Consider the following 69,352-nt stretch of genomic DNA (forward strand, 5'->3'; position numbering starts at 1 on the left):
CAGGAGCTCTCCTGGGGGGAAGGAAGGAGAAGCAAGCCAGCTGGGAAGAGGCCCCTCCTGGTCACCAAGTAACCCTGGTCCCTGGGGAAGGTGGGGCCAGGGCTGAAGTTCCTTTCCCAAGGCCCAGAGGGAAAGCTAGAGGGAGAGGAAGAGTAACAGCAGGGGGAGAAGAGCCCTAGAGCAGGGTCCCAAGGCCTGGATTTACACCCAGCTCTGCCACTGGCTCTGGGCCTCAGTTTACCTTATCTGTAAAATGGACAGTTTGTCCTGATGCTTCCTTTGACCCTGGTTTCCCAACTTCCATTTTCTTTGCTGCTGTCAGGACCTTCCCTGGGTGGAGGGGGGAGAGGTCCAGAGATGCTTCCTGCTCAGCCCCTCACAGAGCCCCTCTCTGCCACCCGCTGCCCTGCTGGGTATGGCCAGAGTGAGCAGCTGGATGGGTATATGGGGATGCCACCAGGGGGTCAGAGCTGGGGAAGTAGCCTGGAAGGACAGGGTGGGGAGGAATTTGGAAATTTTTAGAACCTTGACAGCTGGAGCCCCGTGAGTCAGAGGGGCAGATGGAAGTGATTAGACGCTGGCAGGAGGTGCAGGGGGCGGAGATGGGAACCAAGCGTGAGGGCTCAGGGCTCAGAGCTCAGACCCTGGCGGGCGGCTTCTCCCAGCTGCACTGTTGCCACGGGCCTGGGGCTGCTGTGCCGGTTTGCAGGCAAGGCTATGCAGCCAGGCTCCTGTGCTACAGGACCAGAAGGCTAGAGCCGGGACCCGCCCCCCACCCCCCTCCCAGGGAAGAGAGGACGCCAGGGCAGAAGAGAAGCATGGGACATGGGGTGGGGGGCCCCCTTGCCATCCGCTCCATAACACTTGCTGTCCAGAGGAAGGAAGATTCCAGGTGCTTGTCCCACATAGCTACTCCCCACCCCAGAAGATCCTAGGACCTCCCCTAGTGGTAATGTAAACACCTTCACCCCAAATCCAATCACATACTTCCCTTCCCCTCAGGAGGCTGCTCTTGTGCCCCTCAAATCATATCTCATCTCTGGGCAAGGGGAAAGCAGAGAAGAAGGCATTTTTCAAAGAACTCCATGCTAAACCATTTATCAAGCCTTTCCTGAGCCAGACCTGTTGCTAGGTTCTGAGAAGACTCCCAGAGGCCCTGCCTTTGAAAGCTGTTCCATCAAGCAGGGGAGGCATATGGCTGTGGAGAAGCAGTGTGCTTGAGGACAGTCCAGCAGGGCCTGCTGTGAGGTGGGGGTGGCGCAGGGCCAGGCCGCTCCCGGAGAGATTCTGAGGATGAAGGAAACCAGGAGGTGGGGAGGGGGGGTGGAGATTGTATCCCGCTGTTCAGACCCTGAGATTAATGAGTGAAGAGGCCCCTGGTCTCCACGCCGCAGTAGAGTGGAGCCAAATTGGAGTAGACGGAGGGGTGAGGACAAGGAGAGGAAGTGGAGGTGATCAAAACCCAGCCTTGGGAGCAGGGAGGCGCCTGACTGCCAGGGGGAGTCCTGAGGGGGAGGTGTTGGGAGGGTGGGGAGCCCCCAGGCAAAGCCCCCCTGGGGACCCAGGGCCCAGAGCCCTCCTGCAGAAGGGACCTCAGGACTGTCCCTTCCTCCTCTCCAGGCCTCAGTGGTCTCATGAATCCAAAGGGGCAAAGGATGCTGGCTCCGGCACTACCCCACCCCACCACCCACCCCCACTCTGCAGACCCACCAGCGACTCCACAGATCATCGTAGCACTCAAACACGAGCTGTGGGGCGCCAGACCCAGCTTTCTTCCAAAGCATCTTGTGGCTCCATGTCTCCCCAAGCACCCCCACCCCGACCCTCTCAGTGTTCAGCGAACATGGGCTGATGGCTCCCATGTTCCAGGTCCGTGCCAGGCTCTGTGGTATGGACAAAAACCAAGCGTGGTCCTGGCCGGGGGAGGGAGACAGACAGAGTGTCCTGGATGCTATGACTGACTCCACCTGGGACGGGCGGATGCCGTATTAGAGAGGTGAGTCTGGTGCAGGGGGCAGGAATTTGTCAGGCAGGCCTGGGTGAAGAGCTTTCAAGGGTGTGGAGGTGAGGGGACAGCAGGGAGCCTGCAGACGGCTTCACAGAGGGTCATAGACAGGCCTGAGGGAGAGGGCGGAGGTGAGCAAGGTCAGTACATCAGCATCAGGCTCTGTCCCTAGAGGCCATGGGCCTCATTGTGGCCGTGTGCCGCAACTACTGAAGTTCACATGCTCATGGGGGATTTATCAAAGGTTTGAAGGAGGAAGGACTAATGTTTAGAAAGATCATTCTGATGGCTGAGACTTCCCTGGTGGTCCAGTGGCTAAGACTCTTCGCTCCCAATGCAGGGGGCCTGGGTTCGATCCCTGGTCAGAGAGCTAGATTCCTCATGCCTCAGCTAAAAGATCCCGCATGATGCAACTAAGACTCCATGCAGCTAAATAGATGAATAAATTTAAAAGAAAGAAAGATCATTCTGATGCCTGTGAACAAGCCAGTGCGTGCATGCTAAGTTGCTTCATTATGTCCGACTCTTTGCGACCCCATGGACTGTAGCCCAGCAGGCTCCTCTGTCCATGGAATTCTCCAGACAAGAATGCTGGAGTGGGTTGCCATGCCCTCCTCAAGGGGATCTTCCCAACCCAGGGATCAAACCCAAGCCTCTTATGTCTCCTGTATTGGCAGGGGGGTTCTTTACCACTAACACCACCTGAGAAGACCTGAACAGGCCAGAATAGAGCCCAACTTTGATGGCCATGAAGAAGAGGGACACAGAGCGTAGTAGGTAAAATCTATAGGATTTGGTAATAGTAGGGAGGGAATTGAGGTGGGCGGGGGGAGGACGTGTCTGGGAAGTAGGGAGGATGGACAGGATGCAGGTAGAGATGGAGACAGTGGAGGAACAGCTATCTGGTAGCATCCCCAAGCCTCCCTTGAACCTGATGGCTTCCAGCACCTGGGACATCTCAGTAGAGAAGACCCACAAGGGCTATCAGCATCAGATTTAGAAGAATCATTCAGGTAGTGGGGAGAAGGCTGGCCTGCGCAGTGAGAGACCAGAGACGGGGAGACATAGGATGAGGATGAAATGTCCCCTGAGAGGCCAGGGCCTCATTGGTGGGTCCTAGATCAGGCACTAGGGAACCACTGACCTAGGCTTAAAAATCACAGGTAGATCTCACATTTCACGTAAGTAAGTTCTTGTCAAGTTAGGTGGTAAACGATGCTTAGGCTGATGCTTTATGTCAAATCCTATTTTAAATGACCTGATTCAGAAATGAAATTAAAAGGTCAGTGGGGAGGGAGAAAAAAATGAAATTGGAAAAAAACAATTTCAGGACCTCTCTGATGGTCCAGTGGTTAAGAGTCCACCTGCCCAGTGCAGTGGACACAGGGTTGATTCCTGGTCTGGGAAGATTCCACTTCTGTGGGGCAACTAAGCCCATGAGCCACAACTGCTGAAACCCACATGCTCTAGAGCTGGAGTGCTGCAAATACTGAAGCCCACACACCCTAGAACCTGTGCTCTGCAGCAAGAGAAGTTGCCACGGTGAGAAGACCATGCATCGCAACTAGAGAGTTGCGACTAGAGAGAGCCCCCATGAGCCACAACTAGAGAAATCCCACACACAGCGATGAAGACCCAGTGCAACCAAAAATAAATAAACAATTTTTTAAGTTAAAAAAATCCATTTATAATAGCATGAAAAAGAATAAAATGTTTAAATAAAATGGCAGCCCACTCCAGTATTCTTGCCTGGAAAATCCCATGGACGGTGGAGCCTGGTAGGCTACTGTCCATGGAGTCGCAACGAGTTGGACATGACTGAGTGACTTCACTTTCGCTTTTCACTTTCAACAAAAAAAGAACAAAACTTGTACACCCAAAACTACACAACATCATGGAAAGAAATTAAATGTCTAAATAAATGAGAAGACATCTCATGCTTATGGATTGGAAGACTTGATGAGAAGACATCTCATGCTTATGGATTGGAAGACTTGATATTAAGATGACAAAGTTACCAAAAATAGATTCAATGCAAGCCCTCTCAAAATCCCGATGGTGTTTTTCTTTTGCACAAATGGAAAAACTCTTCCTAAATCCAAATGGAAATGCAATGAATCTCAAATAGTCAAAACAATCTTAAAAAAGAAGAGAAAGTCAGAAGACTCACACTTCCTGATTTCAGTAATCGAGACCTTGTAGTACTGCCATGAAGACAGACATAGAGACCGGTGCAACAGAATTGAGAAATAAATCATTACGTTGATGGTTAATTGATTTTTGACAAGGATGCCAAGACTTCATTCAGTAGGGGAAAGAACAGTCTTTTCAACAAATAGTGCTGGAACAACTGGAGAGCCACAGCGAAAGAATAAAGTTGGACCCCTACCTCACACCATATATAAAAATGAGCTCAAAATAGATTGAAGACCTAAATGTAAGAACTAAAACGATCAGACTCGCAGAAGAAAACACAGAGATAAATCTTCATGACCTTGATTTTGGCAATGGTTTCTTGGATATAACACCAAAAGTACAAGGGAAAAAAATAGATAAATTGGACTTCACCGTAACTAATAACTTTTGTGGTTCAAAATTTACTATCAAGAAAGTGAAAAGACGACTCAGAATGGGAGAAAATATTTGCAAATCATATTTCAAATGACTTAAGAGTATGTTGGATGAAGGACTTCTCTCTGGTTGGGGTGTGGAGGGGGATAACCCTGCTCTGAGGTACAGACCACAGGCAACCTACCCCACCCTCCAGGGAATGAGCTTGATCCCACGCGGATCTGCCCATATAGGCAATCAGAAAGGAGAATTAGGGGAGGCTGGGAAGAAGCAGGGACCCTTGCCCCGAGGGCAGCCACAGTTCTCTGGGAACTCGCTTGCAAATTCCCCGAATTCCCCCATATTAATTTTAGAACAGTCCTCGAAACCCGAGGAGGCTGGGGGACGGCCCGGCGCCAGGGCGGGCAGCTTTCAGAAAAGGGACAGCGTGAGGGAGAGGCTGTCTGGCCTGGACTCCCTCTCCCGGCCAGTCCTGGTCCATGGGAAGGTCACGAGAGGCACTGGCAAGGGCCAAGCCCCGTGCAGGGCGCGGGCCCAGGCAACAGGCCAGAAGGTCGCAGGGCCTGAGGTCTCAGTTCCCACTGACATCAGTGTAAGGTGTCAGGGGGCCTGAATCATCGGGGCCCCGGGCCAGCCCGCCACCCCCCTCCCTCAGGGGGGAAGGAGAGAGCATAGCAGAGGTATGAGGCAGTCCTGGCCAGGCAGGCGGCCCCAGGCTGGGCTGGACACGGTGACTGTTTTATAGAATTAGTGAGTGGGACCCGCCGCAGGAGGGGGTGGAGATGTCATGGTCCTGGATTCCAACAGGCTGCCCCCCCCACCCCCGCCCCCTTCTGATTCACAAAATTCATTCCAATGGCTAAGACAGAGGAGCCTGTCAGCGGGGCCAGGGGGGTCATAAACACGGGGAATATTAATAGCTTCAGCCAGACCGCCTGGGGGGCTCGGGGGCCTGCCAGAGGCACTGACTTATTTAGTCTCCTCATTAATGATGTGGAAAGAAGAGCATTTACCCGAGCCTGGGGCGGGTGCTGACCTACATCAGGCCAGGGATTGCCCAAGCTGAGGACAGACCGCAGGGGTCCCTCCGGGGCTCTGTTCCTCCAGTGAGGATTCCTCTTGCACTACCAGGATACCCCAGCCCCACAACCCAGCCAGGTGTGAGCTCCGCACACCGGGAGTATCCTGTAGCTAAGTAATGATGAATCTCCTTCCTGACCTGGGTGTGCGTGTGCATGAACACACACACACATAATTACACATTTCCGACAACAGGATCAGCTGCACTTGTTCCTCTTTCCAGCCAAGTGGATCCAACCTGAGCATGTGGGCCCAAGTCAGGGTGCAGAGTGTCCAGCCACCCAGAGGCATCTGCTGTCCAGGAAAGGACGGACTCCTTCCTGAACTAGACCCCTGACCTCCCTAGCCCTTCCCCTTAACCTCTTCCTGCAATGAATCAAGTCTAGGAATACATAAAACTAGGAATTCCAAAAGACTCCGTGCACGTGCGAATTCACACACGCATGCGCGCGCGCGCGCACACACACATACACACATCTTTTCACTCCGTGCACAGCCTGTACCAAGGGAACCAGAAATCAAAGCAGTTGGGCCCACTCTGCCCCTTCCCAAGTTCCTTAGGTCCTGAGAACATCATTTCAAACAGACCCCCCAGGATCAGGGGGTCATGGACAAAGGAGTTTGTGAAGAAAAGCAGCTGGAAAGGGTTTGCAGAGAGCCCGTTCAAGGCATGCCCAGGGCCCACGGCAGACAGCCTGGGAGAACCACTCCCTGATCCTTCTGGGAAGCCCCCCGGCTCCCAGCCGCACGGCTCCTGGCTGCCAGCGCTGGGACAGACACAGACAGAGCAGGACTGGCAGCAGCTGGGGCTGGGAGCCTGCCGAGTCCCAGGCTGGAATGAGCGAGAAACCTGTCCAGCGATGAGATCAAGGAGATGGCACCCATGTCTCCCCAGGGAGCCCGGCTCCTCATCCCAGGACATTCCAAACTCTGCGAACAAAACATGGGGTGGGAGGCCGGCCAACCTGGGCCAGTGCCAGGTGGCTCCCCCACCCCCACTCCTCCCATCCACGGGCTGGGGTGGCGGTGGGGAGGAGGGAGCTGCCCAGCAGTGGGACCAGCTGGGAACAGAGCATGAGCTGCCGGGAAGGCTGCCCGCACAAGTCGCCCGGGGACGCAGCGTCCAGACACCTGCCACGTTCCCTCGGCAGCCCGCCACGTGGGGCTCATCCGCCCGGTCTCTCTGAGCTGGGCCCCCCGGGAGGAGCGCTGCAGGCCGGGGGAGCCTGCTCAAGCACCTGAGCATGGCCCTTTGATTCAGCAAACACCTTCAAAGCCCTGGTCTCACTTAATCACCCCTGCAGGAAGCCAAGCCTGGCAGGTTTCCCCATTTCTTCGGAAACGAGGGCCCAGAGTGGAATTTGCTTGAGACCACACAGTGTCTGAGAGGTGAATGCACGTTCTCACCCAGGACTGCCACCTCCCACTCTGAATTCTTTCCTGCCACACTTCATCCCAACAGCAAGAGGCCACCGAGACCCTGGGCCCAGCCCACCAGATCAACCCCTAGTTCCAACAGCAGAGCCTCAAAGATCAGCAAGTTCAATATCTTGGTTCTATAAAGAGGTCAACTGGGGTTTCAGAAAAGAAAAAAAAAAAAGACAAAGGCTTGCCCATGGTCAGAGGGCAACAGAGGTGAAGGTGAGATTCCGATGAGGATGCTCCTGGGTATCATGCCAGGCAGCAGGCAGGGTCCGAGGCTTGGAAGGTTGGGAAATTGTGGGAAGGCCTCCTGGAAGAGGTGCTTTCCCCAACAGTTGGGTTCTCTGTGAAGCCCATTCAGGTGAGCCCAGGTGGAAACGGCAATAGATCAACCAAAGGAAAATCGCAAAGAAGAATCAGAAGGTGAGCTGTACTGCCCGTGTGACCTTGGGATGGTCACTTCCCCTCTCCAGGCCTCAGTGGTCTCACAAATGAATACAAGGAAGGCAAAGGATGCTGGCTCCAACGGGATCACACAGTGACTCTGCTGTGCTCTGAGGACCAGCCTGGGGCTCCCAAATCCTGACCACACTCAGGAGCCCTCCAGTTCTAGCAGGGCGCCTGTGGTGATCCCTGCCTTAGCTGGGACATGAGGCCTGAGGAGGGACCAGGTAAAGCCTCAGAGACACGAAGAGTCCTGGCAGGAGCCGGAGGAGCGATGAATGGACAGGGAATAGAAAGTATGGGTGTGGGTGGCTGGCGTCAGCTGCTTGGACGATAGTCCATAAATGATAGGAGAACAAGGGGATTAAGTAAGGCAGGGTCATGGTCAGGTTGACCACGGAGCTGGGGCCATTGGCCCACGGAAGGAGTCATCGTACAGCTGTCCGTGGCCTTGAGGCTGCAGCAGAAGTCGAGAAGGCTCTGAGCAAGAATTAGAGATTGAGTTTTTCTTCACTCCCCATATGTCCTGGACTGTGGGCCCCTCGATGTTAAGAGAGGGGTTGTGGTGCCCAGGGCTGGCATCAGGAGGCAGGACTGGCCTGCTGACTGTGTGCAGGTCCTGAGGGAGCCTGGCCATCAGAGCCCTCTGTATGGAGAGGCCACCCCTGGGCTGAACTGGGTCGAGTTGACCGAGGGCACAACAGCCATCTGGTTCCCCCAGCTCCTCCCAGCAGCCCTTGCTTGGGGCACGGAATGGTTTCCAGAAATCAGTGGTTCAAATATCCACATCAAATTGCAGTAAAGTATGAGAGAAGACGGAGGTTTCAGGAGGAATTCATCCAACCTGAGCCAGCAGTCTCACTGAGCACTGGCTATGTCCAGGCTTGGGGCTGGACCCCAAAGGGGGTGTCAGGCACCCAGAGATCCATGAGCCAGGTAGCGCCCAGGAACACTGGGCAGGGGGACCTCGGCATGGGAAGGATCAGTGCCTCGGTGTGGAGAGGAGCTGGGGGCAAGGAGAAGGGGCGGTGAGGCCAGGGGGCAGGAGTTGCTGGGGCCCACAGGGGAGCATGGGGTGCCCGGGTCTGCAAGTGAGTGGGAGACAGGGGAGAGGGATGGGGGCTGGGAGAGGGGACCTCAGAGAGGGGAAGGGGCTCACCAGTCCCACCCCCTCTCCCCGGTGTAGGACCAGGACCCCGGAGCCCATCCTCCCCCAGACCGCCCATCCCCTGCCAGGTTTCGGTGGAGACGCAGAAGCAGGGCTAGGGGCCATTTTCACCTTTTAAAAACCACAGACATCCACACCGAGCACCGGAGCCAAATCTCTGGGAGAGACAGAGGCCCTGTGAACGCTTCGCCTGACGTCAATCGGGGCTGCTCTTCTGTGTCTGCGGCTTCGACGGAAGGAGGCCGAATTAGGGGGCCGAGCTGAAAAGGCAAGAGAAGGACCAGAGGCCGAGGGCAGCCCCGGTCTTCTGACCTGCCCTCCTGGGCCCAGAGAGCTTGTGGGGGCGGTGGGGGGCCCTGCTGATGAGCAGAGCAGGGGTCACCTACTGGGCAGGCGTCAGGGCATCGGGGGTCAGCAGCAGCATTGGGACCCCTTACTGACCCCACCCCTGAGCCCTAACATTTAAGCCAAATTTGTTGCCTGGGAGGCTCCATGTCCCCAGAGGAGGCCCTTTGACTACGGAGGTGGCACCATGGGCCACTAAGGGCCCTAGATGCCTCCTGCACTACACAGACCCTCGCCCAGGGGGTCCCAGGAAGAACTGTCCTTGCCCACCCCTGTTTCCTCCCCTGCCCAGGGCAGCCCCCCTCCCTGCCCGGCTCCAGACCAGTGCTTTTGAAGTGGTTCCCCACACCGCCCCCCGCCCTGGGCATGCCCTCCTCCCTCTAATCCTCTTGACACAGCTGCCCAAGGCATCCAATTTCTAGAGCTCAGCTCCCCAATACTGAGCCTCCGACAGGGAAACTGAGACCCAGAGAGGCACAAGGGGCTGTGCGTCCAGGCATTGGGGTGCATTTTGCTAAAAAAAAAAAAGAAAGAGCCAGACTGGATGCCCTCCCCAGCCACCAAGCTGGGTTCTAGCCTTCATTCTGCCTCTGGACCCTTTAAGAGGCTCCAGGAGTCAGGAAACAGCTCTGCGGAGGGTGGGAGGTATGGGGAGGGAGATGGTGGGGATGGGCCAGGGGTCACCCTTAACATGTACCTGCCTCAGTCAACTCTACACCCGGGTCCAGCCCTCATACTGAGGGCCCAGTCTGATGCCAGTCCAAGCCTTGACCCCAAACCCAGAGTGACCCCAATACCCCGAGTGACCCCAATACCCCAATACTAGGCTAAGCCCACTCATGACCCCAGACTGAGCCTGGCATCCAATCGAACCCCAACTCCACTCTCAGACTGGACTGGAGTCCAACCTGAAATACAGGCTGACACCTGAGCCCAGCCCAGACTGAGCTTTGGGGGATTTAATCTCAAACCCACATTAAACCTTGATCTTGACCCCGACCCCAAAAGTGAACCTTGTACCTGGCCCCAAGGCAGAGGACTGGCGTGGCATAAACAGCCCAGGAAAGACTCCAGGGAGGCCAGGACGCGAGCCCCCACCTCCTCTGCTGCTGGCCTGGACAGCAGCTCCCTCTGAATGGTTGGGATCGCTTATGGAGAAGGTATGGAGGAGGGAGAGGCAATACAGGGAGAGGCAATGCAGGAATGGTGGCCTGCCCTGAGGGAGGCCCTGTTCCAGAAGGGATGATTCCCCCATACATTGAGCCTTCCTCCAGGGGGAACAGACCATACCCGGGGCCAGCTGGATCAGGGCCACTCTCTACAGAGGGTGCTATGCATGGGGCTCCCGATGTCTGGTCCTCATCTAGTAACAGGATACACAAGGTTGGGGAGGAAGGAGTCCAAGTTCCCTGGGCTGGCTGGGTCCTGGGGGACCCCTTTCTCCCCACCAGATGCCTCCTGGTCTCTGAATGTGGGAACCAGGGCCCCAGGGAGGCCCGCCTGAGCCCCCTTCTGCCTCACCCCAGTCCCTGGCCACTCTCCTCGCCTTGCTGTGAGAACGTGCGCTTGCAGCCGCCGGGAAAAGATCAGCACGAAGGAATGTGCTGTCCAGGCTCCAGCGGACAGGATGGGCCCGCCGGAGAGAGAGCAAGCGAGGAGAGGTCGGAGAGATGGGAGCTGGGAAGGAAAACAGAGATGTGCCAGGCAGCAGGCCAGGCAGGGCCGGGCCAGCCATTGTTCCCAGAGCCACGGGTCAGGTGCATTGGGCCGGGGCCGAATCCCAGCCTCTGCTCAGCAGGGCCCCAGACTTCCTAGGCCTGCCTGCCTCCCTCTGTCCCCAGACCCTGAGCTCCGAGGCCCAGCCCAGCCAAGGAAAGAGACAGACTCATCCTCTGTGCCCCCAACCAGCTTTATGGGCCTCTGTCTGTCTTTTGCTTCCTTTCCCCTCTCAGGTCCACAGCCTTGCTCCATCCAGACCTCTCTTGGGGAAGCTTCTGGTTTCAATGGCTCAAAAAGCTAGTCCACAGGTGGGCTTTGATAGCTGACAATGGCTCGACCTGTCCTCGCTGTGGTCCCCAGGCTTATAGCATCAACATCACCTGGAAACTTGTTAGAAATACAAATGACTGGGCTCCACCCCAAATCTATGAAATCAATAGCCTGTTGTTTTGTTTTTTTTTTTTTAATAAGTCCCATAGACCTACACTCTCCACTCAAGCTTGAGCACCACTGACTTTAGAGTGTGACCTTGCTTAAGTCCACAAATGTTGATAGAAATGATACGTAATCAGGTGAATGAACAAGGAAGTGGAGTGAGTTTCAGGAGGCCTGGTCTTATCCCCAGGCTTGAGTAGAATGATTCCTTTTTGCCCAGCTGGTGTCCAAGAGAACAGCAGACTGGAAGAAGAGAGGACCGAGTGGCTGGACTCCCTCTGAGGTGGAGCAGGCTCTGAAACAACATTACCTGCAAAAAGCCCATCCAGAGGCCCTGGGGCCTGGGACTTAGGAGGTGCAAAGGGGAGCCAGAGTTGACGGGAAGATGGGGTCCAGCAGGTCCATGGGACTCAGCATCAGGAACCTAGGACCTGGGAACCAAGCAGGAGGGCAGAGCTAGGAACATCCAACGGCAGGCAAGAAGGTCCTCAGCATACAGCTGGGGTCCAAGTCTCTCACGCCAAGGAAGAATTGATGAGAGGGGCCCTGGGAGCAAAGTTGAGCCTCTATTATTAGAACTAAGATACAAGGTTGGACACCGAACTTGGCTCCTTCTGAAATGCCCTGAGGTCAAGTCCGGCCCCAGAGCTTGTGGCAGAGTTGAGCCTGCCCGTGGAGTCTAGGGTCTCTAGCTGTCAGGAAGGGACAGGGAGATACTTGGTAAGAAGTTACCTTCTTACCCTTCTGAAGTTACCTTCAGTTACCTTCTGATCCCTGGTAACTTGTCCCCAAATCTGGTCTTGGAGACGGATATCTGCTGAAGTTGGGATTGCCCTTTCCAGAACTTCACACCAACTGGATGAGTGAAATCCTCCCAGCTTCCCAACTGCCTGGGTCTTGCCCAAACTTGGTCACAGTTGACCGAATCATGACTCATAGTTTCAGAATAAATTAGCGAGACAAACAGGGTCTGTCCCTACCTCCTTCTTCTGTCCACCTGCCAGCTCTTGTCCATTCAGCACCAAGGAAGAGCAGGCGATTCATGTGACCAGATCTCCACTTGCTTGACACCGGAGAACCTCCATGGCCAGCTTCCTCCAATGTTGACCATTTCCCACTCAACGTGAAAAAAGAAGCATCCTTAGTCACAGCCACCGTCTCTGCTGGGTCCCTTCTCCAGGGGATCTTCCTGACCCAAGGATCGAACCTGGGTCTCCAGCATGGCAGGCAGATTCCTTACTGTCTGAACCACCAGGGAAGACCAAGAAGCCCAGAGATATCCTCAAAGTCTCCATGGCCCAGAGTATGTCCCGCTTGTCCTAGGAAAGATTTCATGGAGGAAAAGGCACCAATATCAAATAAGCGTGGGAAACACTGCATACTGGTGTATGCGTGTACTCGCTTAGTCATGTCCGACTCTTTGTGACTTCATGGACTGCAGCCTGCCAGGCTCCTCTGTTCATGGAACTTTCCAGGCAAGAATACTGGAATGGGTTGCCATTTCCTCCTCCAGGGGATCTTCCCAACCCAGGGATCAAACCGCATCTCCTGCACTGACAGGTAAAATTCTTTACCAATGAGCCACCTGGGAAGCCCCTTCTTAATAGATCAAAATAGACAAAAGGTTCTGAGAAGTCCCACGAGAGAGAAGTCTGACTGACTTGTCAAATCCAGTGTCTCTCCAGCTTATTGGGTCCAGAACCTTTTTTACCTCTCCCAAAAGAACATTCTGTGGAGCATCACTTGGGAACCACCCAAAATGCAAAGCGACATCTCCCACTGCTATCTTGACACAGAGGAACTTCTTTCTGGAATTTCTGGGAGGAAAAGCATAAGCTGGAGGTGGGGAGAGAGGGGCCTTCTTATTAAAAGACCCCGAGACAAAGAGAGCAGGGACCCTGGAAGTCCGCAGGGGCAGGTGGTGGGGCCTTGCAGTGGGAGGAGGCTCTAGGGTCTCCCCATCCCAGCTACTAGCTGAACCCCAGCTTCCTCATCTGTAACTGGGGCATTTTTGAGATCTAAATAACATACTGCATGGGCATCCCTGTCTCTGCCTCCAGAAGGCCCCATCTCCAGAGCCACTGACCCCAAAAAAGAGGTCAAAGAACAGAAGCCGCAGGAGGAGGGGGCAAGCTTCGCCGAGAGGGGAGGTGGCCATCTGGGGCATCAGAAGAGAAAACCATGGCTAATCTGGAAAAGCCAGCCTGCAAGGGAGTGACCGCATCTTCCAGCATCCTCTGGGGCAGGTACAGTCTCATCGTTTGGCTAGACACGAATCAAAGACCAACCCACCTGCCTCCCTGTCCTGCCCAGCAGAGCCCCCTGCTCTGTCTCCTCCTTGTTCCTCTGCATCCTCCAGGGCCTGAAACAACCTCCCAACCCCCACCTGTGAGCTTCTGAGGCTCCTGTCTTCTTAGGGGCAGAGGCGAGGAAAATTGTGCTATAGCTCCCTCCCTCCCGCCTAGACTTTTGGCTGCCTTCTGAAGCTGGACAATACAGGGAAATGTTTGCACCCAAACAACTCCGCTGCTTCAGGAACTGCCTGACCCTGCCCAGGAAAGCGAAATTCTCCAGCTCCACCCTGCGGCCCCCTCAGTCTGGGGATCAGAAACCAGCAGAGAGGTTATTACCAGAGCAAAGCGGGTCACGGGCATCCCCAAGGTGGCCAGAGGAGAGTTCAGGGGTCACCTCCCTCTAAGGACTGGAGTTTTTTCCTTCCTGCCCAAATCAGAAAGGGAGCTCTGGGGTGGGATGGGGTAAGGGGGTGGCGGGTGGGAGAGAGGCTGGAGGGGACGGGGGTATATGTATACATATAGCTGATTCACGTGGGTGTCCAGCAGAAACTTACACAACCTTGTAAGTATACTCCAATAAAAGGAAAATAGAAAAAAATGAAGTCAAATTAAAAAAAAAAAAAAGGGACCTCTGTCCCCGACTGCAGGATACACAAAAGCCAGATTGTCAATATTTATCTGGAGAGCCCAGGCTCTGGATTAATCTGGCCTAAAGATAATACAAATAGCACTTTGATGTGACTTGAGAAATGTATTAATTCATTCAACAAGCATGTGCTTGTTGGGTTCTGGGCCAAGCCCCAGGCCGGGCACTGGGGATCTGGGGTAGATCACCCCCGACTCTGCCCTGGAGAGGCCCACGATCTAGGAAGAGAGAGAGGGAGGCCCCCCGGAATGCAGTAAGATGCTAGGTGGGGGCCTGCTCCGTCCCAGCTGAAATTCCTCCTGAGAAAAACCAGAATGGTGTCAGCTCAAATAAGGGCTCGAGGGATTGGCGAATGTGGGGGCGGGACGGGCTAGGGAGGGCCATATGCACCCGTGGTGGCCACCAGCTCAGGAAGCCAAGGGGTCAGGGCAGTGTGCAAAAGCAGAGGCCACGTCCGCAGGGTCTGATAAAAGACTGGAGGCACCTCCCCTCCAGAAAGCCCTTCCCATCCGGTTTGATTCTCCCCTTGCCCTGAGGTGCAGAACACCAGGTACAAGTCAACAAAATGTGCAAAGCAACAAGGAGATAAAACAGACTGCAATCTCCTGTGTGGCAGGCGCAGAGCGTCTGCACGGGACACTGCCACGGGGTGACCCCCGCCCCGGTGGGGGAGTAGGGGCTCCTGCCTGCAGAGCTCATCAGTTTCCTGTTTCCAGCACCCGCTGCGTGGGGCAAAAAGGAGAGGTCAGTGACCCCAGGCTCCCACCTACACCCCCCCCCCCCCGCCCAGTCCCTCGTGGGGGGCCTGCCCTGCCATGCAGCCTGCCTTTGAGGGAAAGAGGCAGGAAGACGGAGGGGCCGGCTGCCTGCCTGCCGGGGGCAGCTCAGGTCAAGACAGCCAGTCTGCCTGTCGCAGCCCCTCACGCCCACCTCCCCCGGGCCAGAGACTGTGTGTTTTTGTCTTTCTTGGGAGGGGGAGGGGTGCGGCTCAGAGCCCTGAGTGATGAGTTAAGTGACAATGAATTTGCGCCACATGGAGCCCTGGGCTTAAGGGGAAAGTGTTTTGGTGAAATGCAGCTGGGATTTCATCAGCCCCCACCCCCCAGACAGTACAAAAATAGTCCGGGCCAGGCCAGCTCTGACCCACAGGCCTGGCCCAGTTTCACCGCCCCCTGTCCTGGAGAGAGGCTCCGAGTGGCCTCTTTCCCTGAATCTGGGTTTCGTAATCTCGCCTTGTTGTTTTGGTCGCCTGTTTGTGGACTGGCCTGGTTTGTCTTGTCTGGAGGCTTCGCTCCCTCACAAATTCCCTGCCACTTGGCCCTGCAGAGAGAGGGAGGGGGTGAGGCAGGAAGACCCACCCTCTCTGTTGGGGACCAGGCCCACACTGGGCCAGAGACCGTCACAGCCTGGGGACTGATCACGGGGCGCCCTGTGACCTGGGAAATGTGGGTGGATTGGGGACCCTGGACACAAGGATGAGGGGTGGGCTTCACTCCAGCAAGAACTGGAGGGGCCTCATCAACCTCTCAAGCCCAACCGCATTCCTCGGAGGGGAAAACTGAGGCCAGAAGCAGGAAGCGAGTGAGGTGAAGTGCCAGAAGCTGTTAACAGCATCACCAGGGTTCACTCCACGTACCCGGCACCAAGAGCCTGCCGGGCACCCGGGAGTCCCCCCAGAGTGTGGGTGGATTGCAAGTGTGGTCAAAGCCCTTCATCCCAAACCTCAGCTCAGAGGAAGGAAACAGAGAGGGAGCTGGACCCCTGGGGGCAGAACAAGGAGGCAGGCAGGTCCCCCAGCGCCCTGAGCATCTGTATCTCCTTCCCCCAAGATGTGAATGGTGAGAGCCGCTCCCCCAGGGCTGGGAGCAGCTCCCAGGGGAGAGAGACGCACCTGCACTGAGGCCAGGGGCTATTGGGATGGGGGGCAAGACAGGGACACCCCCAGGGGAGACGATGGAGGCAGAGCCGCAGCATCCCTCAGACCAGCCGCTGGGGGCGGCCAACCAGACAGAACAGAGTCGCAGATGGGAACCTGGGCTCCACCCGGACGCCGGGACCAGGGCTGAACCCTGCCATTCTGGGGGTCCAGGTGAGGGCCCTGAGTGCTTGAGGCTGCAGGGTCACAGCGGTCCGAGGCCACTTTGAGAACCAACCTCCTATCCTGAGCGCCGAGGCTAAGACAGACCCAGTCTTGGGGACCAGGGTGGATGCAGAGCACGTGGTCAGGACATTGGAAACTTGACAAGCAGCAGCAGAGGGCCCTGGTTTCTGGGATTCCCCTAGGGGTGGTGGCTAAGACATTGCTCTCCCAATGCAGGAGGCCAGGGGTTGATCCCTGGTCAGGGAACTGGATCCCACATGCTGCAACTAAGGGTTTACATGCCTCACCTAAAAGGCTTGCATGTCTCGACTAAGACCTGGCACAGTCAAATAAATTAAATTAAAAAAAAAAAAAAAGGACCTGAGTTCAGGCTGACCTGGGCTTTCCCCCAAGTTAACATAAGGGATGCCAAAGGGCAGCATCCCAGGGTTTGGCGAGGAGGGGACAGGAGGGGCCACTGGAAGTCCACCTTGTGAGCAGGGGAAAGCTGGATCAGCTAGGGGTCCAGCAGCCTGAACCCACCTCCGTTTCTCCCCACATGCTCAGCCTGTCCAGAGGCAGAGGAGCTGCTGTCCGGGCTCAACCAGCAGCTTGCTCCTCAGACCACAGGATGGGACTCGCATGGGTCCTTCCTTCCTTCCTCGGTCTCCCCACGCAGGGTCTGGCCAGAATACCTCAAATGCACACAGGAAGCATGGTCTGGGCACGCCGACCCCCACCGCTGCCCCCTGCCCCGTGGACCCGGGGACCCAGCGTGTCCAAAATCCCTGCCGTCCCAGCTTCTCTCCCCCACCCTGCACCTCCAGAGGGTTTCCGCTCCTTTCTCTCCCATTGTTTTCCTTCTTGGCCCTCAGCCAGTCCCCAAAGGCCAGGCTAAGGACCGTTTAAGCCAGCCCAGCTAGGGAATGAGGGGGGCATCGGGCTGGGGCTCTAGGACGCCTGGCCCAACCCCAGGAGTCTGGGGGCTTGGGGGAGGTGTCTCCCCAGCCCTCTTGGTAGGGGTGGGAATTAGGAGCTTAGTGAGGGGTAGGGGGTCAGACAGGCCTTGATCTGAATCGCTTGTCAGTTGTATGAAGGGATTTGCCTTCTCTGAGCCTCAGTTTCTCCGTCTGTAAAATGGGAGTGAGGATAACAGCCTGCTGCCACAGTTGTGGCAATTAAGTGAAGTATGACATTATGGTCCGTGTCCTCACGGCAGTACCTCGAACAAATGAAGTACCCAGTGAGGACGGCTGCCATGTCCACGCCCAAGAAGGGCAAAGGGCTCCGGGTGGGAGAGGTTGTTAGAAAGTATCAGTGGAACAAAGCAGGCCAGTCTGGGCTGTCCAGCGATGACACCCCTGGCCCCAGAAAGTCCTTTCCTCCTTCTTTCTGCTTTTTCCTCTGGCGGGTCAGATGGTGGCAGAGGCAGACTGATGGAAGACCCTCCCCCTACACACAGATACACATCCATGGAGACCCCCGCCCACAGCCCTGGAAGCTCCGGGTGACCCTCCAGACAGCGGTCCCACCTCGGGAGTGGGGGTACCCTGAGGACGTTGGCCACAGAGCAGGGCGGCTCAGGGCTGACCCTCACAGCCGCAGCAGCCTGAGATTCCCTCCTTCCAGAAGAATCAGGGGAACTGGCTCCCACCCTAGAAAAGCCTGTCTCTGGGTCTGGAAGGCTCAACATAGCAGGGGACCGCCCTTGCATGCCTGACACCTCATCTGAAGGCCTGGGGGGCAGTTCTAGGGAACAGGCCCCTGTAAATCAGCTGGTCTGCTTCTCCTGAGCCGCCCCAAGGCCCCACCCTCCTGCCCAGTTCCTTTCTAAGTCTGCTCTCTGTCTCCTCCACCCACCCCACTTGCAGAGCGGCAGTGAGAGCGGGAAGGACACAGACTTGGGAGGCAAACCACCCGGTGGTTTGAGTGGACCTTAAGCCTCAGGCTCCCCATCTGTAAAATGGATTAGTAATAACAACAGTACCTCATCCCAGGGAGGCTGGAATGAGTTAATACAAGGAAAGGCCTCAGGGCGGTATCTGGCCCAGGGTGAACATTCAATAAATGCTAACCCTCATTATTTTTTATTTGTGTCTCTGTCTTGCATGTTTGTTGACTCAAATTTTCCGTGGGTAAGGAGGTGCGGAAGAAGGCTTGAAGTTCTGTGGTCTAAACTGCCCGCTGCTCCCAGGGCCTCTGAGCTGGAGGCTACAGCTTATAAAGGATTCCTTTCAATTGGGGCCAGTGATGCTCTGATAAAGCTTGACCACAGGATGCAGAATCGGCGGGCTGTGGGCTCACACCCCAGGCCTCAAAGGCTAGGCCACCACCAGAGCTGAGGCCATTCAGGGTGGGGAGGCAGCAAAGCCCTCAGTCCTAGGGCACAGGCTGCCAACACTCCTCTGCGTTCCCAGCGCCTCTCTCCCCTGCTTCCCCGCCGCCTTCCATGCCAAATATCTGGCCTCCGCCCATGGCTGTTTGTGCCTCATGTCATAGGCGGCTGAGTCTCAGAATCCTAGATGCCTGGAGTTACAGGGTTGGAATACAGTGATGGAAACTATCTAACATAGCATTTGAACTCTTGGTGAGAACAGCCTCTGCCATCTTCCTGATGGTAAGCAGCCCTGCCAGCTTGGATCCCCTCCTGTGACGGGGAGCTCACCACCACAATCCCATGAGAATCCCATCTGCTTTCATTCCTTAGGGTCCCACGTCCCCAGTGAGGTCAGAAGGGCCATGCCCCACACTGAGGAGGAACAGTCCAGGCCACCGCTGGGCAGTTCCCATGGCTAGAAGGTTTCCTCCAACCCAGACCTGCCTTCCTCCCCTCATGGCTCCATGCCACGTCTCTGCCCCAGGAGCCCCTCACCCCGAGGTGGTCTTTCCTGCAGACTAGCGTCAGTGCCCTCCAGCCACCTGCTTTGCCAGGCTCTCTTCTCTGAGTCGGGGGCCTCTGGGAGACATCTAAGCCCATCCTGCCAAGCACAGGTACTGGCAAGAGACTGGGTTAGAAAGGAAGCGACAGGTGGGCACATCATGTGAGATGTGCTCTGTGACAGGGACCCAGTGAAGTCCCACCATCAGCTAGGCTCCCCGGGAGGGGCTGGGCAGGCAGGCGAGCCGGGGGTGGGGGGCCGGAGACTCTTTCAAGAGATGCCAAGAGCCTGCTGGCTGAGCTGGTGCAGAGTGGCAGCTGTCACCACTCCCGGCGGGAGACGTGTGTCTACATTATGTCACAACTCAGCTATTCCCCAGGCAGCCCCCAGGAGAAGCCCTGGGAGCTGTGACATCCAGAAAGGAAGAGGTGGGTGGGTGGGGGGCTCTGCATACAGGAACCCTACCTCAGGGCAGGGCACCCCAGGGAGTACCAACTCCAGACCCCGCCGGGCATGGGGCGAGGGGACGGCCACGGGGCTCGGAACCTCCAGACATGCAGCCTGCAGACAGGCCAGAGCAGCCGCCAGGGGCCAGATGGGCTGCATTAACCTGGGAGCAGTCTCCTCAGGGCCCAGATGCTCCGTGTTGAGCCGGCGAGCCGGCTTTGGGCTCCAGATGTGGGCCTGGGGTGGGGAGGGGGGATGGGACACAGCTCCAGATGTGTGCTGTCTGAGCAAAGGATGACTGTAGGACTCAGCGGCAGCACCCCGGGGGCCCAGGGGCCTAGAGCTTCGAGGGCTGGGCCAAGGGGCCTCTCTGCTCACATCCTCTCCAGCCCACCCACCACTCCAGCCCTTGGCCGTCAGGGGATTCAGGGTTCACAGAACTCTGACCCAGCAACTACCAAGCCCAGAGGCTCCGGCCTCATTTCCAGAGCAAGGACAGAGCCCAAGGATCTGCCCAGGGTCAAGCAAGCCAGAGACAGGCAGGACCCCTGGCAGGAACAAAGGGTCTCGAGTCCCTCCGACCACAGGCAGCTGGGAGCGGGGGGTGGGTGGCACGGTTTCCAGGGTTGGAGGCCAGCCTCTCCCCAGACGCTGTCAGCCACACACTGGGCTGACCTGGGCATCTCTGGGGGAGCGGTAGGAGCAGGCGCAGCCCTGACCTTCCAGGTGGGGTCCACGGGGTGGGCGGGGACACGGTCCAGGCCCAGGAGACTCAGAGGATGCAGCCCCCCAGCCTCCTCTTGCCGCAGACGGTGCTGCTCCACGGTGGGGTGGCAGGGTTGGGGTTCAGCTCGGCAAAGGACCCCGGCCGACCCCAGGCACTCAGCCACCAAGCTGAAAGAGGCGCTCCTGCTCCCTGAGCACCAGCGAATGCAAGCCGTGAGCAGGCCCCTTACCAGCCAGGGCGCTTCCCCACAGCTCCGGTGCGGGGTGCGGGCTCCCCATCTCAGAGACGGCCGGTCCCAGAGGTGCCCAGGCTGGGCCAGGCAGGGCCAGAGGGGCACGGGGACCAGCCCCTGGCCCGGGCCTGCCGGGCTCTGTGGGCTGGGGGCTCAAGACAGTGTCTGGGGACAACCTTCCTAAGGAAGCCTTGGGTGGGGGGGTGCCTCCCTAGACCTGAGCCTCCTGTCCCAACACATAACTTCCGCCCCGATGGTGGGACTGCCTCGGGAAAAACAGACCCCTGCCACAGCCCCTCCTCGATGTCCAGAGCCGCCCCCTCCCCACCCCTTCCCGTAGACCCTGCAAGTGGGCTGAGAAGGCAAGGATGGAGGCCAATGGAGGGCCCTGGGAAAGCCCCTCTAAGCTTCAGTCCTCACGTTTACACTGGGGCCCCGGCTCTGGCCTCTAAACCAGGAGGGCGTGGCGGCCCCAGTGGGTAGAGGTCAGAGGTCAGACCTACCGCCCACAGTGGCTTCTGGGAATCTCAGCCTAGAGGCTGCCTCTGGGCCCGAGCGGAGGAGAGCGGGGTGGGCACAGCGGCCCTCCTTGCAGACCTTGGGGGGCTGCTGGTCACCCCGCAGATGCCTTCTCACCCTGCCCTGGTGAGGCAGCCCAGAGAGGGTCAGCGGGGAGGCGGGCGGAGCGGGGAGCCGCCGAGGCGAGAGGCGCTAACGGGTTATGTCAGGCGAGCGCTAACCCACCTGGGGCCCACGCCCAAGAGCCGGGGCCTGGGGAGAGATGCTGGCCTGATTCTGCGTGCAGCCGCAGGGCCGGGGAGGGGGCTGCCCGCCCCGAGCGGGGAAGCCGTTTAGCCGCGGTAGCCCGGAAGGCAAGGCCCGGGTGAGCCTCCACCCCATCGGGCCTCCATTGGGTGGCCGACAGGGGTACACCCCCTTCGGCGGCAGGGTCTGTCCAAGCCTACAGGTAGCTCTGCTTGCTGGGCAGCAGAATCCCCAAGCCTCAGGAGGGGCCCTCTCGCGTCCATCACTTCCTCCTCCAGCCAGACCCCCACCCCGGGGCTCCAAGATCCCATCCCCAACTCAGGGGACCCTGATTTCTCATATTCTCATTGTTCTGCCTGGGGCCTGCCCAGCACCAACACTCCCCACCATCCTCAGAGACGCACCTTGACAGCCCCAACATCACTCTCCCTCCTGGGGACAAGGAGAAGCCTGAAAAGGAGCCTCACTCTCAGGGCGGTGGGCTCAGGGAGTGACTAGGAGCCCAAGGACCTAGATGAGTGCTCCGTGCAAGGGTCAGGGGTGGGGGGAAGCAGGGTTAACAAAAGGCCAGGGACTGAGGCCTGGGCCTGAGGAGGGGGCCCCTCACAATCGTGGCTGGGCGGCCAGGGCCCTGTATGTCTTGGCCGAGTGGGACCCCTGGGCCGCCAGGTATGTAACAATTCCAGCCATTTCCTGCCCTATTAATGAGAAAGGGGCTGATATAAATACACGCTCAGCATAAATAAATACAGCCCAGGCCCGGGACTGCATAGCAGACAGATTGCGTGGAGCCGCTGGCCAGCCCTGCAGCCAGCTCCCCCACCCTGTTCGCACCCCCACCACCACCGCCCCCCAACTTGTTTTTCCTCCAGCAGGCCAGGGCCCCTCCACACTCTCAGGCCTGAGATAGACGGACCGCCCGCCCACCCTCCAGACCTCAGAGCAAGGCCCCCCATGGCGCTGGGACGGCCGCAGGCCCAAGAGAGAGAGATCAGGGTTTCCCAGCACTGATCCACCAGGCCTGGTGGGGTTCTTTGTGTGCACAGACCCAGCGCAGCCCTGTGTGTGAGGCCCAAGGCTATGGCTGTACCTGTTCTCAGGTGGGGAGACTGAGGCTCATGGGGTTAAGGAATTTGCCCAAGGTCATGCAGAGGGGAGGGGGTCGGTCCAGGGTTCAAACTGCAGCCTGTCTAACCCCAGGGCCTCTGATCTTCTCACCGCTGGCCTGTGGCGACGAGGAAAAGCCATGGGCAGGTTCACGCCTTTCTCCCCTTTCTCCCAAGCCTTAGCCCCGAGTCATCAGGGCCCCTGGAAGGCCCAGGAGCACTTACATTTGTGGAGCCAGATCTCAGCTCATGTAAGGATCTATGGCTCAGCAGGTAAAGAATCCGCCTGCAGTGCAGGAGACGTGGGTTCGATCCCTGGGTTGGGAAGATCCCCTGGAGAAGGAAATGACAACCCACCCCAGTATTCTTTCCTGGAGAATCCCATGGACAGAGGATTGCGGGCTACAGTCCGTGGAGTCGTGAAGAGTTAACATGACTGAGCAACTAAGCAAGCAAGGACCTATCAGATGTACAGGTGACCTCCTCCCAGCTGGGGTGTCCAGGATATCGAGGCCCCCCCAACATTGGCTCTTTCATCAGGATCACCCAGTCACCTGACACTGCATAGACATGGAAACCGAGACCCAGAGGGGCCACCCAGCGACACGTATTATGTGAGTGGATTCCCATCAGTGCATCAGTATGGTGCCCCATCAGTGGCTGTAGGTGGGCTCTGTGTGGGCGCACGCAGGTTTGCATGTATATTGAGACTAGAAAGATATTCCACACACAGTTGACTCTGTTTCTCTGAAGTTTAGAACCAGAGAGAAGGAAACATTTTTACCTTAACACCTCTGTCCCTTTTCTTTCTTTTTTTTTTTTTGGCCACACTATGGGGCTTGTGGGATGTTAGTTCCCTGACCAGGGATTGAACCCGGGGCCCTGGCAGTGAAAGCATGGAGCCTTAACCACTGGACCACCAGGGAATTCTCAACATCTCTGTACTTGTGGTAATTAAAAAAAAAAAAATTTAGGAGAAGGAAAAAAGTAGCCCCTACCCCCATCATCACCCCCACCAAACTCTCCCCATCTACTGCCCATGGGCCCCACCACTGGTCCCAGCCTCCAGCCCATTCCCAGCTCTATCCTGGCTCCGGGCCTCTCTCCCTAGATGGCACAGCCACTTGCCACCTCCCCTCCCTTCTTGGCCTTTGAGGCCCCTTTCCACCTGCTCCCTCCCTCCCAGCACTCCAGGCCCATGGCCAGAGCCCATTCAAGTGCCATCTTGGTCCCTGGCCGCTCCCAGGTGAGCTCTGGGGCCGCCTCCCTGTCCCCCAGCCCGCATCTTCAGCAGGGGGCCGAGCTCACACACCTTTGCGCTCTGCTTTCCCTGCCTGCTGGGTGGGAGTTCCAGAATCCCAGCTGTGACCCCTTCACAGGTGTTCTGCCTGGTTGGCCACTTCCGAGTCATCGGGCCAGGGGCAGGCCGAGTCTGCTCCTGAGACTCAGAAGAAGGACCTGGAAGTTCACCCCACATCCACCCCCCCGGCCATCTGCAGGTTTTTCTATGAGAGGCAGGGCAGGAATCTGGCCCTAACTTCTCTAGGAGCCAGAATGGAGGAGAAGAATGTAGAGCAGAGCTCTCGGGAATGTCTTCCCACACTCATCACCCCCAGGCTTGGGAATGAGTAAGAAGCGATCACTAACTCCCAAGAAACCATCTCTCCGCTCCTCTCACAGAAGCACTGCCCTAAGGGTGGCAAATGGGGGATCTGACCCACTGCGGCCTGAGCACGCCTCGATGGCATCCGCACCCCTTGAGCAGGACCTGGGCAGCTGGGGCCAAGGGCTGAGAGGGAAACTGGGTGTTTCCCTCTCCCTGGAGGAGATGGATCTGCGGTTGTGCTTGTGGGTGAGGGGGTGGATGGACGGGCTTCCCAGATGGCGCTAGTGCTAAAGAACTCACCTGCCCGTGCAGGGGACGTAAGAGATGCAGGTTTGATCCCTGGATCAGGAAGAGCCCCTGGAGGAGGGCATGGCAACCCACTCTAGTATTTTTGCCTGGAGAATCCCATGGACAGAGGAGCTTGGGGAGCTACAGTCCACGGGTTGCAAAGGGTCAGACATGACTGAAGCGGCTTAGCAGGCAGGCAGGGTGGATGGGCAGGTGGGTGAATAGGAAGACAGGCTGAGAGATAGACAGGTGTTTGAGTGGACGGATGGATGAGTGGGGACATGAGTGACCAACTGTATAAATGGATGCACAGGCCAGCTGCAGACTGGCTCAGGAATAACTCCTTTCTTAAAGGAATTTTCTCAATCTCTGAAATGTGAGGCCCTGGCACCCCCCAGAGGCCAGAGTCTCTAACTACCCATTGTCCCTAAAAACCCTGGGCATCAGCAGTCTCAGGAAGCAGGCGCATGGACCCAGATGAAGTGAGGCATTCTAGGAAACACACACACGCACATCCCTCCAGCCCAGTAAGGAAGAGGGACCGAGAGTGAGACCGCAGGCCAGACCAGACAGGGGAGGCACAGGGAGACACATTTATTCTCCAGGAGTTCCAGGCTCTGGCAGGACTGGCCTGGCCCCGGGTGCTGGGGGCCCAGGGGGTGGGGTCTCAGACGAGAGCCCCAAGGCCTTCTGGGGCTCGGCCTCCTGGGCCTGGGCCAGCTGGGCTGTGTGCTCAAAAGCAGCCTGCAGCAGGTGGGAGGCGAGGCAGGTAGTCCAGGTGATGAGGTAGGCCAGGTGCCAGGAGGTGAGCGCTGCCATGCTCTCCACCCACCAGTACAGACTCTTCAGCAGCGCCAGTGACCTCCGCACCACGCGGTTCTGCAGTAGAGCCTGGGGGCGGGAGGGGCGGGGCGAGAAGATGGGCAGGCGGCTGTCCGAAGCTCACATGCCACACTGCCTGGCCGCTAGGGGCCCCATGACCCCCCAGCCCAGCCCAGGCCCAGCGTCCAGGGTCTGCGCTCCCCAGCCCAGCCAGCACCCGCCCTCACCCACCTTCCTGGGCAGCCGGCCCAGGCTGCAGCACTGGGCTTTCTGGTACAGTCTCCAGACCAGCAGCAGCAACAGCAACGCAGCCAGCATCAGGCTGTGCAGACACGACAGGAACAGGTCCGTCCAGGTGGCCGCAGACAGGCCCAGCTGCTCCCAGGCCCCCAGCCACTTTGGGCCCAGGCCCAAGGCCCGGGCACAGCCCAGCAGGCCTGCCCACACCAGCCTGGGCACCCGCAGTGCCAGGCACACAGGGACCTCTAGCAGTGTCAGCCCAGCCCGGAGAACCCGGCCCACAGGGCAGCCGGCAATCTTGGGGGGTGGATGGAACCCCTGGGCCTCCCGAGTCAGCCCCAACAGCCAGTGGTTGAAGAGGAAGATCTTGAGGAGCAGGAAATTATAGAGGTGGGCCCGGTTCTGGATGAGCTACAGGAAGAAGAGAATGTTGTCACCCATTGCCACTCACTTGCCACGGGCGCCCACCTGTCCCAGGCTTTATGGTGCGGGTGTGGCTGCCAGGCCATCCCGGGGCCAGGTCCTCCTTTCTCAAGGCCTCAGTTTCCCCTATCCCAAGAGTGATCTTTATCTGTCCACTTGGAAGGACTCCATTCTCAGGAGGGAGCTTTAGTAGGTGTTTCATATTATATTTGATTTTCTTTCCTCTGGGTTTTTTTCTTTCTCTTTCTCTCTTTTTTTTTTTTTTTTGGTCACACTAGGAGGCTTGCAGGATCTTAGTTCCTTGACTAAGGATCGAACCCGTGTCCCCTGCAGGGGAAGCACAGAGTCTTAACCACTGGACCACCAGGGAATTCCCTTTCCTTTGGGTTTCAATGGTTATTTACCACCCTTCAGACTAAGGTCATGTTTGAAAAAGAGTGGTGAGAAGGTCAATGCTTAACCCACGGGAGTGCTCTAAAGAAAATTCTGTGGCTCTGCGGCTCGAAGGTAGGGCTTCTGAAAGCTGTGGGATTACTCCAGGAGGGGGGCAGCCACCTCGTTTCACCAGCGGCATCCAGCAGCAGCTTGGGCCTTCGTCCCCCTGGCCCCCAACCTCCAACCCCCGCCTCACCAGTGCGGACAGCTTCACCACCACCAGCAGAGTCCCCGAGAGGCTGGATCTGACCGGAGGGATGGCCTCCATGTCTGGCCCTCCTTTCCCTTCTCCAGTGGAAGAAGCAGGGTGACCTCACAGACACCGCAGGGTGGGGACCAAGTTACCGTGGGGACCCAGTTGCCACGAAAGTCTCCCCTTTCCCTGCTTCCTGCCCCATCACTGCACAAGAACTGGGGTACTTGTCTTCCGCATCCTGTTGCCTTCCTGATGGGAGACGGCGATGTCTCCACGAACTTCCAGTCCACCCGGCACAGGCAGCCAAGGCAGCACAAAGATGCTGTACCTTCCCACATTCTTCCAAACCCTGAAGGATCAGAGACCTGGGAGATAGACATCTTCACCCCAGGGCCGCGGGTGGGCAGAACGCTTGAAGGCAGATGGAAGCCTCAGCCGCCCAACTCTGAAAGCTCCTACCTAACCCCCACCCATCCTTCTTGCATTTTGCTAAAAGGTTGGTCTCATCACAAAGTAGAGAAGTCAGCTGTAACCTTTATTCTCTGATCTGAGTGATGCGTCAGTGGCTACCAAGACTCAGAGGAGGGCAGGGGAGAGAAAATGTGCCCGCAAAAGGCTTCAGAGGGTCTTGGAGAGAGGCATTCAGAGAGGGAAAGGGGGCAATTTGCTGCGCGAGACTCCTCGGGAGCCACAGGCTGCCTGGAAGAGAGGTTTCTGGAAGCCTCAGAAGATCAGTTAGTCTTAGCATTCCGGGAGAATCCAGAACCTTGACCACAGCCTTTCCTACAATGCTTTCCTGTCTGGGTCCCAGCAGGTGCCCCGAGATGCTCCAAGGATGAGGCTCTCAAGCCATTTATAAATTTTTTTTTAAAGCGCGCCCTCTGGTGGCCCGTGAGTGCAGGGCACAGTTGCAGTCTCACTCCACTTCTCCGCGAGGACCCTGGTGCAGGATACAACCCGCCATAAAGAATCCCTGGAAGGTCAGAGGTGACCCCTGCCCAGGACGGGTCCCGTTCGCCCATTTGTGTCCTCTCCCGGGGCGACAGCTGGGGTCCACTTCGAGGAGGGTGCAAAGTCCCTCGGCTCCGTCCGCTGCCCTTACCCCTCCCCCACCACCCTCTACAGTCCCCCAACACCATAGCCCTGAGGGGAAGCTGGGGTTCAAAAAGGCCTCCTTCAGCTAAGTTTTGAAGGATGGGTGGGAGCTTTCCGGAGTAGGAAGTGTGAAGGGTGGTATGGGCAGAAGGAACTGCATGATTCCAACAATTCAGTATGGGTGGAGCATAAAGTGCGCTTCTGGAGAAGGAAATGGCAACCCACTCCCATGTTCTTGCCGGAAAAATCCCACAGACAGAGGAGCCTGGCCGGCTGCAGTCCATGGGGTCACAAAGAGTCAGGCACACCTGAGCGACTGAGCATGCAAGGTTTATTTCTTCTTTGGGTGACAGTTGGCACTCGAAAGAATCACAGTGGGACTTCCCTGGTGGCTCAGTGGCTGAGACTCTGCATCCAGTGTAGGGGGCCTGGGTTCAATCCCTAGTCAGGGAACTAGATCCCACATGCTGCAACTAAGACTCAGCACAAATTAATTAATTTTTTAAAAAGAATCACAGTTTACAGTTATTTTAATTTGTGTTTGTATTAAGTTATTTTAAAATACGATGGTTATCTTTATCAAACCAGTTGATTTTGTAATAATAAATGTCCACATTTAAATGCCCACATTTGAATTGATGCTTTCAAACTATGGTGCTGGAGAAGACTCTTGAGAGTCCTTTGGACTGCAAGGGGATCAAAGGAAATCGGCCCTGAATATTCATTGGAAGGACTGATGCTGAAGCTGAAGCTCCAATATTTTGGCCACCTGATGGGAAGAGTCGACTCACTGGAAAAGATCCTGATGCTGGGAAAGATTGAGGGCAGGGGGAGAAGGGGGCAACAGAGGACAAGATGGGTAGCATCACCGTCACCAACTCAATGGAAATGAGTTTGAGCAAGCTCCAGGAGATGGTGAAAGACAGGGAAGCCTGGCGTGCTGCAGTCCATGGAGTCTCAAAAAGTCGGACACGACTGAGCGACTGAACAACAACAAATCACTAGCCACAGGCATTAGTTTCTACAAAAATCCCCCAGTCAGTATGTGTTAAAAAGAAACAACAGGCCCAACATGGAGTCACTTGTGCTAAGCCCCACTAGGACTTAATGTGAGTGAGTGAGCGAGTGAAAGTCACTCAGAGTCCGACTCTTTGCTTCCCCACAGTCTATACAGTCCGTGGAATTCTCCAGGCCAGAATACTCAAGCGGGTAGCCTTTCCCTTCTCCAGGGATTGAACCCAGGTCTTCTGCATTGCACGTGGATTCTTTACCAGCTGAGGCACAAGGGAAGCCCAGGACTTAATATTTATCTTAATTGCAATTTCAACCTCTCCCGGGAGTGGAATTTTAGGCCAATTCATCTGGAGTTTTTGCTTTCCTCTAAGAGAAGGTGCGGAGAAGGGGATGGCACCCCACTCCAGTACTCTTGCCTAGAAAATCCCATGGACGGAGGAACCTGGTAGGCTGCAGTCCATGGAGTCGCGAAGAGTCGGACACAACTGAGCGACTTCACTTTCACTTTTCACTTTCATGCATTGGAGAAGGAAATGGCAACCCACTCCAGTGTTCTTGCCTGGAGAATCCCAGGGATGGGGGAACCTGGTGGGCTGCCGGCTATGGGGTCGCACAGAGTTGGACACGACTGAAGCGACTTAGCAGCAGCAGCAAGAGAAGGTGACCTGACTTGAAATAATTCACCCTCTAACTTCTTTGTCCCGCCCTCCTCCTGCCTATAAAAGCCTCCCTTTTGTACTGCTGTTCCGCTCCTTGGAGCTTCTCTCTACCTGCTGGGTGGGATGCAGACTGTTCAAGGTTATTGAATAAAGCCAATTCGATCATCAAATGTACTCAACTGAACTTTTTATTAATTTATTTTTTTATTGAAGGGTAATTGCTTTACAGAACTTTGCTGTTTTCTGTCAAACTTCAACATGAATCAGCCATAAGTATACATATATCCCCTCCCTTTTGAAACTCCCTCCCATCTCTCTTCCCGTATTCAATTGAATTTTGACTTTTAACAGATTTGGTGGCAGTGGTGGGATCCAAGGTGACCTTCTGATGGTGTTCACGGACAAGGAGAAAGACAGGCGTGGTGCCGGCAAACCCCTTTTTGACTGGACTGTCTTTTCTCACCATTTCTGAGGCCAGAGGAAGTTCATCATGTTCATGAGCTCTGCTTTCTTTGCATCAAGCGCCCTGGTCTAATTGGTTTTCTGGTCAGTTCCCCTTTTGCTTGGAAACCCCAGTTCTTGATGTTGTCCCCAGATTTCATGTTGGGAATTGCTGGTGATTTAGTCTGCAGTTTCCCATTTCTTTGAACTCCTTCCCCAAATTCCACATCTGGAAATGTGGTAACCGCTGTAGTTCCCCATTTGTTTGGAATCAAGCTGCCATCTTCACTTAGCTGAGGTCTTTGGTTCAAGGCTTTTCCCCCACTCCAGAGTTCCATGGGAATTCTTGGTGGTTACCAGCCGGAGTCGGACTGGGTCCAACTTGAGCTGGACAGGGTCCAGTAAAAACAACTGCTAACAGGAATCTCAGAAGCCAAAAGGCTGCAAAATCGGTGGGTCCTGTGCTAAACACTGGGGACATCCAAATCAAATTGACTAGGAAGAGAAGTAGTTAGACATCAAAGTAGATTGCTTGCACTCAAGACACCGATCAAGACTTTATACTTTACATGAAACTCACGACTTGCCTGGCAGTCCCACGGTTAAGACTCTGAGCTCCCAAGGTAGGGGGCTCAGGTTTGATCCCTGGTTGGGGAATTAAGATCCTGCATGCCACAGAGCTTGGTCAAAAAAACCATGAAACTCTCTCTTTTTCCTCTCCTTTACCCTGGCATTGGCCTGGAAAGATAATGACATCACTCGTATTTCTCAGGCCATTGCTAGAGGGGTTAAGCTCTGGAATTTAGAACAATTTTTTATTTCAGGCTAGAAGTTTCTTCCCCCATATGCACTAAAAGTCCTGAATGACCCTTGTGTGTTGGGGGCTGAGGGGAGGTGTTTAGTTGCTCAGTCGTGTCCAACTCTTTGTGACCCTTTGAACTGTAGCCCACCAGGCTCCTCTGTCCATGGGACTTTTTAATGCAAGAATACTGGAAGAGGTTGCCATTTCCTTCTCCAGGGGATCTTCCTGACCCAGGGATCGAACCCACGCCTCCTGTGTCTCGGCATTGCAGACAGATTCTTTACCTGCTGAGCCATCAGGGAAGCACAAAGGAGCCCTGGCTTAGGAGTAAATACAATGGCAGTGCAATCAGAAACCGCTCCTTAACTCTTAAAACATTGCAGATTCTGTTTCTAAGACGCTGGCTACCCAGCAAAATCCTTAGACTCTCTGGCCAAAGTTGTTCTTGATAACAGAATTATCTTTCAGCTGAGCGGTTCTATGGCCAGCATCACCTACCGTACCTAGAGTTAATACTTCTGGGGAGGCCAAAACTCAGTTACATAAGATCCCTGAGCAAACCATTGGCTTTTAAAGGTGACTCCTTCAATGGGGTCTTCCTTTGATTAATCTGATGTTGAGTGGTTTGGGTCTTGGAGACCCATGGCTCCCAAGTGCACTCTTAACACTGGGAATTATCCCGCTTGTAGTTAAAATAATATCCCTGGTACATTGCATATTCTCTCTAAAGCTTTAAATGTATATTCACAGCCTCTAGTCACCAAGCAAATCCCCCTAAGACTGGACCTCAGAAGAGGAACAAAGCAAATGATTGACTGAAAAATGGTGAGCCTGGAGTGGTGAACTGTGGATAGCACACAGATTCAGCAACAAAGCAACAGTAGCAAAAACGGTGAGAACTACAGGGCAGGAGGTGAGTGGTGCTGATGCCTTAAATTCTGATCCCATTTCTCAGTTAGGCTGAGGGTTTGATCAAAGTGGAATTGTTGAAAAGAAACAACAGGTCCAAAATGAAGTCACTTATGCTAAGCGCCACCAAGACTTACTACCTAGCCTGATGACATCACTGACTCGATGGACATGAATTTAAGCAAACTCCAGGAGATAGTGGAAGACAGAGGAGCCTGGTGTGCTGCAGTCCATGGGGTCACAAAGAGTCAGACATGACTTAGCAACTAAAAAGCAACAACGATTATAATTTCAGCCTTTCTCAAGAGTGGTGTTTTAAACCAATCAGTCTGGAATTACTTGGTGAGAACTAGTAAGGAAATCTGCCTAAGATTCCCTGACTTCCCCTAAGGGAAGATAACCCTGCCTAACTAGTCCCTTGGACTCCAAGGAGATCAAACCAGTCAGTCCTAAAGGAAACCAACCCTGAATATTCATTGGAAGGACTGATGTTGAAGCTGAAGTTCCAATACTTTGGCCACCTGATGCGAAGAGCTGCCTCATTGGAAAAGACCCTGATACTGGACAAGATTGAAGGCAGGAGGAGAAGGGGACGACAGCATGACATGGTTGGATGGCATCACCGACTCGATGGACACGAGTGTGAGTAAGCTCTGGGAGTTGGTGATTGACAGGGAAGCCTGTCATGCTGCAGTCCATGGGGTCGAAAGGAGTCGGACAGGACAAAGTGACTGAATTGAGCTCATCCACTGTGTCTACTTCCATGTCCCGCCCCCTTCTGTCTATAAAAACCTTCCATTTTGTACAGCTCCTCAGAGCACCTTTCTGATTGCTTGATGGGATGCTACCCTACTCATGAGTTGTTTAATAAAGCCAATTAGATCTTCAAATGTGGGCTTCCTTGGTGGCTCCGTGGTAAAGAATCCATCTAACAATGTGGGAGCTGTGGATTTGATCCCTGGGTTGGGAAGACCACCTGGAGAAGGAAATAGCAACCCACTCCAGTAATCTTGCCTGGAGAATCCCATGGACAGAGAAGCCTGGTGAGCTACAGTCCATGGGGTCGGGAAGAGTCGACTGAGCTCGCATGCACGCACACGCCACAGGAAAATCCAAACCAAGTTTTTGGCCAACCCGGTATTTGTTGAATTTATAAATGAATGAATGAGTAATGGCCTCAGCTATCCCCACTTGCCAGGCTGGAATAGGAGCAGAGGAGCTGCTGCAGAAGCCCGCCCCCGCCCCACCTTGGATCCTGCAGCAGGGAGCCCTCCCCTCCTTTCTCTTCCCCGCCTAACACCTAGGTTCAAGGCCATGCTAAGTGTGCTAAGTGATGTTAGATCACATCTCCCCTTCCTCAGAGGAAGGACCAAGTGGCCTAAGGCAATTATTAGTGACCGCTGCATTGTCAAACGCCAGGGGGCGCCATTCCCCGGGCCTGATCCCTCTTCATCGAGATTCGCCTCCTCAGCCCAGGACTCAGGCCGAGAGAGGCAGGAAGCGTCACCTCCCTCCCAGTCCCAAGGCCTCCCAGGTGCTCTCCCTGAGGGTGCAGGACGGCGGCAAGACCGCAAGGGGGCAGCAAACACCTGGCGCGCAGGGGCCCAACGCACCTGAGCGCGCTGCGCAAATTGATGGAAAGTTTTCTGTGGCTGATTTTGTCCTTTCCCAGCCTGCGACAACAACCTTACGTCATCCCGAGGAGCTCGCCCGGTGCAGGTCCCATCCTGCCTGAGTTGCTGGAGGCGAAACCGCTGAGAAATGTTGGGGACAAATAGTCTTTCTTCCTCATTCCAATATGAAAACCTCACTTTATTTCAAATCTTCATTTTTTCCCCCTCAGAAGAAGGCAAAAATTGATAAATATGCCTTCAAACTTACTGTGACTTGCTTTTTTTTTTTTAACTTTCTAAAAATGGCTTGATTGAAAATGCAAAAATCATCATTAAAAATTGATGAAAGCTGAAGAACCTATCCTGACTAAGGGAAAAGGTTTTTGGAATCAGAGGACAGACTTGCAACTGAACTGACCTCTACCACTTGATCATAAATCTAAGCTCCCGCCCCAGGTCTCTTTATCTGTAAAGCTGGTACATAGTTTATATATAGAATCTGCCAGGTGAGGCCTTGGGGAGGAGCCGATGAAATAATGTCTGTGAAATGCTTTGCCCAGTACCTGGCCATGCACCAATGCTTGGGAGCTCATGAGTGAGTGAAGTCAGAGTCCACAGGTGAGAAGGAATGCAAGGAATTTTTAAAAAACAAAATAAGCTACAGGTTGCTTTCAAATATGTACAGATTTCTACAAAGAAATCACCTCCTGAGGGCACACGTCTTGTTAATTTGTAAACCAATATGTGGAAATATTCACTGCAATCAAACCACTTTCAAGCAAGCACTTGGAGCCCAGGACTAGATTGTAAAATTTAAAAAAAAGAAAACGACCATATTGAAAAGGGTCATTGCTACTTTAAAAATAATGCAGAAACTTTACTGCACACAAGCACGAATGAAAATGCTTTAGAAAGAGTTCTTTAAAAGGATATGAAGTTGTGAAACCATCCCATTGTTGAAAAACATTCAGCACCACCACCCAAAAAAAGTTTGGATAAATGGGGAAAAAAAGCACATCAATGCCTACAACAGATTGTAAAGTCACACTGCATGGTACAAAAACAACAATGGAAAATATAATTTTCACTCACTCACTTATTAATTTATGCAGAACCAATGTGTTTCACAGTCTTGTTTTCTGCCGGCTCTCCTGGACTTCCCTCTGGGATCTTCCCACACCCACTTCCTCAGCAACTCCTCTCCCTACTTGCTCCTTCTGTCCATCAAAAGGGGGCTTCCCCGGGTGACTCAGTGGTAAAGAGCCACCTGCCAATGCAGGGGACAGAGGAGACGTGGGTTCGTTTCCTGGGTCAGGAAGAGTCCCTGGAGGAAGGTGTGACAACCCACTCCAGTATTCTTGCTGGGAAAATCCCATGGACAGAAGAGCCTGGTGGGCTACAGTCCATAGGGTGGCAAAGAGTCAGACACCACTGAAGCAACTAAACACACACTCATCAAAGGACATTTAGTGTGTTTCCATTTCTACTGTGAATAACACTGCAGTGAACTTGGGGGTATAGATGGGTCTCTTCACAATCCTGATTCTGATTCCTTTGCAGCCGTACCCAGAGTGGGATTTCTGGATCCTAAGTTAGTTCTAAGTTTAATTTTCTGAGGAACCTCCATCCTGTGTTCCGGAATGGCCGCACCAATTTACATTCCCACGTGTGAAATGTGACCACGTGGATGGAGCTGGAGGACACTACTCTAAGAGAAATAAGCAAGACACAGAAAGAGAAAGACCACGTGACCTCAGTTCCATGTAGAATCTAACAAAGCTGAACTCTTAGAAAGTGTAAAGATGGTGGCCAGAGGCTGGGGTTGGAGGAAGTGACAACCCACTCCAGTATCAAAGGGTACAAAGTCTCAGTTATACAAGATGAGTAAGGTTTAAAGATCTAACCTGCAGCACGGCGATGACAGCTGACAATGCTGCCCTGTGTGCTTGAAACTTGCTAAGGGGCTAGGTTTAATTACATCTTCTCAACACACGCTGGCTGTAGAGGTGACAGAAACGTTGTTTAGCCGGACTGCGGCGATTGTTTCACAATGTGTATGTAGGACGAAAACACCGACCTGCAAACATTAAGTGTGTACAATGTGGGGCGCTCCCTGGCGGGCTAGTGGTTAGGACTGGGTGCTTTCACTGCCCTGGCCTGGGGTTCAGTTCCTGGTGAACTGAGATCCTGCAAGCCATGCGACTCAGCAAAAAGAAAAACAAGTATACAATTTTTATTAAAAGAAAGAAAAATGTTCCTCACTGCCCCTTCACTTGATCATTTAAGCCATATTGTTGAAAGAAGGTGTGCAGCCACCAGCCACTGGCCGTATGGCTTCTGCCCACGCCTCCCCACGGCCTGGCCCAAGTCACTGATAAACGTCTTGTTGCTGGGTCTGGTGTGGAGAGAGCTGGAGCAAAGCAAAAGGTAGTGACAGCCTGGAAGAAATGTGTGCAACCCGTGAAACAGTCCAAGGACAAGTAGCCAGAATTCACAGAATATCTAAGGAACGCCTACCCATCAGTAAGATAAAATCAAGTGACTCGGCAGAACACCTAGGCAAAGGCAAGTCACAGGAGGAAAAAAAAACCAAAGAGCCAAGAATGTAGGAACAGATGTTCGACTTTGCTAGTAAGCAAGGGAGATGCAAAATTAAAACCACAATGAGATACTATCTCATTTGGAAAAACCAAGAAAGTCTGACGCTACACGGGGCTCGGATGAGTTCACGGGGCGACCAGAGCATTGGCTTCTGCCCATCTCTGAGCCCACAGCTCTCTGTTGGTTTTTCAGACTCTGAGAGTGGCGAGAAGGGTCCTGTACAAAACCGCCCACTACTCAGACACGGGAAACTGAAATGCAAGTTTCCAAAACAGCAATTACCCTCACCACGCCTTTGTTTTCTCTCCATCCTGTTTCACAACCGGCTGGATTGTTTTTACCACCCCCTCAAGGGTTGCACACCCCAGCCTGACAGGCACTCCTTCCAGAAGCATGCATCTGTGAATGAAAAAGCACGTGTGAGACTGCGTGTGGCAGCATTTTTTCCATCACTAGGAAAATGAATAAATATACTGGGTATATCGGGCTCAGGGATGACTAAGCAGTGGTTAAAATGAATGTGATCTATATGCGTCAGCATGGACAGGTCTGGAAAACACAGTGTCACGTGAGAGGGGAAAGTTACAGAGTGATAGCTGTGAAATGATAGCATGTGTATAATTTTTTCAAACCCATTAAGCAGTATTATATGCTGTTCTGGACACAAGTAGAGTGAAAATATTTTTTAAAGAAACAAGACCTAGGGACTTCCCTGGTGGTCCAGGGGTTATGCTCTGTGCTTCCAAAGCCTTGGAAGCACAGAGCCCAGGTTCATTCCCTGGTTGAGGAACTAGGATCCCACATGCTGCATGTTCTGGCCGAAGAAAGACCTAGAAGATCCCTGCCCACTTGTGATGGCAGCTGGTTCCCTAGAGCAGCAGATGGAGGAGGGTGAGCCTCAGAGGGAACTTCTGCTTCACCTGCAATGCATTCTTCTTTTTCTATTTTCAAATATTCAGAAGCCATATTGACAAAACACTAACATTTATTCACTCCAAATGGTGGATACCTTGAGGTTGAGAACAAGCCAGGCGAGCAAAGATCTGAAAGAAGAGCAATCAGGCCAAAAAAAAAAAAAAGGAAAACCCAGCAGTGCAAAGGCCCTGAGGTCACCATACCATGTTTCAGGATCAGCAGAGGCCAGGATGCCGGAGTGAGGAAGAAAAAGGTTAAGGATGAGGTTGGTAAGGAATCTGAGTTGAGGTTAAGCAGAAGGGGAAATTCACCAAACTTATACTATAAAGACATCGTTCTGGTTGGGCATATTTTATTGACGATCGAAACTGAGTGGTAAACACATAAGGTTATTGTCTTAATCTCTTCTTTTGTGTGTGTTTGAAATTTCCCGTAAGAAGTTAAAAATAATTATGACCTCTGGCTGTGAGGGAAAAGGACTGGGTATGGGGACAATGGGGAGGCAGGGAGGCCAGTTTAGAGGTCGCCAAAGGGGTCTGGGGAAGGTGGGAGGGGCCAGGGAGGAGTAGAACAGACACAGGCTTTGCCCACAGACGGAATGTGGGATGAGAGAAAATTTGGGCTGAGTCTTTGCATGCCTAGTGGTTCCGGCGTCAGTGAAGATGGGAGGGGTTTGGGAGGAGGAGGCCCAGGAGAGGCCTGTGGCCTCCGAAGGGAGAGGTCAGGCACACAAGTCCAGAGTTCAGGCAAGAGTCAGAGCCAGTCACCCATTTGGGAGTCATGGGGGCTTCCCAGGTGGTTCTAGTGGTAAAGAACCCGCCCGCCAATGCAGGAGACACAGAGCTGCGGGTTCGATCCCGGGGTCGGGAAGATCCCCTGGAGGAGGGCATGACAACCCACTCTGATATTCCTGCTTGGAGAACTCTATGGACAGAGGCACGTGGCAGACTACAGTCCATGAGGTCGTAAATAGTTGGAAAACGACTGAGGAGACTTAGCACGCACATACGGCGTATTCAGGTCAGTTCAGTTCAGTCGCTCAGTCGTGTCTGACTCTCTGCGACCCTGTGAATTGCAACAGGCCAGGCCATCCCTGTCCATCACCAACTCCTGGAGTTCACCCAGACTCACGTCCATCGAGTCCGTGATGCCATCCAGCCATCTCATCCTCTGTTGTCCCCTTCTCCTCCTGCCCCCAATCCCTCCCAGCATCAGAGTCTTTTCCAATGAGTCAACTCTTCGCATGAGGTAGCCAAAGTACTGGAGTTTCAGCTTTAGCATCATTCCTTCCAAAGAAATCCCAGAGCTGATCTCCTTCAGAGTGGACTAGTTGGATCTCCTTGCAGTCCAAGGGACTCTCAAGACTCCTCCAACACCACAGTTCAAAAGCATCAATTCTTCGGCGCTCAGCCTTCTTCACAGTCCAACTCTCACATCTATACATGACCACAGGAAAAACCATAGCCTTGACTAGACAGACCTTTGTCGGCAAAGTAATGTCTCTGCTTTTGAATATGCTATCTAGGTTGGTCATAACTTTCCTTCCAAGGAGTAAGCGTCTTTTAATTTCATGGCTGCAGTCACCATCTGCAGTGATTTTGGAGCCCAAAAAAATAAAGTCTGACACTGTGTCCACTGTTTCCCCATGTATTTCCTATGAAGTGATGGGACCGGATGCCATGATCTTCGTTTTCTGAATGTTGAGCTTTAAGCCAACTTTTTCACTCTCCTCTTTCACTTTCTTCAAGAGGCTTTTTAGTTCCTCCTCACTTTCTTCCATAAGGGTGGTGTCATCTGCATATCTGAGGTTATTGATATTTCTCCCGGCAATCTTGATTCCAGCTTGTGCTTCTTCCAGCCCAGTGTTTCTCATGATGTACTCTGCATATAAGTTAAATAAGCAGGGTGACAATATACAGCCTTGACGTACTCCTTTTCCTATTTGGAACCAGTCTGTTGTTCCATGTGCAGTTCTAACTGTTGCTTCCTGACCTGCATATAGGTTTCTCAAGAGGCAGGTCAGGTGGTCTGGTATACCCATCTCTTTCAGAATTGTCCACAGTTTATTGTGATCCACACAGTCAAAGCCTTTGGCATAGTCAATAAAGCAGAATTAGGTATTTTTCTGGAACTCTCTTGCTTTTTCGATGATCCAGTGGATGCTGGCAATTTGATATGGCGTATAAATAGCATTTATACCTACGAGACTGGATGACAGAGACCACCTACAATGTGGGTGTTGATAGAGGAGAAAGAGGGCCCAGGACAAGCCCGGGGCAGCCCTCCTGTTACAGGTGGACGAGAGGAGAGGAGGAGGCAGCAGGAAAGGAGACCGGAAGAAGCAGCTTCTCAGGAAGGAGAACGCACCAGAGAAGGAATGTTCCTCTCCCCTCATTGTCCGAACTCCACAACCTATAATCCCCACGGCAGTCCCTGACGCTGCTCAGATTCCAGCTCTCGCATAAATAATAGCAACAGCCTCGGACCTCGCAGTCACCATGTCCACTCTCACTATCTTTATTTTAGACTGAAACAGGTCTTAGTTGAGGTATGCAAGATCTTTACTTGCAGCACGGGAACTCTTAGTTTCGGCTTGGGCATGTAGGATCTAGTTCCCTGACCAGGGATCGAACCTGGGGACCCCTGTCTTGGGAGCACAGAGTCTTCGCCACTGGACCACCAGGGAAGTCCCCACTCGCACCATCTTTGTCAAACGCAGATCTGACACTGTAACTCCCTGCAACTCATTCAAGGTTAGAAACCAAGTCCTCAGCCTGGTAACCTTGCTCACCTTGGCCTGGGTTCTGCACGCAGCAGCTGCTCCACCCGCCAATGCTCCCACATCAAGAAGCGGGCCCTGCAGCTTGGACCAACAGCCATTCCCCCTCCCTCCTCCCTGGAGACCCTGCTTGCCTCCCACAACCCAGCCTGGAAGTACCAGACTTTGCTTTCCCGGTCTCTGGGGTTTCTGGGAAACATCTCCCCCAAAGGACAAGAGAGAGACCAGGAGACAAGGCCATCTGTAGCCCACCCACCTTGGGGTTTTGTCTGTGAGGACACACGACTGCCTGAGCTGCTGTCACTGTCTCGGGACCAGAAGGGACTCCCAGAGCAAAAGCACAGGACGAACCAGCAAACCAGAGAATGGACTTTGAATCCTGGGAGAAATCAGCTGTGCTTTGGTTTTGCTAACCACTGGACTTCCTGTCAGAGGAAACGGCAACCCACTGCTTACGCCACCCCGGGCAGGTTTGTGGTTCTGATAGTTGCATTCAGAAACATCCCAGCTGGAGTTGGGGACTGACTGCTCGCAGGGTTGGGGCTTCCGTTTGGATGATGAGCATGGTCTTAAATTAACTGTGCTGATGCTTATGTAGATTGGAATAGACTAGAAAGCATCCAACTGGCAGTGTGTGAATTTTACCAATGAAATTGATGAGAAAGCAAAAAAAAAAAAAAGCACCATCCCAACTGACCTCCATATGTTCACGCATGTGCATACCCGGCCTCACATGCCTGACCCCCGAAAAGTAGTGGCTTTTCCCCTAGAGCTCATCTCCAGGTCTTGCTTCATCGCACCCTCACCCTGGCCCACTCCCTCTGGCTACAGATGACTCTGGCCTCTCTCCTCCACCACCAGCAACCCCTGACTTGTGGCTTGTACATCTGAGATCCGACGATAGCTTTGAAAGATGAGCAGCTGCTGTTACTGAGGCAGGAGCTACGTGGACCCCAGGCTGGTCAGCTGTGCCCTGTGGACAGATGATCCGAAATAGCAGGAGCCAGAGAAGAGCTGAGCCTTGCCCAGATAAGACACAGAGACCACATATTTCTCATTCTCGAGGTCAAGGAGACCTTCCTAACTACACATGCGCAGAAAGGCTCCTTGAAGGTCAAAAAGGGAGGGGGCACCACCCCATAGTAAGTGATGTCAACCTACCCGTGAGGCTCTTTGCTAGAATCCATCTTGACTAAGAGATGTGCATGCACACGTAGAAGGACCCTGAGATATACACCAAATACAGCCTTCAGTTCAGTCGCTCAGTTGTGTCCAACTCTTTGCAACCCCGTGAATTGCAGCACGCCAGGCCTCCCTGTCCATCACCAACTCCAACCTGGCAAAGCAAAATGACTGGCCGAGGGAAACCCAGAAGAAACGCCCCCGAAAGTAATTCGGGTGGAATTTGAGCCAGTCCTAATGAGGTGGATGAACCTAGAGCCTACTATACAGAGTGAAGTAAGTCAGAAAGAGAAAGACAAATATTGTATACTAGCGCATATATATGGAATCTAGAAAGATGGTGCTGAGGAACCTGTTGGAAGAGCAGTAATGGACACACAGACATAAAGAACAGACTTATGGACACGGCTGAGGGGCAGGAAGGAGAGGGTGGGATGTATGGAGAGAGTAACATGGCAACACACATTCAGTTCAGTTCAGTTCAGTCGCTCAGTCATGTCCGACTCTCTGTGACCCCATAAATCGCAGCACGCCAGGCCTCCCTGTCCATCACCAACTCCCGGAGTTCACTGAGACTCATGTCCATCGAGTCAGTGACGCCATCCAGCCATCTCATCCTCTGTCGTCCCCTTCTCCTCCTGCCCCCAATCCCTCCCAGCATCAGAGTCTTTTCCAATGAGTCAACTCTTCACATGAGGTGGCCAAAGTACTGGAGTTTCAGCTTCAGCTTCATTCCTTCCAAAGAAATCCCAGGGCTGATCTCCTTCAGAATGGACTGGTTGGACCTCCTTACAGTCCAAGGGACTCTCAAGAGTCTTCCCCAACACCACAGTTCAAAAGCATCAATTCTTTGGTGCTCAGCCTTCTTCACAGTCCAACTCTCACATCCATACTTGACCACAGGAAAAACCATAGCCTTGACTAGACAGACCTTTGTTGGCAAAGTAATGTCTCTGCTTTTCAATATGCTATCTAGGTTGGTCATAAATTTCCTTCCAAGGAGTAAGCATCTTTTAATTTCATGGCTGCAGTCACCATCTGCAGTGATTTTGGAGCCCCAAAAAATAAAGTCTGACACTGTTTCCACTGGTTCCCCCTCTATTTCCCATGAAGTGATGGGACCGGATGCCATGATCTTCGTTTTCTGAATGTTGAGCTTTAAGCCAACTTTTTCACTCTCCTCTTTCACTTTCATCAAGAGGCTTTTTAGTTCCCCTTCACTTTCCGCCATAAGGGTGGTGTCATCTGCATATCTGAGGTTATTGATATTTCTCCAGGCAATCTTGATTCCAGCTTGTGTTTCTTCCAGCCCAGCGTTTCTCATGATGTACCCTGCATATAAGTTAAATAAGCAGGGTGACAATATACAGCCTTGACGAACTCCTTTTCCTATTTGGAACCAGTCTGTTGTTCCATGTCCAGTTCTAACTGTTGCTTCCTGACCTGCATATAGGTTTCTCAAGAGGCAGGTCAGGTGGTCTGGTATTCCCATCTCTTTCAGAATTTTCCACGGTTTATTGTGATCCACGCAGTCAAAGGCTTTGGCATAGTCAGTAAAGCAGAAATAGATGTTTTTCTGGAACTCTCTTGCTTTTTCCATGATCCAGCGGATGTTGGCAATTTGATCTCTGGTTCCTCTGCTTTTCTAAAACCAGCTTGAACATCAGGCAGTTCACGGTTCACGTATTACCATATGTGAAATAGACAGCCAATGAGAATTTGTTGTATGGCTCAGGGAACAAACTGGGGCTCAGTCCCAGCCTAGACTGGTGAGATGGAGAGGGAGATGGGAGGGAGGTTCAAGTGGGAGGGGATATGGGTAAACCTATGGTTGATTCATGTTGATGTTGAAACCAACACAATACTGTAAAGCAATTATCTTTCAATTAAAAATAATTTTTTTAAAAAATGATTCAGGTAGAAACTTTAATCCCTGGCCTTGTGGGTTAGATTTTTTTCTCTGTTTGGACCCGAGGCCTCTTTTGCAACCATGATCTGCCGGACCGTCAGTCAGGCCAAGAAGCATCCTAGCTTGATCCCCTTCTTCCTATTTATTGGAGCAGGAGGTACTGGAGCAGCACTGTATGTCTTGCACTTGGCCTTGTTCAATCCTGTGACATCAGGAAGAATAATCCAGAACCCTAGAACAAACTGGAACCCTGGTACACCTAGTCAAAGTTATGGTTTTTCCAGTAGTCATGTACGAGTGTGAGAGTTGGACCATAAAGAAGGCTGAAGTGAAAGTTGCTCAGTCATGTGCGACTCTTTGTGACCCCATGAATTATACAGTCCATGGAATTCTCCAGGCCAGAATACTGGAGTGGGTATCCGTTCTCTTCTCCAGGGGATCTTCCCAACCCAGGGATGGAACCCAGGTTTCCCACACTGCAGGCGGATTCTTTACCAGCTGAGCCACAAGGGAAGCCCAAGAATACTGGAGTGGATAGCCTATCCCTTCTCCAGTGGATCTTCCCGACCCAGGAATTGAACCTGCATTTCAGGTGGATTCTTTACCAACTGAGCTCTTGCTGCTGCTGCTGCTAAGTCACTTCAGTCGTGTTTGACTCTGTGTGACCCCATAGACAGCAGCCCACCAGGCTCCCCCGTTCTTGGGATTCTCCAGGCAAGAACACTGGAGTGGGTTGCCATTTCCTTCTTCAATGCATGAAAGTGCTCTTAGGGAAGCCCAAAGAAGGCTGAGCACTGAAGAATTAATGCTTGCAAACTGTGGTGCTGGAGAAGACTCTCGAGAGTCCCTCGGACAGCAAGGAGATCAAATCAGTTCATCCTAAAGGAAAGCAACCTGAATATTCATTGGAAGGACTAATGTTGAAGCTGAAGCTCCAATACTTTGGCCACCTGATGCGAAGAACTGACTCAATGGAAAAGACTCTAATGCTGGGAAAGATTGAGAGCAGGAGGACAAGGGGAAAATACAGGATGAGATGGTTGGATGGCATCTCGGACTCAGTGGACATGAGTTTGTGCAAACTCCAGGAGTTGGTGAAGGACAGGGAAGCCTGGCTTGCTGCAGTCCATGGGGTCACAAAGAATCGGACGTGACTGAGCTACTGAACAACAATGACGGCGGGAACAAACTGGGTCCTAATGGTCAGTACAAGTTCTACTCTGTGAATGTAGATTATAGCAAACTGAAGAAAGAAGGTCCAGACTCCTATATGAAACGTTTCACTATAAAGCTGCTAGAATGAAGGTCTTCCAGAAGACATCTGCACAATTTTCCACTTAACCAGGAAATATTTCCTGTCTAAATGCATGAAAGCATGCTGGTGTACTGATTAATAGATAGTCTGAAACTTAAAAAAAAAAAGAGTGAGTCAAACTACCATGAGGGCACAACTCTCTGATAAACACCCGTGTGTCTATCCACACGTACCCTTTCTCCTCCTAATAAACACTTCAGTTGTTTCACTGCTTTCCATTTCTTGTGGAAATTCATTTCTGCACAGCTGACGGGCCTTGTCATGACCACCGGGCCCTGGTGGCCAGGATTCCGCACTCTCACTGCCGCAGCGGGATTTCAGTCTCTGGCCAGGAACCAGAAACCCTGCTTCCAGCCACTGCGGGCCCAGGCCACCAGAGATCATTACCACCCCATCCTCACCCCCAGACTGTTTTTCTGTTATGTGACCCTTTCCTCCAGTGGTGTCCATGGCCCCGGGAAAGATCGTTTTGGGCAAAGGTTCTAGAAACTTGAGATGGAACGATCAAAGGAGATAAAAATGTGTTGTCAGAGAAAAGGTCTCCCCACCCTAGGCTAGAACAGGGGAAAGAATAGAGTGGGTTACGGGGGGAGAAGTCCATGAGGCCTGGGGCCATGCCTGGGTGGGGGGAGCACAGTGGTGTCCAGAGACCACCAGCACCCCCACACACAACATCTTATATGGCAAGTCTCTTGTTTCAGCAGGAGTCTTAGATATAGGTACCCACAACTTGTGCAGGCCGGTGAGCAGGACACCACTGAGGGGCTACACAGGCAGATGGGACAAACAGCCCCACCAGGGACCCTCCCCTCCAACCAGGGCTTCTCCTAGAACAACCCAAGGCCACCCTCTGCTGGTCTAACTGAGCTGCCTTTATCGGAGCCAGCCACCTTACGTGAGGGTCACTCCCCACAGTGACATTCATCAGAGCGCCCATCCACTCCCAGTCAAAGCAGTGGTCCTGGACATGCAGGGGGTGGGTGACCAGAGGCTGGGACAGAAGACACCCCACCCTCACCACCACCACCAGAACAGGGTGGAGTGGGGGCTACATCTGACTCATCTCTGTGACTGCCTCCAGTGTCCTGCCCAGGACCTGGCAAACAGAAGGTAAACAATAAATATTTATGGGCTGAAATGGCACATGAGGCTGCAGAGATGGGGCCCGGGTGTCATCTGGTTGAGCTAGCCGCCATCTCCGCCCCACCTCCCCCCGACTCAGTGATGATTCAGGGGTGGTCATGTGACCCATTCTGGCCAATAGGAGGATGCAGAAGTCATGGGGTGGGGCTTCTAATAAAGCTTTGGTGACAGAATAAACTCAGCTGGCCTGGCTCTGTGCCCTTTCCCCTTTGTCCTATTGGGAGGTATAGTCGCTGCCACAGACATGAGGACAAAGGCCTCCATACAAAAGGAAGCGGAGAGAGAAGGGGACAAAAGCCAGGGTCCCTGATGATGTGACTGAGCCCCAGACCATGCTTCCTGTCTGAGACCTGTAAATCCCTCTCTGTTGAAGCCACACGTACACAAGTGAAGTGAAGGGAAGTGAAACTCACTCAGTCGTGTCCGACTCTTTGCAACCCCATGGACTGTATGTAGTCCGTGGGATTCACCAGGCCAGAATACTAGAGCCGTACCCTTCTCCAGGGGGATCTTCCCAACCCAGGGATCGAACCCAGGTCTCCTGCATTGCAGGCAGATTCTTTACCAGCCGAGCCACTCAGGGGTCTATTATTTGCAGCGGGTTCACATGTTCTTGATACAGGTCTAGGCTAAGATAGGTCGGGTTGGGATCTTGGCTAACGTCAGTGAGAGCGTTAGTCATTGAGTCATGTCCGACTCTTTGTGACCCCATGGACTGCAGCCCACCAGGCTCCTTTGTCCATGGGATTCTCCAGGCAAGAGTATTGAAGTGGGTTGCCATCTCCTTCTCCAGGGGATCTTTCTGACTCAGGGGTTGGACCCGGGTCTTCCACACTGGGGGCAGCCTCTTTACCGACTGAGCCCCCAGGGAAGACTGGTGTCAGGGTGTTACCAAACCAAACTTGGGTTTGCTGGCCCACATGAAGCAAAGTCAAGGTACTGACACAGGGTCGTGGGGAAGGAAAGTATAGCGTTTATTGTAGAGCCCACCAAGAATGGGCAGCTTGTGCTCAAAAGACCCAGACTCCCTTATAGCTTTCAGGGAAGGGTCCTTAAAGGCAACACTTGGGGAGAGGGCTGCAGAGTGCATGACTTTCTTCTGATTGGTTGGTGAGGTGGTGTTCCAGGAATGTCATCAAGCTCCATCCTCAACCTCCCCGTTTCCAACTGACGAATCTGCGATCTTCCTTTTGGTCTCAGCATGGAGTCACCATCCTCCACCTGGGTGGGGGCCTTAGTTCCTGCAGAACAGCTCCAAGATATGTGTCAGATGGTTACGTATGTTCCTTAAAGAGGAACTAGGACTCTGTTTTATAGCTGAATTATTGTCATTATTTTCTCGCTTAACTGCTTTTCCTTTGTTTCACGTTCCCTCACTTCCCTAGTTAGTAATGCTTGTGCCTGCTCTTTGGAACTCAGGGCAGCCCTAGGAGACTAAAGCCATTTTCTGTAAACAGGAACCTGGCAACACAGAGAGGCTTTTGCACTCAGGAGGGTTTCATTCCCCCCTTTTCTTTGGTACTCCTCAATCCTGAGGGGAGCGGGTATGAGACAAGAAAGAGAACAACGTTTTGGATAGAGGTTAATCATAAACTCAGCAGGGGAACTCTTTCAGGGGAGGAAGAAATTTTCCTCTACCCTTCCAGGTTCTCCTGGCTGACCTAAGATTTAAATTGACATGAGATTAACAAGAGAAAATCAAACAGAAGTTTAATAACATATATTGGTGGCTCCAGTGGTAAAGAATCTGCCTCCCAGTGCAGGAGACGTGAGTTCGATTCCTGGGTGGGGAGGATCCCCTAGAGAAGGAAATGGCAACCCACTCCAGTTTTCTTGCCTGGGAAATCCCATGGACAGAGGCTTGTGGGCTACAGTCCATGGGGTCACAAAGAGTCAGACACAACTGAGGGACTAACAACTACATACATGGAAGAGACCCCGGGAAAACTGAGTAACTCAACAAAATGGCTGAAACACTCACTTTAAATACTCTCGTCAGCTAAAGATAAAGGAGGATGTTGGGGTAGGGGTCTGGAACGTCAAAAAGGAAGAATGCAGGACTTTCTTGGCCCAGTGATTAAGTGGTCCAGTGATTAAGAATCTGCTTCCCAATGCGGAGGACTCGGGTTCCATCCCTGGTTGGGAAACGAAGATCCCCCATGCTGAGGGGCAATTAAGCCTATGAGCGACAGCTGGGCAGCCTGTGTACCACGACAGAAAGATCTACAAAAAGAGTGTGCTACGTAAAGATCCCAAGTGCTGCAAAGACCCAACACAGCCAAATAAACAAACATGTTAAGAAAAAAGGAAGAAGGCCATTGGTATCGACAGAAAAGTACATGTTTGGTAAACAAATGCTTTGCTGGGCCAAGCAGAGATAATGGGGCAGAGAGAGGACTCTGATCTCCAGGCACTTCCTGGAATTTCCCCCCACCACACCTAGCTCACATTCTTTGCAGATATCTATGGCCATAGCTCTATCTAAATATTTTAGGCAGTTAGGGGGAAGGTCAAAGTTTCTTTTTTTGCCACACCAAGAGGCATGTGAGATCTTAGTTTCCCAACCAGAGATCAAATCTGTGTTCCTGCTGTGGAAGCATGATGTCTTAACCACTGCACCACCAGCGCAGTCCCAAAGCTTCTTTCTGAGTCTTAATAAAACCATGCACCTCAGATTCGGGTTTAAACCCACATCCCAGGACTCAAACTCAGCCAGAAACCATTGTCTCTTAGTTGAGTTCACGCTCCTGGTCTCAGGACCTAATAAAGCTCAGGTTCTTTATGGTGTATATGTGTATGTGTGTATATATATATTATATATATATATACATAATATATATTTTCAACAACATGGATGCACATGAAGGGTATTAGGCTAAATGAAATGTCAGAGAAAGACAAATACTGTATGATACCAGGATGATACTATATGATATCACTTGTATGTGAAATCTAAAAAATATAACAAACTAGTTACTAAAACAAAAAGCAGACTCACAGATATAGAAAAGCAGTGGGGAGTGGAAAGGGTTAGGACTACTATGATTAAATAAGCTACAGGATATATTGTACAACACAGGGAATATAGCCAATATTTTGATAACTAGAAAAAAAAAAAAAAAAGCTCAGGTTCTTTATGTCAAATTGCAGAAAGAATTCAGGGAGAAACAAAGTGATAGGTAAGAAGTGAATTTATTGAGCTGACCAAAAAGTACCTTCTATTTTTTAAATAAAAATAAATGACATATATTTTGTTTTCACCAAGAGCTTTATTGAACAATATAGTCACCATTTTGTTCCACTACCTTCTGCCATTTTTCAGGCAACTTCATCATTTCATCTTCCCAAAATTTTTTTATCTTTTTGAGCAAAAAAAAAAAAAAAAACTGTTCCAGGTGCCTCTTACAGTTTTCCAGGGAATTGAAAATTTCTCCATTAACAGAATTTTGTAGGGACTTCCCTGGTGGTCCAGTGGTTAAGACTTTGCCTTCCAGTGTAGGGGCTTCGGGTTCGATCCCTAGCTGAGGAGCCAAGATACTACATGTCTCATGACCAAAAAAAAAACAAAACAATATAAAACAGAAACAATATTGTAAAAAATTCAATAAAGACTTAAAAATTTTTTTCAGATAATTTGTAAAGACTAAAATAAATGGACATCCAAAGGTGCAATGTTTGGCAAATACAGCAGATGAATCAGAACTTACTAGCCAAAATGTAACAGTCTTTGCCTGATCATCAAAGAAACATGTGGTCTTGCCTTATCCTATTGGAAGATTATGTGTTTTCTATTGACTAATTCTGGATGTTTTTCACTGCTTTCAATTGGTCTGAGAGCAGTACTTGTTGAAAGTAATCACTTGATTTTTCCAGAAGGAACTCCCTTCCAATCCCAACACATATACAACATCCCCTTCTTTGAATGAAGACCTGGCTTTGGTATGGTTGGTGGTGATTCATTTCACTTGCCCCACAATCTCTTCCATCCACATTATTATACAGTATTCACTTTTCATTGCCCATCATAATTTGCTTTAAAAACAGAAGGTTTTCATTACATTTCAGTAGAGAATCACATGTGGAAATATGGTCAAGAAAATATTTTTCAAATAAGTTATGTGAAACCCAAACATCAAAGTGATTAACATAACCAAGCTGGTACAAATGATTTTCAAAGCTTAATTTGGATATTTTGAGTATGTTGGCTATCTCCCGCATGGTATAATGTTGATTGTTCTCAAGGTCTCAATTGATTGCTATTAACTTAAACCCGTCTACCTGACTGTGGAGCATCACCCAACAAAAAAGTCTCTAACATGAAACTTCACAATCACTTTTGACACGTTTGATCGGTCACATCTTCTCCATACACTGCATAAATCTTTTTTTTTTTTTTGCATTTCAATTGTATTTTTACCTTTCTTGAAATAATATAGCATTTTATGAAGAAAATATGGCTTTTTTCTTCCATCTTCAATATTAAAATGGCTACACAAAAATTCACCAGCTTTGATGTTTTTTTAATGCACAGATACAGCAGCTGTCACAGTCTAACAAAACTGTTTCCAATCAAGTTAAAGACAACTAAGCACTATTCCCGAAAAAAATTAACAAATTTAGACAGAAACACACTCCAGAGAGTGTTGGCCATTTCAGAAGGCAAGAGGCCCTGATACATGGGGTGATTAGTTTTTATGGGCTAGGTAACTTCATAGGCTAATGAGTGGGAAGATTATTCCAACTATTTTGGATAAGGGGAGGAGATTTCCAGGAATCGGGCCACTGTCCATTTTTGGCCTTTTATGGTCAGCCTCAGTCAGACCTGTCATCTCACCGATGGGTGTGTCATATAGTCTATGATAGTCGCTCAGAGGTTAAAGCATCTGCCTACAATGCGGGAGACCCAGGTTCCATTCCTGGGTTGGGAAGATCCCCTGGAGAAGGAAATGGCAACCCACTCCAGTATTCTTGCCTGGAGAATCCAGGCTAGGTAGGCTACAATCCACAGGGTCACAAAGAGTCGGACACGACTGAGCTACTTCACACATACATAATGAATTACACAGTTCATTGTGGGTTCATGTCCCATCTGAAGCACAGCTGGGTTCATGTCCCCTGTGAGGCACGACTGGGTTTGAGAATGAGATGGTTGCATGGCATCACCGACCTAATGGACATGAGTTTGAGCAAACTCCGGGAGATGGTGAAGGATAGGAAAGCCTGATGTGCTGCAGTCCATGGGGTCACAAAGAGTCAGACACGACTGAGCTACTTCACACATACATAATGAATTACACAGTTCATTGTGGGTTCATGTCCCATCTGAAGCACAGCTGGGTTCATGTCCCCTGTGAGGCACGACTGGGTTTGAGAATGAGATGGTTGCATGGCATCACCGACCTAATGGACATGAGTTTGAGCAAACTCCGGGAGATGGTGAAGGATAGGAAAGCCTGATGTGCTGCAGTCCATGGGGTCACAAAGAGTCAGACACGACTGAACAACAACAGTGAATTACAATGAGCTTGTAACGAGGCTCAGGGTCTGCTGGAAGTTGAATCTTCTGCCATCTTGGACCTAGTGGGTTCTAACCAGTTTGTCATACCTTCGACGGCTATGTCATCCTTTTAAAAGTTGTGCCCTGGCCCTTTCCCCCCTGTTTCATCAGGGAAAGGCAAATACCATAGGATATCACTTGTATGTGGAATCTAAAATATGACATCGATGAACTTATCTACAAAACAGAAACAGACATACAGAACCGACCGGTGGTTGCCAAGGGAGAGGTTGGGATTTGCAGCTACAATCTATTATCTATAGAATGGATAAACAACAAGGTCTTACTGTATAGCACAGGAAACTATATTCAATATCCTTTGGTGAACTATCATGAAAAAGAATACGAAAAAGAGCATGTGATATTACTGTTGTTGTTTAGTCACTACGTCGTGTCCAACTCCTGTGACCCCTTGGACTGTAGCTTGCCAGGCTTCTCTGTCCATGGGATTTCCCAGGCAAGAATACTGGAGTGGGTTGCCATTTCTTTCATATATAACACATACACAATAGTTACTGTAGTAGACAAATTCTAAAGTCTCAGTGGCTTAACAATATGAAAGTTTTTTTTGTTGTTCATGTTACAATGCAATGCAGGTTGGTAGAGAGGACACTGCCCCACACAATCTAGGGCCCAGATTCCTCCATCTACAGACCCACTCTTCTCTGGTGCTTGGAGCCTGCTCCATAGCCAGAGATTGTGGGTTCATGTCCCATCTGAAGCACAACTGGGTTCGAGTCCCAATCTGAGTTGTTTGGTTTCAGCAGCACTAGACGCACTTCAAGTGCTCAACAGCCATTTGAACAGCGTGTATTATAAAACAAAGCCATCATCCGTTCTACTGGACAGCCTCGCATGGATCTTGGTGACTATTCTAAAACTGAAGGCTGATCCTACGTCCCTCTTTGTCCCGCCGGAATTCTAAGGCTCCTACTGCCTAAAAGCTGAGGCTTTGGGGAAGCATAAAGGACGTCAGGAGCCGGGAGGAAAAAGAAATATACCTCCACCAGGATACCTTTCAAAGCGTCTCTGAAGATTCTGGAATCTTTCCAGGCTGAAGGCGTTCCCAAGAACTTTGAACTCATTGGCTGGTGGTGGAGGGACGGGTTGCCAGCGCTTTGCTCTGATTGGGCATTTTCTCTCAGCGGAAAACCAATCATTGAGGGTGATGGGGGCGGGGCCAGGCTCGCAGTACAGGCTCCAGCGTTCCGGAGCCCACCCACCTCCCTGGCGGGTCAGATTGGCGGTGAGTTCTGACCACCTACGTCTTAAGGGCCCTTCTACCCTGGAATCCCTCTCACCAAGGCCGATTGGGAGACGAGGGCAGGTCCTCCCCCTGCCCCCCACCGCGGGAAACACCCCTTCCGCAGCCCTGAGCCCCCAGGTGTCCAGCCTCGCCCTCTCTGTGCTTAGTGTTCCTTCCTGTGAAATGGGATTGCATTGTTCCCCGGGCAGAGGCGTCCTGACAGCCTCCTCTGCTCCGCACGAGAGTGGGAGGGGGTTAGAGCTTTAGGTGGGCCATGTCCCCACAGCAGGATGGCGGAGGGCAGGAGCCTGCCCGAGGTGCGTGCGCTGGTTGGGGCTTCGCATGGCATCACTGACCTGGCCCACAAGCTTCACTTCTATGACCAATGGGCTCCGAACTATGACCAGGTAAATCGGCCATGTCCTCACCTCTGCTCTCCTCCGCTCACCTGGCCTCAGTTCTCCTGTCTGTACAGCCGGTATAGTAAGCCTAGAATCATCCCAGGGAGATGAATGTGAGAGTGAAGTAAGATCTGGGTGCAACCTCCAGCCCTGTCTGCTCTCCATTCAACTCCTCTTCAGCCCAACCACGGTGGCCCTGCCCTCTGATCCTCTTCCAGATTGGCAGCCCCTAGAGACCAGGAGCCAAGACCTCCTCACCCAGGTACAGGAGTCCAGGCAGAGGAGCTACCTGGACGAGGTGCTGTGAGCGATCACAATGAATTAAGCAGACAGCGATGCCAAGGCCCACAGAAAGGGCCCACTGGGAGAGAAAAGCACCTCACACCTGCGTCTCCCCTCACTGTAGTTCCACCAGATCCTGGGCCCCCAGCACACACATACAGCTTGGCTTGGTTGACTCTACCCCACAAGAAGGGCCCCTAAATGCTGGAGCATGGGGTGGTGGTTGGCTCAGCATTCTGTCCCCAGGATGTGGCTGCCCTGCAGTACCGTGCTCCCCATCTCGCAGTTGACTGCCTCATGCAAGCCCTTCCGGGTCCACACCACGCTGCCCTGATCCTGGACGCGGCCTGTGGTACTGGCCTTGTGGCTGCAGAGGTGAGGCCACCCCAGACCCCCTTCCCTCCCATCAGCCCCTACTTGCTGAAAATTCCTACTACCCCAGCCCCAGATCCCCACTTGCCTGCTCAGACTCACTGTTTCCAGACACTGGGGCCACATCCACCGTGGGGCCCACTGTCCTCCTCAAGGTGTGGGGACCCACCTGGGAGGTGGCAGGTATGAACTGTGAGTGGGTTCCCCCACCCCAGCTGCAGGCTCGGGGCTTCCACCAGCTGCATGGGGTGGATGGAAGCCCAGGGATGTTGGATCAGGCCCGGGCCCGCGGCCTCTACCAGTGCCTCAACCTCTGCATCCTGGGCCAGGAGCCACTACCCAGCGCTGAAGGTACTTCCCCTCCCCCCTTGACAGCCCAAGGCCCACCCTCTGACCTAGCCCGCCTGACAGCTGACAGAGCCCCTTCCTTTTGCCAAGACGCCATCCCCCTTGCCTAGCCCTCCCCAAGTCCCCTCCCACACCGAGCCCCTCAGTCTCTCATTGAGGGACAATTTCGCATTGAGATGCTTCCTCTGAAACCTCCATCCCATGACCTTATCTCAGTCCAGGACTGAGCCACAGCTGCCATATGGCCCAAGGGATCATGGTCCTGCAGACCCTAGCAGCAGGCCTTGTCCCTCCCCAGTGCCCACCATGAACACCATCCTCCAGGGTGGTCTGAGGCCACACTGAAGCCAAACCACCACATCATGTCCGCACGCCCACACAGGGACCTTTGACGTGGTGCTGATGGTGGGTGCCCTCAGTGATGGCCAGGTGCCCTGCAGTGCGATACCTGAGCTCCTGCGAGTTACCAAGCCAGGTGAGAAGCAGCCCATCCAACCACACCCACGCACACCTTCCCTTCTCCACACGCACAGACACAAGCCTCAGAACCCCTCAGGCCAAGCGAGGTGTGTGGTGGCGTTGTGCCTGGGGTCACACAGCCTAGCATCTCAGCCACCAGCTTCCAGCCCAGCCTCGGCCTCAGCTGCCACCATCAACAGACCCAGGTGGTCATCTTGCCTCTCAGCCTTTGGGAAACCAGAAACAGCTCCACTCCTTTTTGGCCTCTGCATCTTCACCAATAAGCAGAATGCCACAGTCCCTTCCCCACAAGCGTTGCAGTGAGAATTGGGTGAAGTAGTGTCTATCAGGGCTTCCCTGGTGGCTCAGACAGTAAAGAATCTGCCTGCAATGTGGGAGACCTGGGTTCGATCCCTGGATCAGGAAGATCCCCTGGAGAAGGGAATAACTAACTACCTACTCCAGTATTCTTGCCTGGAGAATTCCACGGACAGAGGAGCCTGGCAGGCTATAGTCTGTGGAATTGCAACAAGCTGGACACGACTGAATGATTTTCACTTGCTCACTCAGTGTCTATAAGGCCTGTATTTCAATCCTGGCACATAGTAGGGGCTCAGTTCAGTTCCCTCATCTTCCAGCTTCCCCACTAACTCAGAGCCAGCCATTAGAAGAGTCTCTTTCACTTTGGAGGCCTCAGTTTTCTTATCTGTGAAATGGAGCGACAGATATAAGCACTTTTCTATAAACTCCACACACGGGGCTGGTGTGCAGCTAGGGATTGTGGTTACTGTGTTCCTACTGTGTGCCTTACCCCATGGGAGCCTCTGGACTGGAGAGAAGGTACACACGCACCCCACACACCCTGGGAAGGGGCCAGGGGAAAAACACCAGGCTGGAGGTGGGCCCCAGGAATGTGGGTGTTCAGTCCTCCGAGAATTCAGGGAAGAGAGGCATCTCCCACTTCTGGCATGGGCGGTGGTGGCGGGGGGGGGGTGACACGCAGGCGCACAGTCTAAGCAAAGTCCCAGGCAGAAAGGAGAGTGATGAAGTATGAGGATTCTGTGGTTAAGACCCGGCTGAAGCACAGGATCTGGAAGCCCGAAGGTGCCCTATCCCAGCAAAACCTCATCTACTCCTGCCCGCAGGGCCCAGCAGGGGCTGTGGTTAAATCAGGGCAGGTCCGGGCAGGCTTCACCCTCAGGGAACCACAGAGGCTGACAGATGCAAGGACATCGTGTTGGGGTCAGAGAGAGAGGTAGTGATCAGGCTCAGGGGGACAGGAAACTTCCATCACCTGTATCAGTAAGGAGACTAGGCCACCTTGCCCAGCCTGGGCTTGCCAGACCCCTTAGCTGGCCAATCTGCCTGCCCACAGGTCACAGGCTCTTCTGCTTCAGAGCCTTTCCTCTACAAAGCCCCCTCTCCACCAGTAGCACCCTGCTTCTCCTTACCTCCTCCTCCAGGAAGCCTTCCAGACCCCTGTCTCTCCTGAGTATATCTGAGCCCGTGCTGGGCATACAGTAGGTGCCTAGAGAAGACCTGGAGGGACAAGGTCACTCATTCATTCAGCCAGTGCTTATTGAATGTGCTGGCCTTCCTGTGAGACAGGGTAACCTTCCTCCTTTGTAAGCTGGGAAACTGAGGCGCCAAGAGGTGAAGGGACTTGCTCTAGGTCCAAAGCCCATGAGTGTTCAGACACAACCATACCCTCCAGCAGACAGACTGGGTGAGCAGTGAGAAGGTAGCCCCCTCTGTCAAGGGGATTCAGCCAAGAATTCCCAGCGGAAAGGATCCTTGAGCCTTGAAAGGTACATAGGAGGCCATCAAGCTGGGGGAGCAGAAGGTATGCCTGGGGGAGGGGGCAGTGGGCCCCAGAGGCTTGGAGATGGAAAACAGCCGGCCTGGGTTCAAAGCTGGGAGGACTTCTGCCTGTGAGGATGCGAGTGGGAAGGGGACAAACTTCCCTGTCCCTGGCTCCCGCCCTCCCCCCACTCACCTGCTCCTCTCCCACTCCTCCCCAGGTGGGCTGGTGTGTCTGACCACCAGGACCAACCCATCTAACCTGCGATACAAAGAGGCCCTGGAGGCTACCCTGGACAGGCTGGAGCAGGCCGGGGCATGGGAACGCCTGGTGGCCCGGCCTGTAGACCAGTGGGAACTGGCCACGTCCGAGCTCGAGGTGAGGCCTGGCACCTCCGACAGTGACGGCTTCATCTCCGGTATCATCTACCTGTACCGGAAGCAGGCGGCAGCCCAGGCTGAGGGAGGGAGGCCCGGTGCCTAGCCCCCAGCTGGCCTCTAACTCTCCTGTGGCCTCACCCTCTGCTTTGCCTGTAAAATGAAGCCAGTGAGTCACCCCTGCCCCCAGGAGAGCTGTGCCTATTAAATGAGACCCAAAGTGGGCATCAGAATTCTGGCGCTGTGGTTTTTCTCACCCCCCCGCCAGAGTGACGTCTGTCTCAGTGGGAGACAGAGGGAAGGAAGAGGACAAAGAGGGCCCCCACCCCTGGCTGTCCCTGGGCCTTGGCATGCAGGGCCACAGATGCGACTCCGTGACTCCTCCCAGCGTGGAGGGCCCCCTCCCTCTAACCCGCAGACCAGGAACCCATGCTCACACATCTGGCCGAATACTCACGTGTCCTGGGTTCGGTTTCCTCATCTCTAAAGGGATTGGAATGCAGAGTGGAGGATCTCAGGGCGTAGCTTGGAGGCTGCCCCAGAGCCGGGCAGGTGAAAGGGCCTGGGTGACTAGTCAGCACCAGCACTGGTGGGGATGTGCCCAGGGCCGATGATAACTCCTCCATACAGGAGCCACAGGAAGGCTTCATGGAGGAGGAGGCGGGGAGCCGGGCCTTCAGGACTAACAGGGTTCAGAGGGTGGAGGAGGGAAAAAAGACATTCCAGGCTGAGGGCAGGGACAGCCTGAGCACAGGCTGGGAGAAAGGATCTGGAGGGTGAGCTGACCAGACTGGCAGCCCAGACAAACCTTGAACAAAAGTGGGAGAGGGCAGGTGGCCCATCCCCCAGGGCTGGCTGTTCTCCTGTGTCCTCCCTTCTAGGGTCCCCAGCACTTCACGAGGATCCTGGGCTTTACACTGACAAACAGAGGGCTTGAGCAAGGTGGCTACAAAGGTCAGGGCCAGTTTCCATGCCTCACAGTTCCCCAATATCATTTTTGTTAAGTCTTCCCATCCCAGCCACTCCACGGGGGTCCTGCCCCTTACCAACCCCCTGCCCAGGCCTCCAACCCCGCCCCTCCGCCCCATGTCCACAACTGAAATCAGATCAATACAGAGAATTCCTGTGCACGGGTCCCATTTATTGTAGAAAATAATAGCAATTACCGTGACAAATAGCTTAAATTACAAAACAGAAACCACGTAGGAGGCAGGGGAAAGCCCCAGGACTTCCTGGGATGAGGGCCAGAGAAAGAGTATTCCTTCTGCCCTCTCCAGGCTGCCAATGACCTTGGCAGGGGCGGAGGATCCAGAGGTGGCCAGGATCAAGGGGCTGGGGGCCACGGTCGGGGGCTGGAGGGGTGCAGGCAGCTTGGGCCACCTCTGTGGCCTCCTCCCCCACCACTACCCAAACCAGTTTGTAGCACCTCCACCCCTCCCCTCTAAACCTGTCCGTCCACTCTGTGCAACTAAGCTCCAAGGGCAGGCAGGTGAGCAAGGCGGCCATTCTCATGACCCCAGGTTTCCGTGGGCAAGACCCAGCCTAAGTGCTCACTGGCCCAGCCAGAGAATGCTGGCAGAGTGGAGCAGGAAGGATGGAAGAAGGGGGACGGTGGTCAACATGGGCCCCATGGTCCACTGAGCACCCACTCAGAGGCAGAGCCCAAGCAAAGTCAAGGCTGAACTGTCCTGGCCAGCAGGAGCCAGCCCCCTGTGTCCACAGCCATTCAGAGGAGGGTGGCCCAGGAGTCTCTTTCCATTCCTCCTTGCTGGTGTTGGAGGTGGCATTGAGAAAGTGTCCGAGAGAGCTAGGAGGCTCTGGGGGCTGCTAACCCGGTCCCCTGCTGCCCATGGCCGGGCCATCCGCCTAGGGTCACAGATTGCAGTGAGCTCAGTCCAGGGAGAAACAAAGATGAAAGGAAAAAAAATTAAAAAGAGTCAACAGTAGTGCCTTAGACGTAGTTGCTGGCTGGGGCGGAGCGGGCGGCGGAGTACTTAGCCGAGTAGGGCTTGTCGTTGCGGGGCGGGCAGTTGAAGCAGAGCAGGGCCCCCCCAAGGATCAGCAAGCCAGCGGCGGCCCAGCCCACGTAGAGCGAGGCCCCCATCTCCCGCTTCTGGCCCGAGGCCACCAGGGGGTTGTAGAAGTCGCGGATGACGTTGTTAGCCGTCCAGGACACGGGCACCATCACCAGCAGGCCGGCCAGCAGGAACACCACGCCGGCCACGATCATGATCTTGGCCTTGGAGCTCTCATCATCCACGCAGTTGGTGCACTTGCCGCCCACCACCGACAACAGCACGCCAAACACGGCCAGGATGATACAGATGACGATGAGGGCACGGGCCGCCTGCAGGTCCTGCGGCAGCGCCAGCAGCGAGTCGTACACCTTGCACTGCATCTGGCCGGTGCTCTGCACCACGCAGTTCATCCATAGGCCCTCCCAGATGGTCTGCGACGTGACGATGTTGCTGCCGATGAAGGCCGTCACACGCCACATGGGCAGCGCGCAGCTCAGGATGGCGCCCAGCCAGCCCAGCACGGCCAGCGCGATGCCCATCACCTGCAGCCCCATGGAAGCCATGGCTCAGCGTCGGCGAAGAGGCGAAGCGCGTCTAGGACCTGAAAAGGCGCTGAGGATCCGGCTCTGGAGGCTGTAGGAGTCCAAGAGCCGCGGACGGCTACTTCGCAGCAAGGCCTTACACCGGGAGGGAGTCCGGGGGCAAAGCCAGTTGGAGCCGCTTCAGGCGTCTCTCCCGAGAGAGGCACAAACCCAGCGAATGTGACCCGACCAGTTCCCTTCCTGCCAACAGCTGCCACAAGCTCGCGGGCTCAAAACTGGAGCGGTTATATGGTGCTCCGCGGGAGGGGCGGAGGCCGAGGGAGGGCTTTCAGTCCCTGGAGCCGCCCCCTGACCAGTTCCTCTAGATTCCTGAGCCTGCCAACAAAGGGACTTTCAGGTCCCAGCCCTGGGCCCCTGAGTCACGATCCAGTCTCAGAGGAAACTGCCCTTTCCCCCTGCCCCCAGGCCCCTGTTGAGGTCACCCAGGAGACAGACACTGAGTCACAGCCTCCAAGCACCTGGACATCCCTGAGGGGCCAGAGGAGGAGTCAGGCCCAGCTGGGTTGGGGACCTGAAGAGAAGGATCCCCACGTCCCAGAGCTCCCTCATTCCAGGCTTCGATGGATGGACGGGGTGGGAGTGGGGGATTGTGTGACCACCTTCAGGGAGAGGGTCTGAGGATAGAGTCCTGGAAATGCCAAAGAGCAGCCCCACCTTGATTACTGTTGGCAGAGTCTGTATCAGCTTCATCACTGGCCTGATAATTATTAATAGCTAAGAGTCTCACCAGCCACCATCCTCACCTGAGGTCTGGACATTGGCCTGGTGAGGTCCAGTTTTAAGGAGCAAGGGGCTGGGGGGCGCCGGGACTCCTGGGTCCCTCACCTGCCCTCCTCCTCTCTCCCCACCATCACCTGGCTTCCCAGCCCTGCGGAGGATGGGTGTTGGAGGAGACACCTTTTTGGCCAAAGAGAGAAGGAAGCCTGCTCCACCCCACTCCCGGACCCCCAAGCTGAGAAGTTTCAGCCAGTTGCTGCTGGAGCTAAGTTGGCTTGGCCAGAACTAGGTGGTGGGGGAAGTCAGCAAGAGAAAGCCATGGGTCAGACTGTGGGGACTTCAGCCCAACATACAGGTGTTTACTTAGTGAAGATACACAGAGCGGTCCTCCGATAAAGCCAGAGCGGGAGCAAAGTCCCACGAGACTTCGAAGGGGAGGGTTAAATCAGATGGAGTTGGAGATGGGGTTGCCAGGGAGGGGGCCTGATTGGGAGGAGGAGCTGCCTGGCTCAACTCCAGGCGGCACTGAATTCTTGGGTTGTGCAGCAGAGGACTCTGAGGACAGAAATCTCCATGGAGGGGTCCCCCTGGAGTTGGGCAAGGCAGCCAGACTAGGGGAAGGAGAACAGAGAGAGGGAACAGCGAGGACAAAGGTGCCCAAGGTGGGGAAATGCAGCCAGTTCTGGGAGCCAGACGGATTCAGAGGAATCCAGTCTGACCAGAGACAGGGGGAGTGGGGGAGGGGCCAGAGCGAAAGAGCCAGGAATGTCTGCCTCGGGCACCGCGGAGCCCTGGGCTGTGAACAGAGGCAGGGGATGCAGGCTGAGCGGCTTTCTGGGGACTTCTCCGGTGGTCCGGTGGGTAAGACTTCCCTTCCCAACGCAGGGGATGCTGGTTCGATCCCTGGTCAGGGAGCTAAGACCCTACATGCCTCCTGGGCCAAAAAACCACAACATAAAACAGAAGCAGTATTGTAATGAATTCAACAAAGACTTTTTAAATGGTCCACATACAAAAATAAATAAATTAAAAAAAAAGAAGGGGGAGTCTCTGGAGACAGAATGAAGATGAAAGCAGGCAGAGGACCAGGAAGGGCCTGATTCAGGGCGGAGGACTTTAGGAACCTAAAGAAGCAGCCATTATGGAGGTGAGAGAGAGTGGCCGGGCTCATCCTGACTGGATCAAGGGCACCCTACGTGATCCACGTGCTGCAGAGCTCCACATTCTGGGGAGCTCATCCCAGGGGCCAGGGCTCCCATTAGTCCCCGAGCCCCCAGCATCATCCAGCCCCATGCCTGACGCCCTGGGGCAGCTGGGTGTATAATCCAACCCAGACAGTGTTCCTTGAGCTTCCTGAAAGACAGCTTGCGTGATTTGGGTGGAAGCCTTCTGTGAGCTATCTGAAGTGTGCTGATGGCCCGTGGAACCACAGGGCTGGCGGGCATCACCTAGCTTGATGGAGAAGCTGAAGTCCTGTACTGTGGTTGACTGTACTCCCCTACAAGGCTGGGGGCTCCACCGGCCATCAGCACGCTTCAGATAGCTCACAGAAGGCTTCCACCCAAGTCACGCAAGCTCTCTTTCAGGAAGCTCAAAGAACTGTGTCTGGGTCAGATTAGACACAAAGCCTCCGCCCCAGGACGTCAAGCCTGGGGCTGGACGATGCTGGGGGCTCCTGAGGATATTCAACCTCAGAGCTCAGTGCCCAGTTTGACACATACTGGGTGCTCAGTAAGGCAGGAGGCATTATTCCGGTTCCCCTCCCCCGGCCTCACTCCCAAGCACACACAGCAACACAAACAGGGATGGTTTCTGCCAGGACCACGCCTTCCTGGCGTTTTCCTTACAAGGCTTTGAGGAACGGCACGCACACAGGCTGTGGACTGAGCAACAGAGATAACTACCCTTTGAGATGCAGGATAAGTGCTTCTCTGGGATGACCTCATCACAGCCTGCCCATCAGTGAGCCGGGCAAAGACTCTTACTGCCTCTGCACAGACGGGTAAACTGAGGCCTAGAGAGGGCTGGGGAGGGGGAGAGCTTGCCCAACATGGGGCCGGCCGGTCATCCCAGCCCTTCTGTAAGGTTTCTGCCTACAGGAGTGAATTGGCCAGATGGCCAGGCCTTCATTCACGCCACGACAGCCCCTGCCAACTTCCAGCTCTTGTTCTGGGACACCGTCAGCTGGCACTTGGAGAAGCAGGAGTAGGGGTGGGGAAGCACTCAGGCCCTAGAACCTTCTACGTGTGGCCCAACAGAAATGACTAAGAAGCTGTCCTTCCCAGCTCAGCCAAGCACATCAGAGATGGGGGAGGGGCTGAGAGCTAGAGGGGTGGACAGCTGCAGGAGAGCCCCAGAGGACAAGCTAAGGGGGGAGGTGTGGGGGTGGGTAGGGGGGCTCTGTGGGGGAGCTCAGGCAGAGCTGGAGGTGCCCAGGTATGAAAGAGAATTAGGAGCCGGTCCTGGGGGAGCCATGAACCCTCTGCACATGAGTGGAGCTGGAGAGCTATTTGTTGATGCTTCATTCATGCCAGGAGACACTGGCTGGGCCCCTCCCAGGAAAAGGAAAAACACCAGTGAAGCCAGAACACTTCTGCTACACCCACTCCGGCTCCCCAAGCCTGGTCCTCCCAACAGCTTAGACAACCTTTCACTGTGACACTTTAATAATGTGTCTGCCATTCATCACTTTTGCTTTTGAGGCTGGGAGGGCAGGGTTAGCACTTACATCTTTTTCTTTCTCCCAACAGACACTAATTTTATGCCAATAGAATTGTGTCTTACACTTTTCTAAGTGCTAAGTTGTGTCCAACTCTTTTGTGACCCCATGCACTATAGCCCACCAGGCTCCTCTGTCCATGGGATTTTCCAGGCAAGAATACTGGAGTGGGTGGCCATTTCTTTCTCAAGGGGATCTTCCTAACCCAGGGATCAAACCCACGTCTCCTGCCTTGGCAGACGGGTTCTTTACCACTGAGCCACCACATGCTGGTTTTTTAAATCTATGATAACCCTCTTTCCCAACCAGATCATCTCACCCATCCCTGCCCATAACCTCTCACCAGCCCTGTGACCTCGGGGGAAGCCAGCTCCACATCTGAGCATCACCTCTCTTTGAAAACTGAAGGCGTTAGCACCTCTCCCAGATGTGAAATAAGATGAGGATATGAAAATCCTTTGTGAGCTGAAAAGCTTGAAGAGGAAAGAGCCAAGTTTATGTCCCAAACCAACAGCCCCTCAGCTCTGGTTCCACTAGGACTTCTCAGACCAGGGTCCCCAGGGCCCCAGGGGCTCAGCCAAGTCTTTGATCACAGCACACACACACACACGCACAGTGCTCGTGCCCAGCTCCCTGAGTGTCCCTGGGAAAGGGACAGATAAAGTGTCTCATCCAACCCTGAGGTGCTCTGCTACCTTCTGAACTTTCTTTGTCCCTCCCTGGTCTGTGCGGGTCCACCAGACCCCTGCCAGGCACCCAGAAGAATCTCTGAGGGTTGAGCAGACCCAGGTCTCGGCCCCTTCACTCATCTTATGGGACCTGGAACTCCAAAGCCAGTAAGTCAGTGTCAGCTTAAAATCATTCTTCTTGTGACTTCCCTAGTGATCCAGTGGTTAAAGATTCCACGCTTCAAATGCAAGGGGTGCAGTTTCCATCCCTGGTGAGGGAACTAAGATCCCACATGCTGTGCAGTGAAGCCAAGAAAAAAAAAAAAAAGTTTATTCTTCCCCAGACATAACGTTTTGATCAGTATAAAACCAAATGGCTTTTTTGAAGAAAAAAAGAAGCAGTTTCACTCTCAGCTGAAAAATTAGTCTAGCCGAAAGTTGTTTCTAAATGACTTGTTTTTGCAGGAGTTCATTAACTTCTCTGCCCATGGACACAAGTTAAGATCCTGTTGTTTTTTAACCACAGACAATGTCATTAAGTTAAAAATTTGTTTAAGTTTCAGTAAATAATCTGCAAAGGGGCATCCTAATTCCCTGTGAGTGTAAAGATTGTGTCACTGAGTCACTTGTGAGCCATCTCCCTGGATTGTCCTGGAAGCAGGATCTCCTAGATGCTTTCAGCAAACGGGTGTTCACATCCAAACCCGGGCCAATGTGCGCTGGCCACCTCTTGATGGCTCTAGCAACGATGGAGATTTCAGCAGGCAAGACCCAGCGCTGGCTGGGAGGGCTGGGTCCCCAGCTGGTACTTCCGAAATCTGGAGCAGAATGTGGTGTCTTCATGGCTCTCATCTAAGACGACCCCAACCATCCTTCAGTTGAGTCCCAGCTCTGTCACTACCGATTCTGTGATACTGGGCAATAGATTCAAACTCGCTCAGCCAATTTTCTCATCCAGGCAAGGAGGACGACAGCATCTCCCTCTGAGACTGGGAGGCTCCGTGAAAACAGGGAATCAAGGCCCACTTAGTCCACTGAGATTCTTCTGGCTGCCCTGACAAGGATCTGGAGGGTCCAGCCCAGGCCCTAGAAAGCCACGGGCTCTGGGCTCAGAAGTGGAGGCCAGGCCCTCGGTTGAGCGGGTAGCCCTTCCGCCTGCGGCCTGACAGCCCACACTGGTGGCCCTCCTCCCCAGTTGGCCCAGGAAAGGGTAATGACAGGCCTGGTTGCACAAGAGGCCCAGCTGCCCAGCCTGGCTGGACTGGCTGAGCCAGTGCTGCCCCCAGGCTGGGCCCCACGTGTATGGAGGGAGAAGGCGGGGGGTGGGGTGGCATCTCCAAGGAGGAGGAGCAAGACCTTGCTGCTGGTTACAGTCCCATAGTCCAGGCAAGGCCAGCACTTCCCGTGACAGGATGGAAGGATGAGGGATGGGGTTGGGGTGGAGATGGGTTCAGAGAGAAAGAGAGAGCGCACGCAGGCCAGGCGGGGCTGAGTAGGGGTTGCAGATGCTCTGAATGGGCTTGGTGAGAGAGAGGGGCTCAGATGCGGGGGAAGGGTTCTGTGAAGGGGAGGAGACTGAAAGATGGGTGAAAATGAGTTTTTAATTGTTTTTCGACCCCATGGACTGTCGCCCGCCAGGCTCCTCTGTCCATGGGATTCCCCAGGCAAGAATACTGCAATAGGTTGCCATTTCCTCCTCCAGGGAATCTTCCCCACCCAGGGATGTAACCTGCCCCTCCTGCATCTCCTGCCCTGGCAGGTGGATTCTTTACCACTGAGCCAGCGGTTTTTAATTACTTTCCATTAAATTAGTCCTCCTGAGTCGAGCTTCTGCCTGGCAGTTTTAAAGAGCCTGTATTTATGCAAGACTGCAGCCATCCCCACCATCCCACCCTGCTGTCTGCTCTTCACAAGCTGTCCCCTGCTTCTCAGAGGGGTCCATCGCAGGGACAGGAAAACTCCTTCCCCCCTACCCCAACCCATCCCTCCCTCCTGCTCCCCCTACCTCACTTCAGAGCAACCCCTGTCTCCTGGTTGTAAGATTTCTGTTTTCCATAGGCAGAGGAAGAAGAGGACCTAAAGGCCAGGGGATTCCTGAGGACCCAATAACCCTTTGGAGGGATCAGTCCTGCCCAGTCCATACCTTCCCCGCCTCGACCCCCCAGCCAGAGAATCCTCCTTCCAACCAGGTCTCTCTTCCCACTGGTCAGCAAGAGTTGGGCCAGGGAGTGGGCTACATGCCTTAGTATTATGACAAGTTATCGTGCTGCTGCTGCGGCTGCTGCTGCTGCTGCTGCTAAGTCGCTTCAGTCGTGTCCGACTCTGTGCGACCCCATAGACGGCAGCCCACCAGGCTCCCCCGTCCCTGGAATTCTCCAGGCAAGAACACTGGAGTGGGTTGCCATTTCCTTCTCCAATGCATGAAAGTGAAAAGTGAAAGTGAAGTTGCTCAGTCGTGTCCGACTCTTAGGACCCCATGGACTGCAGCCCACCAGGCTCCTCCGTCCATGGGATTTTCTAGGCAAGAGTACTGGAGTGGGGTGCCATTGCCTTCTCCGCAAGTTATCGTATCTCACTACAAAACCATGCAGGGCATTTCAGAGATGAGAAAACTAAGGCTTGGAGAACTCAGATGACATTCCAGGGGCACAAAAATATTGAGAACAGTGGGGAACTGAGCTGGTGCCTGACCGTGAGGTCAATGGATATGAATTTGAGCAAACTCTGGGAGATGGTGAAGGACAGGGAAGCCTGGTGTGCTGCAGTCCATGGGGTCACAGAATTGGACACAACTGAGCAAATGAATGACAGCTGACCTTGAGACCCCCCTGATCTACACAGACAATTCCCTAGCCCAGAGAAGCCACTCTATGGTCTCTGGAGGAGCCACAGGCAGCAGCATCTTGAGGCCTAAGGCAGACTTCCTGGAGGAGGGAGAGGGGAGAGGAGAGCTGTGAAAGGCGAGTAAAAGCATGGAAGTGTATGGAAAGGAGAGAGTTCTCTAAAAAGAGGGTCAGGGAGACTGGGGGGCCTTTTGGGGGGCTTGTGGAGTCTGGAAGGCACGTTGGGCACATCAGGAAAAACCACTAGTACCCAGCTCAAAGCTTGGAGGCCCAGGGGAGTCATGGGCAGTCAAGGGCAGGCCCAGCTAGCTGTGACTTCTTAACTGGATGAGAAGACACATGGATGGAGCCTTAGGACATTATGGGACATCTTGGCCCCACAGCAGCCCTGCTGGCCCCAGGTCAGGACAGACTGAGCTCTCCAGTGGACAGAGCCAGGGGCTGGGGTCACCTTGGCTCACCTCCTCCTCATCCCTCCAGTGGAGACCTCTGGAACATGAAATGAGAACTCCATGGAGAACCCAGAGGACCCTGGAACCTAGCACGTTTTCCCTCCCAGCAGCCTGGGCAGCTTACACCTGATGACTCCGCCTTACAGAAAAGCTATCTCTGCTTCCATGACACACTGAGAGGAAGAGAGAAACCAGTAGGCCAGCCAGGGTACTACTCCCAGGTAGGTAGCCAGTGAGTCAGTGGTGACAAGCCAGGGACCAAACCAGAAGTCTAAGGATCACGAGGGGCACCCCAGCCCCAGGTGACTCAGAGATCATATTAATTGCACTCTCCTGGCAAGAAGGCTCCCAGGCCTGGCCTTCGGGCCCCTCCAGACTTCCTCCTGTCCGAGTGCCTCCAGGCATGGATGGAGGAGACACCACCCACAGGTCCTGACCCCTGGCCCGCTTGGGGCCTAGTTCATCAGGCAGATCTTTGTGCCACTGCCAGGTATACCCTCTGGCCCAGCCCTCATTCTCTGCTGGCTCCCAGTTCTGGATCAGTCTAGCCCTGGGGAAGGGTGCAGCCGGCCCCGACCTGCCCCATCAGCTGGGAGCAGCCACGCTTGTGGTTAGTTTGAACTTTTTTTCCTTTTCAAGGTGCTTTATAGCAGGGCTTAAGCTGCATGGTTTGAGCTTCTGTCATGGGCCTGAGAGCTCACGCAAGGCCCTTGGTCCCACCCTTCCTTCTCTGCCTGTCCACTCCCTGCCTCCCTCCGATGATGCTGAGGGACTGCAGGTGCCTGGGGGCCTGGCCAGCTGCCACTGGCTTCATGTCACTGCCCCTCAGCATCTCCCCACAGCCATCCACCCCCAGGGCCCACTCAGACCACACACATCGGCATGAAGCTGCCCCACCACACGCGGGTGTACACCAAGGGTCCCGTGTGTTTATTTTCTTTTAACCGACCTCATTCCAGCTCTTTGCCAGGCTGGCTAACATTTCTTCAATATGAAGCAAATGTCCTCAACCTCAGATCTTCCTGCAGCTCCATCTCTGATCAGGGAAACTCAACATCCCAGGACATTGAGAGAAATACTTTCTTGAATCATAAGTCAAGGCCAAGCCCTGATTGCCCTGGAAACCTCCAAGCTCCAGTGTGGGTGGCCCCTTCAGGGCCTAGGGCTCGGTAACCTCCCGGCCACACCCAGGCATCAGAAATCACTGGCCAGGAACCCTACAGTTGTCAACTAAAAGGTGAATCCTGTGAACAGTGGCGGATGCACAGTAGGAGCACACAGTAGGAACTTCCTCTGACACCTGACAGGGCACACTCTCAAGTCACCCACACCCCATAGTCATTTCGTCCCAATGGAGGAGTCTCTCCCACATCCATTCCTCCTGTCCCCAGTCCAGAACACCAACTCCCAGCTCTTCTTAACCTTGGCCTTTCCCTCAAGGTCAAGCTCAGGGGGACCTTGACTCTTTTTTCACCCCACCCCAGTCCCAAGCCTGACCTATTGCTGCTGGGAATGGGGAAGGGGAGAGAGCAAAGGCAAACTGATGTGGCAATAATCACTCACACACACTCACATCAGCCATTGTTTCCTCATCCTCCTCGCTGGCCTCCTACAGGCTTCACCCTCCATACCCACTTGCTCCCAACCCCAACTCACCCACAGAAGTCTAACCCAGGCACCAACAATCCTTCCCCTGTACTAAAGTCTGGCCCAGCCTTCTACTCCGCATTCATATCCTGAATCATATCTGTATACACCAGGCTTCCCTGCTGATGGGGAGGTGACCCCCCCATCCCATGTAACTCTGTGGCCCGGGACCTCCCTCTGGGATAAGTCTGGTACAAAATGACACCCCCCCGGCTCTTTCCCTTCTATGTGCTCTGGACAGTCTGGAGAGCTCAGGCCTCATTATCTTATTAATTAATATATTATCAATAATAACACAATATATTAATAATAATACAATATGTTGATAATGTATTATATACTAGTATCTATATTATTAATAATAATAGCTACCTGAATGTTCACAGCAGCACGATTCCAATAGCCAAAGAGGAAACAGCCCAAGTGGCCATCAGAGGATGAGCTGATCAACCAAGTGGGCAATATACATTCATTGAAATTATTTTTCAGCCATAAAAAGGAATGAAGTACTGATATATGCTACAACATGAATGAACCTTGAAAACACGCTAAATGCAAGTGTCAGCGAGAAAGGTCACGTAGTGCATGATTCTGTTTCCATGAAACATCTAGAACAGGCAAATCTACAGAGACAGCAAATAGATGAGTGACTTAGGGCTGGAGAGGACGTGGGGTAGGGTCATAGAGGGTATGGGGCTGCTCTTAGGTATGATGAAAATGTTCTAAAACTGACTGTGGTTATGGTTGCCTAACTCTGAATAGACTAAAAACCATTTTGTTACACACTTGAAATGATTGGATTGTAGAGTATGTGACTTATTGGGTTGGCCAAAATGTTCGTTCAGTTAGTGAACTGTTGTCGCTCACTTGCTAAGTTGTGTCTGACTCTTTTCCGTCAAGTTTTCCTGTCCTTCAGTATCTCCCGGAGTTTGCTCCAACTCATGTCCATCGAGTCAGTGATGCCATCCAGCCATCTCATTCTCTGTCACCTCCTTCTCCTCTTGCCTTCAATCTTTCCCAACATCAGGGTCTTTTCCAGTGAGTTGGCTCTTCCCATCAGGTGGCCAAAGTATTGGAGCTTCAACCTCAGCATCAGTCTTTCCAATGAATATTCAAGGTAGATTTCCTTTAGAACTGACTGGTCTGATCTCCTTGCTGTCCAAGGGACTCTCAAGAGTCTTCTCTAGCACCACAGTTTTATATTGCTCAGTAAAGCTCTTGGTAAAAATGAAAATTATGTCTTTTTTTTAATATGTATTGTTTATTTATTTGGCTGCACCAAGTCTCAGTTGAGGCACGTGGGATATAGTTCCTCGACCAGGGATTGAATCCAGGCCCCCTGCACTGGGAGCTCAGAGTCTTAGCCACCACACCACCAGGGAAGTCCCCCAAAATATGTCTTTTATTTTTACTTAAAACCAAATTGAACTTTTTGGCCAACCCAATTTATCAGTAGAGCTTCTCCCAAAATAATAATGATCACTTGTCAAATGTCTATCAGGTGCCAGGAAGGCCCCACACAACCTCTGTTACCCTGCACAACCCTGTGATGAGATGGATAATAGGAATGGATTTCTGCCCCAACGAAGCCAAATTCATGTGAGTCTTTTTTTTAATTCACTTAACTGGCTGTTCCAAAAAGTTTTCCTTTGTCTATTTTTTAAAAATATTTTGCTTTTATTTATTTGGTTATTCTGTGTCTTAGTTGCAGCACGTGGGATCTTTAGTTGCAGCATGTGAGCTCTTAGTTACAGCACGTAGGATCTAGTTCCCTGATTAGATATGGAACCCAGGTCCCCCTGCATTGGGGGTGCAGAGTCTTAGCCTCTGAACCACCAGAGAAGTCCCCTCTTTTCTATTTTTGATGATTGGAGCCCTTAACGTGCACAAGTGCATGAGGGAATTGTGTTTTGCATTTTTATTTTTCTTTATGTATTTGGTTAAAGTAGCAAAGCAAGGACCTGGAGATATATACTGAAACAATCTCCTTTGAAGAATTCAACACAAGTAAAAGATAAATATTTAAAGAGGAAAGAGGAGCGTTTAAAACAGTGGATCAGTAAGTCATTTCTAAATTAAACAAAACTGGAA

At 53.1% G+C, this 69,352-nt stretch overlaps 3 protein-coding genes across 5 annotated transcripts; 1 reads left to right on the forward strand and 2 right to left on the reverse strand.

The window, feature by feature from the left end:
* Positions 1–24,829: 24,829 nt before the first annotated feature.
* On the reverse strand, positions 24,830–27,461 carry TMEM270 (transmembrane protein 270). Of its 2 annotated transcripts, none has more exons than XM_061401888.1 (3): positions 26,741–27,461; positions 25,313–25,732; positions 24,830–25,150 (listed from the first exon to the last, which is right to left on the reverse strand). In XM_061401888.1, exons 1-3 carry the CDS (start codon positions 26,753–26,755, stop codon positions 24,854–24,856), a joined length of 732 nt encoding a protein of 243 aa, XP_061257872.1. In that variant the 5' UTR covers positions 26,756–27,461; the 3' UTR covers positions 24,830–24,853. The 2 variants fall into 2 exon arrangements, with proteins under 2 accessions (XP_061257872.1, XP_061257871.1); XM_061401887.1 differs by lacking the exon at positions 26,741–27,461 and adding an exon at positions 26,376–26,491.
* Positions 27,462–51,463: 24,002 nt separating this feature from the next.
* On the forward strand, positions 51,464–55,828 carry METTL27 (methyltransferase like 27). 2 transcript variants are annotated; one of them, XM_061401889.1, is made up of 6 exons: positions 51,464–51,555; positions 51,845–51,962; positions 52,485–52,613; positions 52,826–52,961; positions 53,341–53,433; positions 55,439–55,828. In XM_061401889.1, exons 2-6 carry the CDS (start codon positions 51,846–51,848, stop codon positions 55,699–55,701), a joined length of 738 nt encoding a protein of 245 aa, XP_061257873.1. In that variant the 5' UTR covers positions 51,464–51,555; position 51,845; the 3' UTR covers positions 55,702–55,828. The 2 variants fall into 2 exon arrangements, with proteins under 2 accessions (XP_061257873.1, XP_061257874.1); XM_061401890.1 differs by having other exon boundaries at positions 51,491–51,555; positions 51,842–51,962.
* An 887-nt stretch (positions 55,829–56,715) lies between these two features.
* CLDN4 (claudin 4) lies at positions 56,716–58,614 on the reverse strand. The gene has a single exon (XM_061401892.1). It carries the CDS (start codon positions 58,174–58,176, stop codon positions 57,547–57,549), a length of 630 nt encoding a protein of 209 aa, XP_061257876.1. The 5' UTR covers positions 58,177–58,614; the 3' UTR covers positions 56,716–57,546.
* Positions 58,615–69,352: the final 10,738 nt, after the last annotated feature.

This window comes from Bos javanicus, chromosome 25 (genome assembly GCF_032452875.1).
Source record: "Bos javanicus breed banteng chromosome 25, ARS-OSU_banteng_1.0, whole genome shotgun sequence".
Taxonomy (NCBI): Eukaryota; Metazoa; Chordata; class Mammalia; order Artiodactyla; family Bovidae; genus Bos; species Bos javanicus.

Excerpts from the sequence above, each read along its gene's own strand:
- TMEM270 (XM_061401887.1), bottom strand. The coding sequence starts at position 26,447 with ATGGAGGCCATCCCTCCGGTCAGATCCAGCCTCTCGGGGACTCTGCTG. Across the intron at positions 25,733-26,375 it reads TGGTGAAGCTGTCCGCACTG|CTCATCCAGAACCGGGCCCA; the intron begins GTGAGGCGGGGG and ends TTCTTCCTGTAG. Across the intron at positions 25,151-25,312 it reads TGGGCCGGCTGCCCAGGAAG|GCTCTACTGCAGAACCGCGT; the intron begins GTGGGTGAGGGC and ends TCCCGCCCCCAG.
- METTL27 (XM_061401889.1), top strand. The coding sequence starts at position 51,846 with ATGGCGGAGGGCAGGAGCCTGCCCGAGGTGCGTGCGCTGGTTGGGGCT. Across the intron at positions 51,963-52,484 it reads GGGCTCCGAACTATGACCAG|GATGTGGCTGCCCTGCAGTA; the intron begins GTAAATCGGCCA and ends TTCTGTCCCCAG. Across the intron at positions 52,614-52,825 it reads CTGGCCTTGTGGCTGCAGAG|CTGCAGGCTCGGGGCTTCCA; the intron begins GTGAGGCCACCC and ends CCCCCACCCCAG.
- CLDN4 (XM_061401892.1), bottom strand. The coding sequence starts at position 58,176 with ATGGCTTCCATGGGGCTGCAGGTGATGGGCATCGCGCTGGCCGTGCTG.